The following is a 72,089-nucleotide window of genomic DNA, read 5'->3' on the forward strand; positions in this document are numbered from 1 at the left end:
TCGTCCATAGTTCACAGTATATCATGTGAGAGAAGTGCAAGCTGAGTTTCACAAGAGCAATTCTTTCTAAAGTCATACCAATATGTAAATATAAGCTCCTGTCTCAAGAAAATATATTATATTGGAACTGAGAATATGGTCAAGGATTCTGCAGCAAATGGAGTTACGGATATTGATCTGTAATTTTATGGGTCTGCCCTTTTACACTTCTTATACACTGGAGACATCTGTGCTGTTTTCCAGTTGCTTGGGACTTCCCGTTGGGTAAGATATTTGCAATAAATGCATGATAAGTAAGGAGCCAATGCTGTAAGGTACTCTCTGTACAACTGAAATGGAATTCGATCCAGGCTGCAACTTTTTCATTTTCAGCTCTTTCAGTTATTTCTCTATGCCAGGGATGCTTATTACTATTTTGTCCATATGGGCATCTGTTTGCAGGCCAATCGATGGTATGTTAATATGACCCTCATGCGCGTCCAATTTCTTAAATGCGAAATTTAAAACTTTGACTTTCATTTTCCTATCTTCAAGTGCAACTTCAGTCTGGTCTAGTGACTGGGTGGAAGCCTTAGACCCTCTTACCAATTTTATATAGGACAAGAATTTTCTTGGGTTCTAGATCAGATCTTGTGCTATGACAGTAGTAGTAGAGTGCTTCGCACATAAGTATTTTCCACAGACGCACAAATCTCTACTAAGCTTTGCCTCTCATTATTTGTGCATTCTCTTTTGAACCAAGATCTATACTTCCTCAACATTTTCTGAATTTCGTTGTTTCCTTAATCCATTTACTAGGAACATAGTTCTCCAGACCACAATTTACTATCTCTTTAAACTTTGCCCATAATTCCTCTACATCCATTTTACTGGAACTAAGTGATATCAATTCGCTAAGTGAGATGCTAACAACCAATTACTTATCTGCTCTTTCTAGCAGAAACACTTTCCTCCCCTTCTTGACTAATTTATTAACTTTCATAACAGTAGTTGCTGCAATGATATCATTACCGTTAATCCCCGGCTCTATACCAATTCATTTGATAAGATCTGGCCTGTTCATAGCTACAAAGTCTTTGTTATTTCTATTGTGGGTAGGCTGTCAGACTATCTGTTCAAGACAGGTTTCAAAAAACGTACTCAAATTTCATTTACATCACATGGATCCCCACTTGAAATCAATAGTTTATCATCATTACAACTACCTGCAGGCAGCTGCAAGCCTATAATCTTCTGAAAAACACATCTGCTACTTAATGCTAAAACCAACATATGAGCAACAATACTTTTGTATGCACATGTTGCACTTCAGACACTTTAATTTGCAGTTACACATCACCTAAGTATCCCTGATACAATATATTTCTGCCACATTTGAAGAGTATGGTATTTCCAATCCACCAGCATAATTAGTGCTTGTTTAACATTTCAGTTGAACTGTGCCAGTAGTGCATGTCTTGCAGTTTGTGAGTGAGATTTCCTTTTTGTGGGGACAATAAGTCTGTCAAATAGTTTTTTCTTCGCAAATGACACCATAGCAAACAGTGATTTGTCAGGGGGTATACGTGAACAAGGAAAAAAAATTCCCGAATTTCCCTATTAAAAATACACATTCTCCCGAATGAAAACACACTTTTTCCGTGTTATTAAGTGACGCTATATTTTCCCTCAGAACTGTAAAACTTATCAATCCTTTGAATGGTTATGTTTTTATACTCAGGCATAGAATTTGCCAGCACTTTAGAAAACAAAACTCAGGGAAGAAAACCCCTTTTGGAAAGATTTTTGATGTTCAGCAACATGTACTCTGCATATTTTCGTATTACGAAAGTAAAAATTCGAATTACACCAAACACCACATGTTACTTTCCGAACCATTGTAATCGAGATTGAGATGCACTTTTGTAAGCCAGTCATAGCTCATGTCACGTGATGCCGCCAGTCGATGACAGCGGTTATTCAGACCACACGACACGTGATGTAGTCAGCTAATAGCAACATCACTGTTAAGTAGCACGTATACACAAACAGGAAAAGTTAATGTTTTAAATTAATATACATAGTGTTGCTACAAGAAAAGTGAAGCTTTCACATATAATATTAGTCTCTAAGATTAATAAGCTACAAGAGAAGCTAAGCTTTCACATATAATGTTGACCTTCATTGCGCGTGTTACACTTTAACATATAATAAATGTGCCAGTGAAATTTTTAGCAGAGTCCAGTGACTTGTTCTCAAAGTTTTCCACAAATAAATTAGCTACCGCAGAGGAGAGAGAGCTTCCCGTAACACTACATCAATTTGCTTATAATAACGACATGAATGTCTGATCTTCTGGGTTCGAAATGGCTCCTCATCAAACGCTCTGTGATTTAAGAATTTAGGCCTAGTTAGGGCCTAAGTGTGAATATAATAAATTGAATTAGGGCAGTTTAGCATTAAACACAAATTGCCAACAACTTTACGTCAATTACCGTGAAAAATAATAGAAAGTGAACTTATAAAGTGATTTTTTTCTTTTCTCTTGAGATTAGATATTTTATTATTTTTGTTAAATTGCCTACTAAAGAAAAAAATATTACTTTTGTAGAATTTAAACTAATAAATTAATGGCCTAAAACAAAAATAAATCATCTATGATGTGTTCTGTTTCAGTGTTTTATGGTTTAGGCTAACACTTATTTGTTTAGTTTAGCTAAAATTTTCTGTGTATTTCATAATATACAAAGAGGCGAGTGCAAAAAAAGTTCATATCTTGAGTAAAATTTAAGATATTTTAATAATTTAAAAATCCTCAAATTCAGTAAAAATTGGGTAATCAGGTCACTTACCCCAAGTCTCTTTTACAATGCTCCGCGTGGGTACAACAATGCGGGATTACACTTGCCCCGAACCATGGGGCAAGTGTAACCTCACAACACAAAATTTTGAAAACACTTATTTGACCAGTAAGAACTAAACTGCAATGTTCTGGATATCTCTGAAAGGCAGCTAAAAACATCATTTTAAATGCAGCCACATCCCCCTCCTTCAATAAAGCTGTAATAGTTCATAAGCGTAGACTTTTTTCTCTAGGCCCTTAATTTTTGAACCAATATTTCTTCTCCACAATTGGTAAATATGCCAAGTGCAAAATAGTTTTATCACACGTGGGTCCATTATTGCATTCCATGTACTACAGAAAGAAACAGCCAAGCCATACATGAATACCTCTGATGAAATTTTACCGGCCTCCGATCTTATAAACTCAAGAAATATGGACATTACTATGGTATTGGTCCAGTTCGATATAAGGAAGGCACAAGGGAAAACCTCTTTCATATCTCTAGCATTAATAATGTTGCTAATTCAAAATGGTAGCTATTTAGCTCACATGTTGCAGACACACAAACGCAGTGTGTCCATATTTTTCAAAAGTTCATCTTTGACCTTAATCATTACGATCAACACAAAATCAGTGCTTTGCAGGCTTAAATGAGTTCTGGTAACTACTCCATGGGCTTATAAAATAGCAAACAATGATTCTCACCTGAGATCAGTTCTTCCACATCAGTCTCTCACTAATTGCATGGTTCTGCAGACTTCTTCATGAGCACAAATTGTAAGAACGTTCAATGTTTGTGAGATCTTGCATCATTAGGAAATGAATTCTTTCCTGTTCAAAACAGACTGAATCTCTGATTTTCTTAACTACAGCCAGGAAAGGGATTTTGCTGGGCATGTCTGCTACTACTTACTCCTTCACTTACATCAATGTGACATAAGTCATTGTTGTGTGCATCATGTGTTGAAACAAATATTACCTGGCATGGGCCACCTGTGATCTGGGTAACTTTAATCTGTGCTAGGAACACTCCATTTTTTTCCTATTTCATGTATTTGGCACCCTTACTTGGTGAAATATGGTGATCCGAGCAATGGCAAATATAATAATGTCTCACAGAACCATTAGCAACAACTTGAGAGCCACCGTTTTTAACAAAATTGTTTTTCTTGTCTTCTCAGCACCTTCTTCCCACTGTTAAAAATCAGAAAATGATCACAACTACAAATTTTCTATACTAATCTGAGCATCATGTATTGTCTACAATATTTTACACAACATATTCCTCATACTGTCTCAAAATTACAATCACACCACTTTGTCTCCCCCCCACTTCTGTTGCTTGAGGTCCCTCCATGATAATCACACTGATGATCCTTGAAGTTAAATTCATAATTGAAATTTTTATCACAGGCATTACACTGATAAATATAAGACTTCTGACTTTTTTGGAAAGCTGGAATTATACTCAATTTCTCACGATGAACCTTTGATGCATGCTCCCTCAGATGTTTGTTAAATTTTTACTGCTTCCCACACGCTCAACACTTGAACTGCTTATCCTCATTCACATCAACAGAGAAATAAAAATTTAATTATTTTAACGCAAAACATGCATAGAACAATTTCTCTTCTCGTGGCTTCGAGAGCACTGGTGATTGTGTGACCGAGGCCTGAGTTGCCAAGAATGATTCACTGAATGTGACACCTGCTGGCAGAAGATATTCAGCGGCCTAACAACATAAGCCAGCACCCCAGAAAGCTCAGGATTTGATGTACAGTCACCTTTTTTGACAATGGTCAATCAGTGCATTTCCGCTGCTTGCTTTCCTCCTTTGTCTTGGGGTGACAGTGATATTCCCAGCACTCATTTAATGTGAATCACTGGCTGAAGAACTGACCTGACACATGTGCAACATTTCTGCTACTGCCTCAGTTCCGTAGGCTTTTTGAATCAGTGCTAGCAGTAGTGAAACCCAGTAGTCACTGACCTCTGCTATATTGAAAATTCATGCTAGATGTTGAAAACTCATTTTTCACTAGTGCCTCAATTGTGATATGCCAGTCTTCAAGCTGCAGAGCCTCCACTTCTGCAATTCCTGCTTCTTCACAGAGACATGGTCTGGCACTTTCTTCTTTGTCACTCACACTTGTTTTACCACAGTGGAAAAGTGTGTGTCACCTAACCTCAGTATCATATGATGGTGCATTGTTTCTGTGCACTTCCAACCTCAGCGTGGATTGTTGCAGCAGCATTGTGCTCCCTCCAAATTTGGGGAAAAGAGTACCACATGTTACTGCACTTCATCAATAGTCTGAGCCATTTTGTTTTGGTTTCTCTAACAGCCTATGGTGTTACTGTGGTGTGGAGATTACAGCACATGCCACAACTGCACACATTCACCTGCAAACAAGCAAAAAAATTAAACAGGCAACTTTATTTTTACAATGCAACTCCTCATTCACTGTGTATCTACAGAGGTAAATTTAAGCAGAAAATCAAATTACTGTAGTGTAATTAAACTTTACAAGCTCAAAAATATAGTGTCTTTTTCCACATTGTATACATGTAACTTTTTTAAATAAATTTTCTTCATCTCAGTTCTCCGTTAAGCATTTTCCATTGGATGTACAAGAAGTTCAACAGAGACCCACCAGGCCACAAAATAAAGTGAATACAACATGGAGCTGTTGATCAAACGCTGTAATTCAGTAACAGACATGGATACATAGCTGCTAATAAGACTTAGTACAAAAAACGAGGAAGCGACTGTATGAGAAGATTTCAATGAAGACTTCATTCTGGATAGTTATAATTGGGTGCATCAATTTACATACTGTGAACATACCCAACAAGAATAGAATGATATAGCACAATAGCAACTGATAATTTATTTTTAAATCTAACATTTACGAAACAGGTGTGCACCCCATAATAAATTGTTTATCTGACCATTACAATCAACAGGGAGTGATAAAGCATTACCACCAAACCAGTTTAACAAAGAACTTAAATGTAAAATTCGTAAGGCAAATAATATTCAACTCTTTGATGTCACTAACGGTGAGACAGTTGATTAAACTGAAATCATTGGCTGCTAAATCCATTGCGTAACAGTAGCTGAAGAACAGCAGATCCATTAGACCTCCTTAAACAGGAACTGCATACTCCCCCACAAGACGTCATTTGCTGAATCATCTGCTAGACAGTCACAAAAATCATTAGTCACTGTAAAACAGTGTTATAAAGGTACTTCACCCAAAGTATTAAAATTTTTTGCTGAATTGGTAGCATCTGCCTGTATTACCTACTTAACCAGTTGATAAGTCAAGGTGAATATTTCCTGAAAGACTCCAATATCTGGTAGTACAGTGTCTAAACTGAAGAGTGAGCACAGCTTGCAGAGGGGGAAGTGGTCGCTCCCAAAAGCATGTTCTAACTTTCATACAGGATGACTAAGACTCAATTTTCCATCTGGCAGCACAATGTACCATGCAGTGATTACGTCAACTCTGTACACGTTCCTTGCATTATTTACTAATTTCGTGTATCATATGCTTCTTCTGACATTTCTGCACACTGTGTTGACACAAGTTCAAAGGCTCACTGCAGAACAGCTGGACTTCTTGTGGCACGTGGGTTGCTCTTCAGTTTGCAGACAGACTACCACCCCATTAACAGCGTAGGTCAGCAACTTCCCTCTAATTATAGACCCATCTCCTTTCAAAAGACATTTTTTAAACATAATATCAATTTGTCTTTCAAGAAGGTTTCTCTATTGAGTAAGCAACATAACCCCAGATCTAGTAGAATTAAATGAGATAAATTTTCATGGTGGCACTTTCCATTATATTCCAAGGCCTTTGACTATGTAAATACAAGTTCTACTAATGAATCTTAAATGCTATGATATCAGAGGCATTCTCCTTGCATGGATGAAATTATGGCTTAACAACAGAAAACAGAACGTCACATTAACAAATGACAGAAACACAAATTCGACTAAATTTGGAACAAAGAGACATTAAACACAGTGTGCCTAGGTTTCTATTCTTGGCCCAGTACTCTTATTAACCTACGTAAATGATTTAATTGGGATATTACAGCATTTTTCTACAGCTGTGATGTTCGCAGAAGACACCAATTTCCCGATGAAGATCCCAAATAAATCCATATCACAAAAAATCAAGAGAATAATGAAAGAGGCTAACAAATGATTCATAGCAAGTAGTTTACTGCTTAATATTGCAAGCACTCATTTTATACAATTCCAAACTAGTCACAGTGACTTACTGGGTACCAAAAGTAGGAATGACCTGACACATACTCCCCTGGCATTTCTGCACACTGTGTTGACACCAATTTAAAGGCTCACCGCTAATAGCTTCTCATATGATTGACTAAATAGAACCGTGACTCTTAAATGGGCCGGATCTTGAAAAGCCTGCTCCACTCCTAGAAGTGGAGATAAGAGAGGAAAATAAAAACAAAAAGAAGTGAGAGGAATACTAAAATGAATATCATATAGGGTGAAGTGGGGTAAGTGTAACCACGTTTTGGAATAGTTCAACTTTGACACCAAATTGAAAACTTGTTATTGAAGATATGAGTTTGAAATTTGTCATGCTTAAAGTTTGACTTATTGACTTTTAAACAGTATATATTTTGTTTTTGAAAGAAAAAATTATATAGTCAAATAAGTGTTTTCAAAATTTTGTGTTGTGAGGTTACACTTGCCCCATGGTTCGGGGCAAGTGTAATCCCGCATTGTTGTACCCACGCGGAGCACTGTAAAAGAGACTTGGGGTAAGTGACCTGATTACCCAATTTTTACTGAATTTGAGGATTTTTAAATTATTAAAATATCTTAAATTTTACTCAAGATATGAACTTTTTTGCACTCACCTCTTTGTATATTATGAAATACACAGAAAATTTTAGCTAAACTAAACAAATAAGTGTTAGCCTAAACCATAAAACACTGAAACAGAACACATCATAGATGATTTATTTTTGTTTTAGGCCATTAATTTATTAGTTTAAATTCTACAAAAGTAATATTTTTTTCTTTAGAAGGCAATTTAACAAAAATAATAAAATATCTTGTCTCAAGAGAAAAGAAAAAAATCACTTTATAAGTTCACTTTCTATTATTTTTCATGGTAATTGACGTAAAGTTGTTGGCAATTTGTGTTTAATGCTAAACTGCCCTAATTCAACTTAATATATTCACACTTAGGCCCTAACTATTATTTTGTCACTGAATGTTGTATGAATCAAATGTAAAACCAAATGTCAGGTCTCCCTTGTGATCCAAAGTAGGCTCAGGCAGCACTGAAATGACATCAGAGGAGGGAACTTGTGTCTCATCTCTTCTATCAGGCCAATAGAATGTGGTGCCAAGCTTTGTCTTATTTTTGCATCTGAGGAAAATCACTTCTGGATATCCTAAATCAATAATTTTGGTAACTTGGCCAATAAAATGAACTTTCTTACATTTTGTTGCAAAAGCTACCAGAACATACTTTTCCCACTGTAACTTTATCTTTGGCTTCAAAAAAGTTTGCCTCTTTTTCTTCTTCTTCACAGCTTATCATTTCTTTCCTGAGATCATCCACTGTTATCATCTTCATCACTACTTATTAAAGATAGGCCTCCTTCAGTTTCACTTTCTTCACTTGTTGATTCAACTTCCAGTCTTTTTTTCTTGTTACCCACATGAGCTATCGGGGAATTCCCCCCCCCCCCCCCCCTCCCTACACACACACACACACACACACACACACACACACACACACACACACACAACATTCTGAGATGCCATTTTGGATAAAGTAACAGCACTTTGTTTGGAAGATTTACTTTTCATTACCAAGCCCTTTTTTATGCTTGTTTGTTTTGCTTTTTCCTTATTATTCTTGTTTCCTTTAAAATCTTTTTCTTTATAGATGGCATCTTGAAAAGTGATAACTTCAGCTCCTGGTGCAATCCTTTTCTTCTTTGTTTTACCAGTGTGACTACACTGTTGGACTGTTTCGAATAATAACCTTTCAAATGACAAATCAGAAGTTCCAGAACATAATGAAACATTGGTTAGCTTGGGAAAGGTTGAGACAGAACTCTGATACTGGGAGAACTACAGGGCTCAGAAGATATGGGCCTATAAAATTCTGGAGGTTGTTCAGCTGGAAGCTTCCCAAAAACCTGAGTACTTTCTGTTAGAGATGTAGTTTCCACACAGTCTAAGACTGCATTACCATGAGCTGGCAATGGATTTGTTTCTTCCAAAGATTTGGTATGAGCTACATATATTTTATACGCCCCGGGATCATATTTAGTTTTATCAATTACTTCTCTACTGTAAGGGAATATTCCTGCTTTTTGAAAACCACTTTTCAGCAATTTAGGTGGTGTTTCATTCCATACAGCAGTGAGGAGATTGGAACAGTCATGTTTGCTAATTTTTACCCCTTGATGATGTCTCTGGTGATGAGTTAACTTTTGGTCCCAAGTAGATTTCACACACAGGAAGGTCAGTGTAGTTGATCTAGTGTGATGGCAAAAACAGGGTTATGGCTTAAATAAATAAATATGTTCCGGTAAGTTTGTTTGAGGCAAGTGTAACCCCTCCTGGTTACACTTGCCCCACATGGGAAAAAATTGGGTAAGTGTAACCACGCCCGGCGTATCAAGAGCTTTACCAGTACAGTAAAACGAATCTCATATATGAAATTATCATGCAAAAGTTAGTTTGTAACAAAAAAATTGTGCAGTTATCTTTAAAACTGCGAAAATGACAGACCACCAAATTCTGAGCATGTCACTCTCTCGCAGAGTGAAAATGTAGATGTCAATTCAAGTCCAAAAATTAATTAGCAATTTATGTCAGATTTGACAACTTATGGTTAAATATAACAAAGAAAGGAATACATTAACATGTGTGATAGGTCAGAGGTAAAAATACAGCTTCTTTAAGGCACCATAAGCCGTGGTTACACTAACCCCATGGTTACACTTACCCCACTTCACCCTAGGAGAAACACCAAGTTGGTATACAATATAATCTTTTGTATTTATAATTATCTTGTTATCACACAAGCAAAGCATGTTTTTTTTTAATTAATAATGGGAATGAATTTAAGAAGAACTGTACAATTCACAACCACAATAGTAGAAGTAAGAATAATTTTCACATGGGTGTTACATCTGGCACAAAAGCCTATATCATTTAACATTCAACAAATTAAAAAGCACAAGATACTAAACAAACAAAGGTAAATAAAACTAGTACCTCATTAAAGACAACGAAGACCACCACCACCACCACCACCACCACCACCACCACCACAACCCCGCTATACCCTCATCTGCTACGAATTGCAATGAAATTGTTCATACCAGCAACATCACTTTCTTGTAAACATGGTTTTTCCGAAGCTGGTCAAATAGTGACTGACAAAGGAATATATTGCTCACAAACATCTACATCTATACTCTGCCAACCACCATTAGATGCATGGCAGAGGGTTCATTCCACTGTTATTACGGTTTCTTTCTGTTCCATTCACATATGGAGTGCGGGAAGAATGACTGCTTGAATTCCTGTGTACGTGCAGTAGTTATTCTAATCTTACCCTCACGATTCCTAAGTCAGTGATATGTAGGGGGCTGTAGTATATCCCTAGAGTAAAGGTGTTACATTATTTTGAATAAATATTTTAGTGCGCTAACAATGTAGTTTTATTGTTTTTACACGTTATTTGCTGTGTACCTAAATATTTCTTTCCTAGCTTAAAAATAAATTTTTGTGAACTATTATATAAGAACGAGTTATTCCTTTTTCCAGACCTTTCTAGACAATAAAAAAATTGATAGGAAGCATATAACTGCTCTTGGTTACCATTGAATAATTTAATTTTCTGTGGTTCCTACTGCCCCAGCTCTACACTTTGGGAAAAAACAAAACGAGGGTGAGTACACATTTGTAGGAAATAAAATTTTGCCTTTGATTGATTAACTTCAGGTATTTCTTAAGTGTTTTATTGGTATAAGCTTTCAAAGTTCGTACTACGCTCCTTCTCTGCGATTCGCTATCGAGTCCAACTGCAATTTCTGTGAGAAATCGTAACAAAGTCGCAAGTAGCAACTAAAAAGCGCAGTTAACATTCTTTGCCTAGTGCCATCTGTTTACCGATGTTCATACTTCTTTATAAGAACCTTGTGCTTCACGAGATTGATGTACTGTGTTTGCATATTATATGACGACATGCACATTCAGCACCAGTTATGGTTGGTCAAACACAGCTGTGTCCCTGAATGTATTATATCAATAAGACGTGACATTGCCTTTTTCTCCAGAAAATATCATTTAGAGACAAGTAACCTAAAAAGTCCATTTGATTCTGCTTTCAATATGACAGTTGTGGTTAATACTCCACATACCTACAGGACTTGGCAATGTTAACACAGCAGAACTCCGACATCTGTATAAGTGTAATGAAATGAAAACAATATTATTGAGTCGTACGAATGCCTCACTTTTGTTCCGACACAATTCAAGACCCCTGGAGAAAAATTTTACACCTGGTGTTACACATGGCAACTACACACACAAGAACTTTTTGCAGACACTACAACGACCTACTTAAGTAAGCTTTTCCTGGGTCACCTTCAAGTACTGTACTTAAATAATTCCTGATTTGACTGGAAGATCTGTACTTCCCACTTTCATATCAACAGACTCAAAATGCATATTCTAGACCTCAGCCTCTGTTACAGGTCAATGTCGCACCAATATTCTCCAACAAGTCTCTACCAATAATTAAATAGTGGAAAATTTACGGGTACAGGACGGCTTAACGTGTGGAAAATGAGATTTTCATTATTCACTCACTCTATTTAACATTTACCATTCCTTTAAAATAGCACAGCAACATCAATTAAACACAGTTCAATCACCCATACTGTACACTTATTTCATAATTATAGCACTTTTAAACTGCAAATCCTCTAAGAGACTTCTTAAATCTTCACGATTCTCTATCAAGAGCCTTGATGTGTTTAAATACGTATAACAACCAGTAATCAGAGTCGGAACTTTGGTCAAAGAGCAAAACTTAAAATATCTACAAAGTTACAAGCACAAGTGCTTAGCTACAGAAGTGTTTTTTCTAAGTCAAAAAGGTGTGAATTTGCAACACAGATGACTGGCCAGACATGGTCAGAATTATATTCAGGAACACATTTAATGAAAAATTCAACAAATTCATGAATAAATTCAAGTTAAAATTTGAGGAAACATTTCCTAAAGTAGTACATTCTGTTGGCGGATCTAGCAGGAAGACTTGGGTATCAGAAAATCCTCTGAAATATAGGAGATCTATCAAAAATTATAAGTGTGACCCAGCCTTCTTACAGTTTTTTCTCAGGTACAAGAGGACATACAGAACACTGTTGCAGGAAGCAAAGAGAATCCAAAATGAAGAGACCATACAGAACTCAAGCAATAAAAGCAGATGAACATAAAAATTAGAAATAAAGGTAGTTAAATAGGTAATCCTAAGGGCCTGGCAAACTTTATAAACAACTACTTTAGTAATATAGCAACAAAACTGCAAGAAAAGCTTCCTAAAACACAACACACAATGGCAAAGAACTCTGTATCTCACACAATGCTACTTCTACCCACCAATGGAGAGGAAATCAGTAGCATTGTACATAAATTCAAGAGTAAATCATCCACAGGTTTAGGTGAAGTTCCAATGTGTATACTAAAAGACAGCATTAGCATCATAAAAAAAACCCTTAGCAGACATTATAAATGAGTCATTCTCATCAGGTTGCTTCCCTAATTATCTAACGCACGCAAAAATTCTTCGCTTACACAAAAAAGGTCATACAGAAAATGTAGACAATTACAGACCTGTTACATTGCTGTTTTCTTTTTCAAAAATAATGGAAACTATTATGAAAAACAGACTTATGAACTACTTAAACAAATACCAACTTCTATGCAAAGAAGAGTTTGGTTTCAGAACTGGAAACGGAACAGAAGCAGCTATATAAAAATTTACAAGAGTAGTTCTAGAAGCCCTAGATAAAGGAGGACAACTAACAGGGATTTTTCTAGATCTCAGTAAAGGATTTGATACAGTTGAGCATGAAATACTACTAAGTAAACTTGAAGTACTAGGAATCAGGGGGGCTGTAAATAAATGGTTTAGATCTTACCTTGCAGACAGAGTGCAGAGGGTGGAGATATCTCACATTTCAAGTAGCTCAAATTATTTAGTGAAACACCTTTCAGATGATGAATATTTGGTCATTAGAGTGCCTCAAGGGAGTGTGCTATGCCCCGTACTATTTCTCATTTATATTAATGACTTCCCACAGTGGGTAACGCAAGGTAAAACAGTGTTATTTGCTGATGACAGCAATATAATAATTACAGACAGGACACCAGAAATGTTAAATGTAAAAGCTGAAAAGGCACTTATGGCAGTTCACAACTGGTCAAATAACAACAAAGTAGCCCTTAATGTGAAAAAGACTAATAACAAACTTCTGTATAAAGAAAAAACAGAATATGACAAAATAAAACCACAAAGTTGGTAGCCAGCACAAAACTTTTGGGTATGTATGTTGATCATACAATTAAAATGGGAGGAACATATTAGGACCCTTGGGAAAAAAATTAGCACAGCATGCTATGCCTTACGAATATTTGACACCGTGTGTAATAGTTCATGCCAGAGAATGACATACTTTGGACACATACATTCTATAATAAGTTACTGCATAACATTCTGGGGTGCAAATGCCCAAAATGTGAAATATGTGTTCAGATAGCAAAAACGAGGTATCAGAATAATGAGCAAGAGTCACAAAAGAGTGCACTGCAGTGAGCTATTTAAAAAATGGGGTATTCTGACAATCCAAGTGAATATATCTTGCAAACTACAGTTTTTATTCACAAAAATATAGAGCAATATTTAACAAACAGGTGCATACATGATCACCAATCCAGAAACAGTAATTGCTTGTACCTAGACAGAATGAATAAAACTAAAACCCAAACCACTATGTTTTACCACGGTGTCAAGATATACAAAAAATTGCCAAAATAAATAAAAAAACATAAAGGAACTCTGTAAATTTAAAGCATTCCTTAAAGAATATTTATTAAAAAATAGTTTTTACTCGATTAGAGAAGTCTTGTGATCTATTTCTTTTGATTGAAGCAGGTTCTTCTGCATTATGTAATTCAATGATAAATTGTGTGTGTAATATACATATACATATATTATGACTTTATTATTTATGGCTTGTATTTCATTATCTTACGTGACAAAATAATGTACATATGTATGTATAATTCCGACATCCATACAAAGAAATTTGTTTACGGATGAATAAATATATAAATAAATAAATAAAACTACGTCTGCAAAATCAGAATGATTATTAAACATTTTTGCTGTCACTAATTACAAGCAATGTAACTGACAGAGTAGTATTACTAATATTTGCTGTAATGAAAGCCACTCAATGGGGGATGTTTTACATTTGCAAGAACGATCTCATTTAAGATATTAAGTTCATCGAAACACTTAGAACTAACCTCTCGTCTGTCGAACACAGTCTAAAGATTGATCTGTAGACTATGATATTTTGAATTATCGCTTTACTGAGTGACTGAAATGTAGTTCGGGTACCTGTGAACATACTAATACGTTAGAATTCGTTTTCTAAATACGAACTATTGCGGTACTGTATGGCTTCTTACATATTAATTACACTATTAATATTTTCACAATTTTTTCCTCAAAACAATAGTAAAGCCAACGGAGGAAAAAATGTAAAACATACTTACAGTTTTGTTGGGATGCAATTTTCTGTGTGAACAAGTGTAACTCTATCATACGGCGATAAGTCGCGGAAACAGTAGAGTGCGAACCACTGCGAAGGGATACAAGGACCCGCAATCCTTCACTCCGACAAATCAAAGATACGAAAGACATATACCGAAAAATTATAGCGTAGCAGATCATTGCTATGCAAAACTTGTGTATTCCTTCACCCACTGCTACAATATTGAATTATATTTATGGCTCAGCGTAAGCCGAGCACTTCGAAAAATTTGTTATAGACTCATTTAGTGTTCCCCTCCACGGAAATCTTTAGTAAAAGGCGAAAGATTTATTCGTCTTGAAGGGAAACAAGAGTAACGTTAACAAGCGCTTCTGCGGTACTTAAGCCTTTCATCGTATGCCCTTTGAACGAGAACGCATCACGTAAACAGAATTTCTGCACATATCTCGCCTGAAATTAAGTGTTAATTGTTGCTGACTTGGATAATGCATTCTGATTTAGAGATATTAACACATTTAACTACCACCAAAAGCGGTTTCACGAATAAAGAACCATTACTTGGCCTGTTTGGTTGCTGACTTCCCATCCGCTATTTTCAGTGCGAGGCAAGAGATGGCAGCATAGACCATGGCGGCTCTCGTGCTTACGGTTGGCAGCACTGCTTGCCTTCGCGAGGCTTGGTGATGAGCAGGGAAACAGTCTTCCTCGCTTCCCTTTTGTTTCAAGAAGTAATGAATCTTGGTCATGTCCTTGCATTCAACCACATGCAGTAACAAGCTGCAATAAATGATTATTTCGTTCTCTGTAAAGTGACCTGGACAGGTCTGGAAGTGCTGTGGCTAAAGTTTTCACAGTATTTCGCTGTCCTTCAAAAGTATACGGAAAAAATTATGACTGATTAAATATTACATTAAAACATATTAGTTGAAATGAATGAGTCAAAAATTTCGTGGTTTATTTCAGATGCCTACTGCCAAATTAAACTGTAACTGATGCTTATACCACTGTGGCAATTAGTGCCTTCCAACTATAACAGTCTCACGATTTGGAAACGAGAGTTTTCTCTAGATCTATTAATTCATCATTCAGCTCTTTAGCGAAATGTCACATGCAAATGAACTAGATTCCGAAAAACTGCATATAGGAGAGCGAGTCTGGCACATGCCATTTGGCAAATCGCCTGTTTCGTTTGCACAATAACGACTGAAATTTTAAGAACACACATCTGCGCTGGAGTGCGACGGACGCATCTGTGCCGATTAGTTTCTTACCTGAGGCACTTATTTACATTTTGTTTACATTTCACAACATATACTGACTTCATTTTAGAATTGTTAGTAAAAGCTTTCTGTAAATAACTTATCATACACGTCAGTTGTATTTATTTCTGTTCTTAAAGGATTTCGATTATATGAAATATTGTATTTTACTGTACATGTATTGTCGCGATGATGTTATGTTAATAAATAAACGCAAAAAAAAAAAAAAAAAAATGCGCGTAACTTGGGCGCATTATTTTTGGCAATCGGGATTGCGTTCGCGCTGTCCCGGAATAATAATAATTAAAAAAAAAAGCCAACGTATGTGAATGCTCCCATCAGCTTCCGTGAAGAGAGTCAACTTTGTTTACGCGTTTGGTATACGATATTAGATTCAGTGGTGGAAAAAGAGTGCAACATTTTCAATAAGTTTCTGTCTTATCCAAAGCCCGTTTCACATAAAAACAGAACTTTATACATTTACAAACGTTGTAACTTCGTTGTTTAACACATAACTGGTGAACTGACATTTTTGTAACACAATTGGTGAGGTTGGGTTATAGATACCCAATAATTTCCATGGCCCTCATACTTCAATAGTGAAGGAGAAATGAAAAGTTTCTACATACATTGCAAAAGTAACTTTTATTGACATCTCTGAACAACTTTTGGCAGTAGAAAATTATTTATATTTACAGTGAACAGAATAGACAATTTTTGAAATATATGTAAGTCCATAATAAATTTTGCAACATGTCACGAAATACATATATCTGCAAATTTTTTATAAACAAATTTGAATATTGCTGTATAAAGCAACAATGAATCTTTTTAAAAGCACATTATTTTTTGACAAGTTCTTACACACAGGAGAAATGGCAAGCCATTACTCCACGTAACCTTGGCTTATAGGATTCGTGCAGGCTCCGCAAATCGGAACGTTGAAGCTGTTACAGATCTTTTTCGTTTATCTGTCAGAGCCTGGTGGGCACTTGTTCCACCTCACTTGTTTGCCCAAGTCTCGTCTGGCTTTACATGGAACTGGTATCTTGAGAATTCTGCTGATGTTTAGCCGCAACTCACGGGGCAAATGGTCGTTTTGAAGTCGACGATTGAGATGAGGGTTTACAAGTTCCTTGGCAAGATTTTTTATGTATTCCAACCTGGTTAGCTCTGGATTCCCTGGGAATTCACGGTAGATAACATAGGCATTCAGTAGGCTAATGTTAATTAGAGTGAAAAATATGGCTAATGGCCATCGCCTTGTGCGTCTACTTGTTGAGTATACTGTGCATTTCTCATATAAGGCGTCGACGCCACCTTTTGTGTTGTTATAAAAGGCAATGATTTCTGGATTATTGGACTGGGTATGGTGCATTGTGGATACAAGTAGGATGGCCTTGACTTTCTTTGGTAAATAAGAGAGTAGTGGTGTCTCCTTTGTGAAACCATAGAGAGCTTCTACTTCTCTTTCCTTGGCAGGTAAAAATTCTTTCGGTATTCCTTGTTTATTTTTTCGCAGTGTTCCTACATATGTCAAGCCCCTTTTACGTAGTTCCTGTACGAGGGCAATGGACGAAACCAATTATTTGCTGTGGTATTGCGGTTACTTCCGATAATGTGTTTGGTCAATTGCAACACTGCTTGAGCTCGCTTGGAAAATTTCTTCTCTTCATCAGTGAGTGTTCTGCCATCACTATCCTTTCCAGAGTAAATATAGGGGTTTAGCAAGTAGTGGGTTTTTGTATCTGCCAAAGCCATTATTTGGAGTCCATATTTTATAGGTTTGCTGGGGATATACGTTTTAAAGCGGCACCGACCACGAAAGCCCACCAACATTTCGTCAATGCAAGCGTACATTCCAATTGAGTAACTAGCCATACAGTTTTTCATAAACTCTTGGAAAACCCATTTTATAGGAGCTGTTGCATCACATTTTTTTCCTCACATCTCTGTCTGAGGCGTCATCAAAACGTATACTGAGCAGTAACACTAAGATCCTCTTCAGTGACATTGTACAACGAAAAATATCACGACCAGTACCGTCGGTTGCAAACATAGCTTGAAGATCTTCATTATTAGATTTGAATATGGCTGTGAACGTAAGAATCCCCAAAAAAGCCTTGAATTAGATCAGATCCAAGTCTTTGTAGTCAGTTCTTGTATCATCAGACAACTTTCCAAGTTTTTATTGGTTTGCAGAATTATTTCATTCAGTATTCTCTCACTAAAAATAGCGTCCAAGCAGTCTGGGGACTACAGATCTGACCAAGGGATTTAGCAGGGCCAATTATTCCCAGTAAATGTGAAACGATATTATGTTTCCTTGTGCGAACATTTGAAGCTGGAGGTTTTTTGGACCATATGAAACGGTTTTTCCCATAATACTTCTTTCGCTCGTACTGACGATTCTGCCTTTTTGAAAGGGGTTCACTCTCATCTGATGACGATGTGTCTGTTTCAAAGGAATGTGGTGGTTGTAGTGAACCTGGTGATGATACAGGAACTGTAGCATTAGGTATACCAAGCACTTCATTCTCAGCTTCACATACTTCTAGCTCTGATTCGGTTTCATGGGCACTCTCGAAACCTTGTTCTATAACATTTTCATACCCACTACATTCACTCTCAGACTCATCCAGTATAGATCTCGCCCAGTCACCAAATCCAGGATCACTAGGTTTCAGGGACCACCTTCTTGATGGCATGTCAGCTGAAAATCGGAAAACGAGAAAATCTCAGGGTAACTAACGTGGTTATCGATAAGCAGAGTTTTAGTAATAACGTATCAAATAAACTCACTGCTTTGATGAGAACTGCATCCAGGGTTATTAGCTATCACAGGAAACCTGCTAGATGCCATACTACCTGTAAAATAGAATACGAGAATATTCCAAAAAAAAAAAAAGTTCAGCAACTGATGAGGTTGGGTTAGAAATACCCAGTAACTTTAAAAAAATCGCGTATAAAATCAAACAACTCACCGCTCTGTTGAGTACCGCGCTTCAGGCTGACTTGCAACAAACTGACTTGAAGGAACAGGAACTAACAATGACGTACTCGCGACAATCTGGTAATAATGGGGCTTCGAAGATTTAGCTGGGTGTCTGACACCCAACATCGCCTTTTAAGGGCTAAACTAACCAGCAGTAAAGAAAGTTTGAGTGAATGTTGCTTTGAAAGCCATGTTCGCCTCGCGCGTTGTGAAACAAACGTTCGCAAAGTCAATAATGGCGACAAAATTATGTCGAGTTTGCAAGACCTCTTGTGAACTGTAGTTACCCGGCCACGGCCCGACTACTTGTGCTATGCTTATACACTGAAGTGCCAAAGAAACTGGTATACAGAGGTATATAAAAAGGCAGAATACGCCACTGCGGTCGGCAACGCCTATATAAAAGAAGTGTCTGGCACAGTTGTTAGACTGGTTACTGCTGCTACAATGGCAGGTTGTCGATGTTTCAGTGAGATAGAACCTGGTGTTGTAGTCGGCGCACGTGCAATGGGACACAGCATCTCCGAAGTAGCGATGAAGTTGAGATTTTGCCATATGACCATTTGGCGAGTGTACAGTGAATATCTGGGTCCCGATAAAACATCAAATATCCCACATCGCTCCGGCTGGAAAAAGATCCTGCAAGAACGGGACAAACGACGACTGACGAGAGTCGTTCAATTTGACAGAAGTGCAACCCTTTCGCAAATTGCTGCAGATTTCAGTGCTAGACCATCAACAAGTGTCAGCGTGCTAACCGTTCAACGAAACATCATCATATATTCTTGATGACTGCATGACACAAAATCTTTATGCCTCGCCTGGGCCTGTCAACACTGACATTAGTCTGTTGATGACTAGAAACATGTTGCCTGATTGAACGAGTTTCGTTTCAATTTGTATCGAGCGGATGGACGTGTACGGGCATGGAGACAACCTCTTGAGTCCAAGGACCCTGCATGTCAGCAGGGGACTGTTCAAGCTGGTGAAGGCTCTGTAATGGTCTGGGGCTTGTGCAGTCGGAGCGATATGGGACCCCTGATACGTCTCTGACAGGTTCCACATATTTAAGCATCATCTCTGATCAACTGCATCCATTCATGCTCATTGTGCATTCCGACGGACTTGGGCAGTTCCAGCAGGACAATGCGATACCCACACGTCCAGGATTGCTACAGAGTGGCTCCAGGAGCACGCTTCTGAGTTTAAACAATTCCGCTGGCCACTCGACTCTCCACACATGTACGTTATTGAGCATTTCTGGGATGCCTTGTAACGTGCTGTTGAGAAGAGCTCTCCACCCCCTCATACTCTTTCGCATTTATGGACAGCCTTGCAAGATACAAGGTATCAGTTCCGTTCAGCACTACTTCAGACATTAGTCGACCCGCGGGAGCCTTACATGATATTAGGTAGGTGTACCACTTTCTTTGGCTCTTCAGTGTATAAACTTGTAACACAACATGGACGAAAGATACTGTTAACAAAGCTCGCTTAATCCTTAGCTAACATGTCTAATACTTCTGACGTAACTAAATGCTGCGGTCTGTCACACCTCGTAAGTTTATTTCAAACAAATATGAGCCATATTTACTGGAAACAATTATAATGCCAAAAGTAGTTATTATCAAGAGAAAATAATACATATTGAGAAAAAACGGACATTTCAGCTTCAAAGTCTGTGGCTGTCTGAGTAAAAATTCTCTTATTTTTTCGCTTCAAAGCTCATTTTTTGTGTACGTTCACGACATAATGCACGTCCACACTGTTGGACAAGGATATTTAGTCTTTTTCTTCAGTTTCAGAGGGCAAAAGTTACACGTTTTTTCTTTTTTTCAAAACAGTTCTCAACAGCCTGACGCTGGGGATGTTCTTCATCTGGTATCTGCAGTATATGTCTGATTGAAACAGTACGTACCCTTGTAAGACTTCGTATCTGTAGTCGGCGTGTCATAAGGGGATATGTTAGCGCCTTTGCTAACGATTTCAGGACTTCAAGGCGTATTATGTCTGGAGTCTTATTGAAAGATTGGTATAGGCGATAATCGTGTATGTCGTTGACAATATCTACCAGTGGGGGGAAAGAAACTGCTACAGGCCATCTTTATGTCCTGCGGCTTGCTGTATAAGCTGCACGTTTTTGATCCATACCGCCTTTTGTTACGTTATGGAAGACGTAATTTGGTTTACAATTCCTCCGGATCGAAACTCTCAGAATGATGCATACTGCAGACCAGGGTTACAGCTTTCCCACCTTTGGAACATAAAGAGCGGTGACATCTCTTCCGTGAAGCCGTAAACGGCAGTGTTCTGCTTTCAGAAAGAAAGTTACTACGGTTTTCTCGTTTATTCTTCTTTAGTGTGCCCACAAGTGCCATCCCCTTCTGACGAAGTTACTGAACCAGTTCTATGAATCCAAACCAATTATCTGCCGCCACATTTCTATGAGCTTCTTCTATTGGTTTCACGAGCCTCATCACAGCCTGAGTTGGTATTTTCAGCCTCTAATCTTCATTTGATGAAGTCGAACTGTCACTCCCTCTTCCAAAGTAGATTTATGCATTATAAAGATAATGAGCTCTGACATCAACCTGATACATTACTTTTATGTATTTTTTGCCTGTTTGTTTAGGATGTACCCAACGAAGCTGCAACGCCCTCAGCACGGTTCCAACAATTCATCCACAGTCACTGCAGCTCCCAAGGTAATACATTGTTGACTGTTTTCACTAAAGATTACAAATCTTTGACATTGCTGCAGCACGATCTTCTTTCTTTATTTCCTCCCAATCTCCTGGGTTATCAAACCTAAGATTTTTTGTCATGATGCATCGCAAAATACCACGACCTGTCCCATCAGTTGCAAAGAGACAGTCTAGGGACTCGTTGCCTGATTTGAAAATCGCTGAATATTCAAGAAGACCAATGAATGCTTTTAGTTAGATCATGCCAAGTTCATGAAGATAAGTCAATCTCTCATGGTTCTCATAATCTGTTCTCATTTTTGATATTTTTGCATTTGTCCACGTGGTTATTTCTCACAGAATATTTCCGGAAAACAAAAGTTCCTGTTCGGATTCTGTTTCTGGATTTATACGGGTTCTGTTCCTGGATTTTCCCCCAAACTTCTAGCCAGTGGTCAAATTCCAGGGTCTTGAACAATTATGTTACGGCGCCTTGTCCTTACACTTAACGGAGGTTGTTCTTTTCTCCACTTTAAACACTTATTTTTTTCGTAAAACTACGCGTGAGAGCCATCATTCCTGCCGTTATCGCTACTATCAGCATGCGTATATTCCATCTCTGGCACGTTATCTAACTCTTGTTCAGAATCTCAGGTATTGCTGCTTTCAATTTCGTACGATTCTGCCATGTCATTATTATTGTCTAGACACTCAGCAAATCAAGCCTGAAAATTAACCTCAAAATTAGGGTCATTTACCGTTAGAATGCTCGACGTAGATGGTCTTTCTGCTGTCATCTCTGCAATGAAGAAACCTGGATATAAGTTTACTTATTACCTGATATTTGACGCTAAAATAAAAATATATTTAAATACACAGAAAACAAATTACCAGAGAAAAGTTACGTAACTGCTATGCCGCGATCTCGCAGACGTTCAACACGAGAGGAAACTAACAGTGGTAGAAACACAAGCTCGTCACTGCAACTGCACGGCCTCTACACTCCAACTGAAAGGTAGCATTAGTAGCTCGAATACTTCAGCAAAAGGAAGCGATAAGGAAATGTTGCTGATCTACGAGACTGCTGCATGTCAGTTAAGGGTTAAACATAGTTTGTTGATATCCTCGCGCACAAATAATGAAATGGTCGTAAGAACAGAATACTCAGCCTCTTGGTTATTTGTTTCAATGAAGGATACAGAACTTCAGTGTTTTATACCGGGGTCCTTATTGACGTTCCTCTCTAGACACTATTTAACCGTTTATTTTAATAAATAAGAAAGCTTAAAAAAACTCCGCCGTGTAGCGACTATTAGCCGCATATGTACTTAACTTGAGAATTCCACCGCCTATAAAAGACATGGTAATCTTACAAGCATGAAGGCGAATATGGCGAACTAAATAGAATTGCGAAATACTATTGACTCCCAACTCTGAAATTTCAAGAGCTTTGTTTCATTGTATCATAAAAACACCACTCGGAAAGCACTATTCCCTTCCCACACCTCAAGAGGCATGGTGAACGATCATCGATTGCAGATGAGATCCTACGAATCCCATTCTGCATGCCTCACGCTCAGGGAAAATGCTACCACTCATCATCGTGGTTGCGTCTACTCCAGTATTGAACTAGAGAGAGTTGAAGACATACTACAGAAATGATCCTGTGAAGTATGATCTTAGAATTACGATGCCTTACTCATATACTTATCTCCACGCCGGGACAGCATCGTTGTCGAGAACAATCAACGCTACTGATACAAGGATCAAGTTGGAGCAAAAACAGCTCCATTAATTCATTTTACCGTAATAAATATGTGCGATCACTGATTTTTAGCAGTATCCGTATTCTGTATTCTATATTACATGCTGAAAATGTTCTCATGGATGTCGACACAACTGCGGCGGGACATCCGTAGTTCAGCGCCGTACGTTAGATGGCTTGCGTGAGAGTGACTTCGAAAACACCCGTTACTTGTCAGAAGGACAAGGTCCATGCTCACACTTCGCAGGCATCCTGGTTGCTGGCAATGGCATAGTAATCTGCGTGTGTTTGGTGTGTGGGGGGTTATGTTCCTGAAACCTCGGATTAAGGGCGGAACTAACTTTAAACTGGTTACTGGGTTATGTTTGTGCGTCGACATATTTTATAAAGGCTCGTTACTAAATCAAATGCTGGAGTGTTTGTGCGTCGTGTCAACAGTTTTAAGTGTGGATTATCGTCGGGGTGAACGGCTCCGTGTTTGTCTTTCTGTGTCAACTGTTTTCTTGCCCACCGCTCTGTAACCTATGTGTAATCTTTCTGTTTTTTTTTTTTTTTTTTTTTTTTTTTTTTTTTTTTTCGTTGTGTATCCTATGGCTGAAGAGCAGCATAGAACGCTACTGACAGCCTGCCTGTTGTACAGGTTTTAAAATTACAATAAAGAACAAAAAAAATCAAATGCTTGATATTATACGTGACATAATGTTCGTTACTTACATCTCGAAAATTTCAAAATCCCCTATAAAAAAATATATTTGCAATTTCTTTAAAGGTGTCTAACCACACTTGGCATTTACGCCAATTACTTATTTTACTGCACCGAAGCTTCGTCGATCGGAGATTTGTTTAGCGTCACATTATTACCGCTAATATTTGACTGGCTGCATTAATTGCTGTAACCATTCCCGCTCTGTACATGTTTGGGGCGTCTTCTGCATCCAACGGGATTTCACTTAATTTTGGGGTTATGTTGATGCTCACCAATACGAACGTGTGGTAAGCTACACTTTCATGAAACAATGACTAATCAGTTCATTTCACTGAAGAAAACACACACACACTTACTTTGTAATGAACAACAAACATTTGTCTTAGAAGAGCCAACTAATAATTTATATGTTCGTATCAACTTTTCAAATTAGTTAGTTTCATGGATCATTAGCACTATAGATCGTAATGATGTGCTTCGTGATGCTTGGTTACTTTGTCTACAAATTGGGCAGGTGTTTCCATGTAAACGTGATAGTATTTCTTTTATATCAGTTGCACTACTGTAGATACATTACTGCTGTTAATTGTTTATTTCATCTATTTGACCGCATTGGAGAAGCAGACGTACTGCAAACGATGTTGGACAACACAGTCAGCTACAAACAAGATTAAAACTGTATATTGAAAATGTATTTTTAATCTTAGTTGAGTCTTACTGTATTCTCCAAAATCGTGTGCAGTACGTCGAGTTTCTGATGTGATTAAATAGATTGTACTATGTAGAACCGATGCAATGTTTGCAAACAATGTACAGATCAACATTTTGAAGCCTGTAGTATTGAAATTACTGCAAAGGGCATATCTGTTAGAGTACTTACAATTCACAGAGCTCTGGCATGGAAGTTTTGTATTTTAATGAATGAGTTAGGATCTGTTTTGGCTAAATTCTTTCCAAACTGATGACAGTTGTCAGACTGACATTTAATGAAATCTTACAATGTGTCTGCCATGGTTAACTTCCCTACTAAACTTATAGAGAATTGCAGAAGTCTTCTAGACAGTTTTTTTTGACAAGAATAGAATAAACAGTGCAAGTATATGCGAAATCACAAATGGCTTTTCTGACCATAATGGCAACTGTTTAAGGTCAACATCAGTTTTACAAAGTTTCCCCACACATATAATTACTTTAGACGTATAAACACTGCCTTTAATTACTATTTGTCAGACATTGATTGGATTAACTGTATAAGATAACTAATGTATATCATAATTTTTTTTTTAATGACTTTAACCCTGGACTTACATTTCCAAAAAGAATTGTGAGGAAGAAAATTGAAAACCATGGATTACTGAAGGAATTAAAATTTCTTGCAGCTGACTAAAAGGGAATTATATGCCTCCTTAAGAACATCAAATGATCCCCTTCAAAGATCTTAATACAAATTGTCATGTAGGGTTTTAAAACTGCTTAAAAATTGACACACTTGTATATTCAATCTGAAATTGATAACTCTAGGATTAAAATAAAATCAATTTGGAAGATCACAGAGAGGCTGTGGCAAGTGCAATAAGAATGATAATGCCATAGAGATCACCTATAATGACAAGGTGGTACATAATCCTGCAACAATTTCTAACATTTAACAATCACTTATTAACTGCAGCAGACAATGTGGGTGATAAGCACTCATTAAAAGCAGCCAAGAATTTATTACAATGAGCTAACCACAACTTATATGGCCCGATTTGTACAGCTCCAGCCGCTAGTAGTAAAGTTTCACATTTTCACTGAATCATTCCAGCAAGGTGTTGTCCCAGAGAGATCAAAGTTTGCTATAGGAAAAACTGTTTTTAAGATTGACGACAAAACTAATTCACCCACTTACTGCCCAACATCTCTGCAAATTGCTTCTCAGAATTGTTAGAGAAACTGATGTATAAAACAACTGTAGACCACCTAAATACTCACAACATCCTCAGGAAAAACCATTTCAGTTCAATTCCCCTCCCCCTCAAAAAAGTAAATAAATTAATAATGCTGGCAACTTTCTCTCACACAACTGAAATTCTTGTATCCCTAAATAACAAACAAAACATGCCCCAAATGAATGCTAAACTTTATGGTTTGAACTGCAACACTGACAGATGGGCAGAATCATATCTACAAAACAGAAAGCAGATGGTGATACCTAATTATACTGATGGCTGTTTTGTTGTATCTGAGTGGGGCACATTAAAATGTGAAGTGCCACAAGGATCCATTTTGGGACGTTTGTTATCTTCATCAATGATCTCCCACTCTGTACAAACACTGAGAGCAAATTTACTCTTTTTGCTCATGACACTATTATTTTGATTCAAAGCTGAAAAATCGGTGAACTAGAAGATATGCACAATGTTTTACTTGTACACATCTTTCACTGGCTTAAGTCTAAATTAACACTAGATATTTAAAAAAAAAAACCTCAATATATGCAATTTCATGCACCTCAACAAGAAAATGAAGTAATCCACTTGAACTGTGATAACCAAAATATATTACTTTGTGAATCTTCTAAGTTTCCCTGCATTCAAACTAATGGCACGTGAAGTTGGCCTGGGCATATCCTAGAGATCTATATGTTTAAAAAAAAAAGTCAGTATGACAACTTGCACACTATGTGGAATTACCCCTGTGTGATATGAATGCTGTCAAGGCTGCGTATTTTGTCTTCTTTCACTCTGTCATGTCACATGGTATAATTTTTTTTGGAGTTATCAACCGTTAGCCAGAAGAATCTTTATTGCACATAAGAGAGCAGTTAGAATAATGAATGGCATTCATCTGAGAGATTCTTGCATAAATCTGTCCTGCAAGCTCCAAATTAATCAACACATCTCAGTACTTACTTTCTTTTATGATTTTTGTCTGTGATAACCATAGTCTTTTTTGACATATAATAGTGCATACCATGACCACTAGGCTCTAAAATGTCTAAGTAAACTATTCACTGCAATTTTTTTTTCAATTATTTTCCATCAGATATTAAAGATCCACATTAATGTCTCACCTAGATTTAAATCTATGTTAGGAAACTACCTTATGGATAAGTCATTGTACTCTCTTGACAAGTACATAAATATTGACCAGTGAGTGTTTTTGTAAATTTACATTGTCATTTGTATTTATGTTTTGAGACTTCCAGTTTCTAATGCTCTATCCATCATTAGTCTTCCTGAGCTTATGCAACCGGCAGTTGCTTCGCCAGGAAAGAGGGAAGGAAAAGGAAATATGAAAGGATGTGGGTTTTAAGGAAGAGGGTAAGGAGTCATGCCAATCCCAGGAGCGGAAAGACTTACCCTTGGGGGAAAAAAGGATAGGTATATACTCGGGCGCGCGCCTGCACGCACACACACACACACACACACACACACACACACACACACACACACACACACACACATGGATGGATGTGTGTGTGTGCGCGCGGGTATATACCTATCCTAGACATATATGTCTGCTTGTGTCTGTATATATATGGATGTGTGTGTGTGTGTGTGTGTGTGTGTGTGTGTGTGTGTGTGTGTGCGTGTGCGTGCGTGTGTGTGTGTGTGTGTGCGCGCGCGAGTATATACCTATCCTTTTTCCCCCCCTAGGGTAAGTCTTTCTGCTCCCGGGATTGGAATGACTCCTTACCCTCTCCCTTAAAACCCACATCCTTTCATCTTTCCTTTTCATTCCCTCTTTCCTGACGAATCAACTGCCGGCTGTACATTTTCAGGCATCCAAACATTCGAAATTACAGTAGTTACAATTGTCAACAACAGATGGCGCTGCGGTCTGGGAAACACTATAGTACGATATTTTCCACATATCCACCATGCATAGCAATAATATGGCGTAGTCTCTGAATAAAATTACCCGAAACCTTTGACAACGTGTCTGGCGGAATGGCTTCACATGCAGATGAGATGTACTGCTTCAGCTGTTCTATTGTTTCTGGATTCTGGCGGTACACCTGGTCTTTCAAGTGTCCCCACAGAAAGAAGTCACAGGGGTTCATGTCTGGCGAACAGGGAGGCCAATCCACGCCGCGTCCTGTATGTTTCGGATAGCCCAAAGCAATCACACGATCATCGAAATATTCATTCAGGAAATTAAAGACGTCGGCCGTGTGATGTGGCCAGGCACCATCTTTCATAAACCACGAGGTGTTCGCAGTGTCGTCTAAGGCAGTTTGTACCGCAACAAATTCACGAAGAATGTACAGATAGCGTGATGCAGTAATCGTTTCGGATCTGAAAAATGGGCCAATGATTCCTTTGGAAGAAATGGCGGCCCAGACCAGTACTTTTTGAGGATGCAGGGACGATGGGACTGCAACATGGGGCTTTTCGGTTCCCCATATGTGCCAGTTCTGTTTATTGACGAAGCCGTCCAGGTAAAAATAAGCTTCGTCAGTAAACCAAATGCTGCCCACATGCATATCGCCGTCATCAATCCTGTGCACTATATCGTTAGCGAATGTCTCTCGTGCAGCAATTGTAGCGGCGCTGAGGGGTTGCCGCATTTGAATTTTGTATGGATAGAGGTGTAAACTCTGGTACATGAGACGATACGTGGACGTTGGCGTCATTTGGACCGCAGCTGCAACACGGCGAACGGAAACCCGAGGCCGCTGTTGGATCACCTGCTGCACTAGCTGCGCGTTGCCTCTGTGGTTGCCGTACGCGGTCGCCCTAACTTTCCAGCACGTTCATCCGTCACGTTTCCAGTCCGTTGAAATTTTTCAAACAGATCCTTTATTGTATCGCTTTACGGTCCTTTGGTTACATTAAACCTCCGTTGAAAACTTCGTCTTGTTGCAACAACACTGTGTTCTAGGCGGTGGAATTCCAACACCAGAAAAATCCTCTGTTCTAAGGAATAAACCATGTTGTCCACAGCACACTTGCACGTTGTGAACAGCACACGCTTACAGCAGAAAGACGACGTACAGAATGGCGCACCCACAGACTGCGTTGTCTTCTATATCTTTCACATCACTTGCAGCGCCATCTGTTGTTGAAAATTGTAACTACTGTAATTTCAAAAGTTTGTCCGCCTAAAAATGTATATATAGTACTTTAAGTTATTTTCATTAAGACATATGTACTTTAACTATGTCTTATTTATTTTACGTTAACTATTAAGACAAAAGGAATAACGGATGCTGGCTACAAGCAGGCACTGATTGAAATCAATGGCAGAAGTTGAAAATTTGCACTGGCCTGGGATTTGAACCCCGAGTCTCTTGATTAGTAGGCAAGTAGATGCACACCAGGCTAAAATTCTTACGGGAATCTGCAAAATGCCACATGTAATGAGGATAAAGGGCAAGGGGCATGACATCAGTAGTTAAGTTGAAAATTTGTGTGAGACGGCAGGCATACTAGGGTAGTCTGTGCAGTTGCAGTGACCACTGTATCTGGACAACTCAGTGATCAGAGCATCTAGTCAGCAAGAGGCTTGGGTTCGAATACCGGTGTGGCACACATTTTCTAACTTTCCCCATAGATTTCAAACGATGACGCTTGCAGCCAATGTTCGTAATTCCTTTATCTCTTAATTCATAATGGTTGCTGGATAAAAAGGGTGTCTGTTCTTTCGTGGATCTATGGAATTCCAGGTAAATAAATAAATATAGAGTGGCTGCCTACTGATAAATGCAGTGTATGTCTGAAAACTGGACATGTGGATACTGTTAAGCTGTATTCACTGCATTTGTCACAACAGGGAACTGTAATTCACATTTTGTTTGCATGCACAGAATTATGTACATATCTACAACCAACAATTCAAATAACCAAGGTTTAACAATAACGGGAGAACAGAAGTAGCCAACAAGTGAACGCGATAATTAAAAAAACTGGAGAGGTATGGTTGAGGTCCTGATAACTAACTTAAAATGTATATTCCAATATGATTTCTGTATTTAACATTGCTGGGGTGGGTAACATAGCATTTTGTGAGATCGTATTACAATATTTCAGAAACTAATATTAAGTTAGGTAGGTATATATTACATTCTACATCTATACTCTGAAAACCACTGTGAAATGCACTGCAGAAGATACTTCCCTCTGTACCAGTTATTAGGGCTCCTTCCTGTTCCATTCGTGTAAGAGGTGCCCCCGTTTGTGCTGTAATCTTGTCTGTCACGATCCCTAAAGGAGTGATCAATAGGGTTTGTACTGTATTTGTAGATTCATCAGTTGAAGCTTGTCCTTTAAACTTTGTAAGTAGCCTTTCCCAGGAGAATTTACATCTATCTTCGAGTCTTCTGTCTTTCTTCGTATCTCTGTAACACACAGCTACCATTCCTACAGAAACGTCAGAAAATATACAACACTAATAGTGTGTGCATAGAGGCATCTAAGGAACCACTCTTCTTGTGATACATGTGTGAATAAAATGAGATTAAATTCCAATGTGTTACACAATGGGAAGTAGGATTTAGAAGTAGACATGAGCTGCTTATATTCTAATAGTTGTACTGTGTGTGAGAACACACTAGCCCCTGGATGAAAAAGAGACTAATCTTGAAATTAGGCCACAAAGAACTTATCTGCTGTAAGTCACACTTCATTACATCAACTATATTTTCAACATAAGTTTAAGTAGCACACAGCTCCGTCACACAAAAGGATTATTTGAATGGAAACGTTTGAGTACATTTTGTCAAATGGAGCCTATAAAGGTATTTTGATAGAATGAATGAAATTGAACTTTCAAAATGGCTTAAGAATCTAGGTGGCCTGAAATTTACATCATTGCAAACAAAAAATGAGATTGTAATTTTAAATGCAGTTTTACTCCAGGTTTAAATTTGGCTGAAATGGCTTCACTGAGAATTCCAACTTCACAGCTAAAACACAACGTATTTTAATTTGCAGTAGTCCGCCTCTAGTAGCCGAGTTGTCAGCATGACAGAATGTCATACCTAACGGCCCGGGTTCAATTCCCAGCTGGGTGGGAGACTTTCTCCACTCAGGGACTGGGTGTTGTGTTGTCCTTATCATCGTCATTTCATTCCCACCAACACGCAAATCTCTGACGTGGCGTCAACTTGAAAGACTTGCACCAGGCGAATGGTCTATCCAATGGGAGGCCCTAGCCACACGGCATTTCCATTTGCAATACATGAGCAGTTGTCTTTGACGGGATAGGTGAAGTTTGGACAAATCATTGGTCATTATTTTATGAGCCTGTTGTTACTATCTATGTAGATGAAAATCACTTCGAATATTTCAAACATCCCAAAAGATATGTGCCTCCCCACGTGCAAGCAAATACTTCATACAAATAAGGAGTAATGCAACAGCTGGACATAGGTTAATGCAAATTATTGTATTTTATTACTCATTCCAAATCTTGGAAAATTGTCAGTGATGATAATATCTACAAAACATGATTGATTGTAATAGCTTATTATTAGGACCAAATGAATACAAAAAATGTTATTTACTACACTTGGCTGTAGAATTTTTGAATTACTTGATATGTAAATGAATCACATTAACAGTACTGAAGCACAATTCTGACCTTGTGGGCAGAAAAATGTTCTGATGAAACAGGACTTGCAATGTGCCACTTAGTATATATTGTAATGAGGTTGACATTCAAAACTTCTCCAGTATGGAAGACTGCCCCTTTAAGCAACCAGTTTGTTACCAGTTATATTATTAGTGTTAACAATATAATAATTGCCTGCAGCAACCCCCCCCCCAGGCCCTACTGAGCTTCAGGTGAAGACCCCTATAGGATGACACTACTAACAATGGCTTGCATACATTGTAGGTGTTATGCGGCTGTTCTCTGAAAATAAAAGATACATTCTATTTTTTAAACGTGCATTGTGTATCATAACATAGTTAATCATCATATAATCGAGCATATAGTTTTCTTTGTCTCGAGGTACTACCATCCCATTTCCTCACGTTATCTACTGAGTCATCATACCAACGTAAGTAAATACACGGCAGGAATGGGTGAACTGTGCTCTAGAACACTTGTGCCTTTCCCAGCAGCATACTCTTCACTTACTTTTGGTGCAGTTTGATGTCTGATCTGTGTACATAATAGACAGATCATAGACATCTGTGTGTCTAAGAAATCCCACAATTTGTCATCCCTAATTGTTGCACCTTCACTCATCAATTCTGATGTATATAAATGATAGTAGCTCATGAATATCCAGCAAGTGTCATCTTTCCTTCTGCAATTGCTTCTTGCCTCTTGGCCATCATAATCTGACCTCTTTGAAACAGTGGCCTAACCTATTTTGTACAGACCAAGTTTGGCAGTTTCTTACTACATGCACCACATTTTATGTATCTTGTGGAATACACCATCTGAGCCAGAACTTTTGTAATATGTCATGGTAGTTTAATTGCTGATAAGTTACCGCTGTAAAAATTTCTTTAGTTTTCCATAAAAGAATGGTTGGTGTGTTTACTTATATAATAGCATTCATTGTTTGACTCCAAAAGAACAATTATTTCACATCGGAATGGAAAAGTGAAGACAATGGGCATTTAGGCTTGATAAATGACAGGCGACATAACTTGTTCATGTAACTTGACAAACTGCATGTCAGCATATGAAAATAAATAATTTGTCAATTCATGAAATAACAGACTCCTGGCACAAACAGGATATAAAACCAACCACTTAGCCATGGGAAATGCTAAGAACAAACAAAAGAAAATGTAACAAGCAAAAAGCTGATATTGAATCTTGACTAATTATTACAGTACCAGTCATTTTACAAAATAATTTGTTGCACATTTTTTAAAATGAGTCATATAATCTTGAACGCCTACAATCATCTTCAAATGGTACTTCAGGAAAAAATAACATATATGTCAAAAGCTTCCACAGCGCAAAACATTTAGAAACTAAAAAATTTTGTGTAGAGCAACATATGGAAGCATGTGACACTGAACTAAAACTAAATGATGGCACTTTCATAATTGTAACAGTGTATAGGTCCCCCTCAGGGAATTTCCAGCTATTTCTAGTAAACTTGGATGCTTTGTTGTGCTATCTGTCAGACAGGGGGAAGCAAATTATCATTTGTGGGGATTTCAATGTTGATTCCCTGAAAGAGTGTGATAGGAAGAATGACCTTGTAGTATTACTCAGTTCTTTCAATTTGAGCTCCGTCATTGATTTTCCTACTCGGATAACAAAGAACAGCAGGACATTGATAGATAACTTTTTTATAGACCAAGATAAGTTTAAGGACATAAATGCATATCCTGTTGAGCATGGTCTTTCAGATCATGGTGCACAGCTAGTTACAGTACATGGCATAGCTCCATGCAGTATATCAAATCAGAATTTCAAAGCAGTGCGTTCAATTAACAATATAAATACTGCAAACTTTAGGGAAAGACTAAAGGAGCTAGACTGGGATGAAGTGTATATGGAATCAGATGCAAACTTGAAATATAACTTATTTCACGATACATTTTTAAGGGTATTTGAAAATTGTTTTCCCAAGAAAACAGTTAAACATAATTCCAAGAGAACATATAAAAAACCTTGGCTAACTAAAGGAATAAGAATATCTTGCAACCGTAAAAGAGAACTGTATCTAACAGCAAGAGGGAGTACTGACCCCGAAATTGTTCAATATTATAAAAACTATTGTGCGGTACTAAGAAAAGTTATTAAAAAGTCCAGAAGCATGTGTATCATGCCTGAGATCAGTAACTCTGATAATAAAATTAAAGCAATTTGGAATATTATTGAAAGGGAAACAGGGCAACCAAGAGCACAGGAAGACTTTAATGCCATAAAACTGAATGACAAGTGTACTAACAAACAATCTGAAATTGGAAATATTTTCAATAATCATTTTTTAAATGTTGTGGAGAAAGTAGGATCTAGATCTTCACTAGAAGAGGCAAGGCTTCTAATAGAAGAGGCCATACCTGTGCAGTTTGAAACAACTGTATTTCTACGAACCTCTCCCTCTGAAATCAGTAAAATAATAAACTCACTGAAAAGTAAAAGCTCTTACAGAATTGATGGCATTTCCAGCAAGATACTTAAGGCTTGTTCCCCACAGATAAGTAGGATTCTCAGCCACGTATGTAATACCTCTTTGGAGCAGGGTGTTTTCCCCGATAGACCGAAATATGCCATTGTAAAACCATTGCATAAAAAGGGGGATACGTCGGATGTCAACAACTATCGCCCAATCTCTCTTCTGACAGCTCTATCAAAAAATTTTGAGAAAGTAATGTATTCAAGAGTAGCCTCCCATATATATATGTAAAAATAAAGTACTAATAAAATGTCAGTTTGATTTTCAGAAAGGCTTTTCAACAGAAAATGCTATATACGCTTTCACTGATCAAATATTAAATGCTCTGAATAACCGGACATCACCCATTGGTATTTTTTGTGATCTCTCAAAGGCCTTTGACTGTGTAAATCATGGAATTCTTTCAGATAAGCTAAATCATTATGGTTTGAGGGGGGCAGTGCACAAATGGTTCAATTCATACTTAACTGGAAGAATGCAGAAAATTGAAATAAGTGGTTTATGTAATGTTAATACAACAGCTGATTCCTCAAACTGGGGGGCTATCAAGCACGGGGTCCCACAGGGTTCGGTCTTAGGTCCTTTACTGTTCTTGATATACGTTAATGACTTACCATTCCATATTGATGAAGATGCAAAGTTAGTTCTTTTTGCTGATGATACAAGTATAATAATAACTTCCAAAAACCAAGAACTAAGTGAAGTAATTGTAAATGATGTTTTCACAAAATTATTAAGTGGTTCTCAGCAAACGGACTCTCTTTAAATTTTGATAAAACACAGTATATACAGTTCAGTACAGTAAATGGCACAACTCCAGTAATAAATATAGATTTTGAACAGAAGTCTGTAGCTAAGGTAGAATTTTCAAAATTTTTAGATGTGTCCATTGATGAGAGGTTAAACTGGAAGCAACACATTGATGGTGTGCTGAAACGTCTGAGTTCGGCTACGTATGCTATTAGGATTATTGCAAATTTTGGTGATAAGAATCTCAGTCAATTAGCTTACTATGCCTACTTCATTCACTGCTTTCGTATGGTATCATATTCTGGGGTAATTCATCGTTGAGTAGAAAAGTATTCATTGCTCAAAAACGTGTAATCAGAATAATTGCTGGAGCCCACCCACGGTCATCTTGCAGACATCTATTTAAGGATCTAGGGATCCTCACAGTATATATATTCACTTATGAAATTTGTTGTTAATAATCCAGCCCAGTTCAAAAGTAATAGCAGTGTGCATAGTTATACACCAGGAGAAAGGATGATCTTCACTATGCAGGGTTAAATCTGACTTTGGCACAGAAGGGGGTAAATTATGCTGCCACAAAAGTCTTTGGTCACCTACCAAACAGCATCAAAAGCCTGACAAATAGTCAACCAACATTTAAAAATAAATTAAAAGAATTTCTAGATGACAACTCCTTCTACTCATTGGCTGAATTTTTAGATATAAATTAAGGGAGGGAAAAAAACTAAAAGCATTAGTGTCATGCAATATTTTGTGTAATGTAATATCTTGTACAGACATCTTTCATTAACCTGTCAAGTTCCACATCATTACGAAGTGTCGTATTCATGATCTATGGAACAAGTATTAATCTAATCTAATCTGAATGTGTTTACCACTTAGTACATGAAACATTGTACTCATAGATCTATAAGAATCTCAATGTTATAGTCTGCATTTTACTCCAGAACAAAATGTGTGTGCCTCTATAGCAGAGTAATCATTATAGATGGCTGCCACATGCAGTTTTCAGTTTTGATTCCCAGTACTACCATGGATTTTTCCTTGGCAGGAGGTATATGGTGAACACAGCCTCATGATGTCAACTGAGGAACAACTTGAATGAGATGTAGCAGCTCCCACGTATGGAAAGTCATTAAATCGGCCGGTAGAGCAGTGTGATGGCCAGATGCCCCTCGATTCAGCCGGTCAACATCCATTGGACCTTCAGGGCCTCGAAGAATAGCTCAAGCAAATAGTATTTTATGTCCCTACACCAGCTATTTCAAGGCAGACAGACCATCTATCACTGCTGTATACTGACCGTGTATGGTGATGAAGTTCCAGATTAATGTTGATTTCCACTGGGATTAAATCACACTACATAATTTGTTTGACATTTTGAATGACAATCATGGTGCAATACTCATCTTGGTTTTGATGTTATATAAATCTAATACTTAAATAAGATTTTCATTTTTCTGATATGCAAATATAACTTCTAGAAGAGATTTGCAAAAATTGTTTCGATGCTTGTGTTACATGTACATAGAAATGTGAGAGACAAATTTGAAAAGATGGAACCCCTTTGAATAAATTGTCAGTAAATGAAACTTACATATGACTTGAATAAACTCCACTTAATAGCTGTAATATAAACACTGCTAAATAGTTACTGTTACTGTGTGAAATTTGCAACTCATTATGAATATACTAATACACTAGTATAATCCCCAGGTTCAGGAGACACTGTTGGTCACAACTAAAATAAAAGTTGAATAATTGTGGATAATAAACTGGAGCACAAATCACGAAAAATTCTCCATTTTTTTCTCATAAAATATCCCCTAAGATATGTACAATTACATGGTGCACTGACAAAAACTACAGTAAAGGGGCGATATGCCGAGTTCACCGAGTTTCACTAGTGAACAGAACATTTTGCAATCTCTTAGAGCTGCAAACTCGTACAATGCTCTAGGGAGAAATCATTTCATTTGAGCCTCATGCAATGAACATGTCTACAAATAAGATTATAACCAGTTAGCAAAATGATTTCAGCAGTCATTAACTCCAAGTGTGACTTCTGCATAGAATGTACTAAACACAGAGTTGTTCACTACCTAAAGTTGGCAGCAACAAGAAATAACTCAATACTGACACATAAAATTAGATTTCTTTCAATTCTGCAATCCCCATCAACTACCTTACCAAGTCCCACAGGGTGTGTCTATTGCCTGGAGTTGTACGTCACTACTTGGTTGTGTGATCATTGTAATACAGGGAAGTCTGAAAATGGTTCAAGTCAAACTGATGAAAATAGTATGTAAGAAGGCAATTGACAAACTGCAGCACAATTGACACATTAGCCCAGGGAGAGGCAGAAAATCATACCGCTTGCATTAGGTATAGTAAGCCTCCTTTCAGAGCCTACTAAGAGAAGATAATGGGAGGTCTTGAGTTTTTCATGTGCTGCAGCCGGAGTACCCTCCTTCGGGAGCGAGCTGAGGTCGAGATCAATATGAACCGGAGCCTGGAGCCAAGGTGGTATCGGGCTCTCACCCTCTCTGAAGATGGTAGGGAGGGCAAAATCCAATTGTTGAAGCAGGCGACGAAAGCAGACTCCAGGGGACAGCGGGGCAGACACGTCCAACCTATATTGACGGTCGAGAGAATCGGCGAAGAAGGACATTGACAACAGCCGGCAGGCATACCGACAAAGCAGTACGCCGCGCCGGTAGGGCAATGGTAATTCGGCAGCTTCAGCATAAAGACTCTTGATGGGACTAGTGTAGAACGCTCTGGTCGCAAGACGTAACCCCAGATGGTGGATGGAGTTGAGACGGCGTAAGAGGGATGGCCGAGCAGACGAGTAGATGATAGACGAGGCCCCCATAATCCAGCTTTGATTGGACTGTGAACCGATACAAGCGAAGCAGGACAGTGCGAACCGCTCCCCAAGATGAACCACTAAGAACTCTGAGGACATTAAGGGAACGTGTGCAACGGGCAGCCAAATAAGAGACGTGTGGAGACCAACAAAGTTTCCTGTCCAGTGTGAGCCCTAGAAACTTAGTTGTTTCCACTAATGGGAGAACAACAGGACCGAGATGTAAGGATGGCAGAAGGAACGCTTTATATCGCCAAAAGTTGTTGCAAACCGTCTTCTCTTCAGAGAACCGGAAGCCATTAGCCACACTCCACGAGTATAGGCTGTCAAGACAACACTGAAGGCAGCGCTCCAGGAGACATGCTTCTCTGGGCACTGCAGTAGATCGTGAAGTCATCGACAAAAAGAGAGCCTGAGACATTAGGTGGAATGCAATCCATAATTGGATTGATGGCTATGGCAAAAAGGGCTACGCTCAAGACAGAGCCCTGAGACACTCTGTTCTCCTGGAGGAAGACGTCGGACAATACGGAACCCACACGTACCCTAAACTTTTGATCTGTTAAAAAGGAAACAACAAAAAGGGGCAGGTGACCGCATAGAACCCACCTGTGTATAGTGTGGAGGATACCTCCTCTCCAACAGGTATCATAAACCTTCTCCAAATTGAAGAACACGGCTACCGTTTGGCGCTTTCGCAAATAGTTGGTCATGATGAATGTCGACAAGGTCACAAGGTGGTCAACAGCAGAGCGGCGGTGACGAAAGCCGCATTGAACATTGGTAAGTTAGCTACAAGGTGTGAAACATCCTGTATAAAACCTTAACCCTCTTTTGCACGGTGTTGCCATATGGCAACAAAGCATAAATTTACGTATATTGTTAAGGAAACCACTTGCACATGCGGCAACACACAGTCTGGCTGCGTCAAGCTAGACTGTGTTTAGCATCGTTATGTTGGCAGAAACTGCTGATAGTCTATAGTCACTGCTGGAGGTCCACTATACGTAAACACACACTACAGCAACGGAAAAGTGAATTAGATTACACCTAAAGAAATTATATTTTTAAGGTATGTAAAATGATGCTTAATGATAGCACAGATAATGTTTCAATGTCTATGTAACTGAATGATAAATACACTCCTGGAAATGGAAAAAAGAACACACTGACACCGGTGTGTCAGACCCACCATACTTGCTCCGGACACTGCGAGAGGGCTGTACAAGCAATGATCACACGCACGGCGCAGCGGACACACCAGGAACCGCGGTGTTGGCCGTCGAATGGCGCTAGCTGCGCAGCATTTGTGCACCGCCACCGTCAGTGTCAGCCAGTTTGCCGTGGCATACGGAGCTCCATCGCAGTCTTTAACACTGGTAGCATGCCGCGACAGCGTGGACGTGAACCGTATGTGCAGTTGACGGACTTTGAGCGAGGGCGTATAGTGGGCATGCGGGAGGCCGGGTGGACGTACCGCCGAATTGCTCAACACGTGGGGCGTGAGGTCTCCACAGTACATCGATGTTGTCGCCAGTGGTAGGCGGAAGGTGCACGTGCCCGTCGACCTGGGACCGGACCGCAGCGACGCACGGATGCACGCCAGGACCGTAGGATCCTACGCAGTGCCGTAGGGGACCGCACCGCCACTTCCCAGCAAATTAGGGACACTGTTGCTCCTGGGGTATCGGCGACGACCATTCGCAACCGTCTCCATGAAGCTGGGCTACGGTCCCGCACACCGTTAGGCCGTCTTCTGCTCACGCCCCAACATCGTGCAGCCCGCCTCCAGTGGTGTCGTGACAGGCGTGAATGGAGGGACGAATGGAGACGTGTCGTCTTCAGCGATGAGAGTCGCTTCTGCCTTGGTGCCAATGATGGTCGTATGTGTGTTTGGCGCCGTGCAGGACAGCGCCACAATCAGGACTGCATACGACCGAGGCACACAGGGCCAACACCCGGCATCATGGTGTGGGGAGCGATCTTCTACACTGGCCGTACACCTCTGGTGATCGTCGAGGGGACACTGAATAGTGCACGGTACATCCAAACCGTAATCGAACCCATCGTTCTACCATTCCTAGACCGGCAAGGGAACTTGCTGTTCCAACAGGACAATGCTCGTCCGCATGTATCCCGTGCCACCCAACGTGCTGTAGAAGGTGTACGTCAACTACCCTGGCCAGCAAGATCTCCGGATCTGTCCCCCATTGAGCATGTTTGGGTCTGGATGAAGCGTCGTCTCACGCGGTCTGCACGTCCAGCACGAACGCTGGTCCAACTGAGGCGCCAGGTGGAAATGGCATGGCAAGCCGTTCCACAGGACTACATCCAGCATCTCTACGATCGTCTCCATGGGAGAATAGCAGCCTGCATTGCTGCTAAAGGTGGATATGCACTGTACTAGTGCCGACATTGTGCATGCTCTGTTGCCTGTGTCAATGTGCCTGTGGTTCTGTCAGTGTGATCATGTGATGTATCTGATCCCAGGAATGTGTCAATAAAGTTTCCCCTTCCTGGGACAATGAATTCACGGTGTTCTTATTTCAATTTCCAGGAGTGTAATTACTTAGTATTATCCATTTGTTGCTATATGGCAACACTACGATCTTGCCAATGCAAAGATAAACTTTTTCAACATAGGTGGATTCAGTGCTATGCTGTTTATTACTTTTATTTTGTAAACATGGCATCAATTCCAGCTTCATGCTTCCTATGGTGGCAGACATTCAGTGGCAATTAGGAATATTCCTGAAGGAAGCAACAATTCACAATTGTGCAACACCGACAGTGAAGAAGAATTTGCAGATGATTCAGAGGATGAAAGTGCTGGACGTAATATTCCTCATGGAACTTCAGCTATAGTTGTTTCTGGGACTGACAATGACAGTGAAGGAGAACAAGAAGAAGAGGAAAAGGAACAAGAAGAGGACGAACATGACGAGAACAATGTGTTACATCAAAATGACATTGTAGCGTTAGAAGAAAATAGAGCTCCAAAACCAAATAAAACACCTAAACATGCGTGTAGTTGGAAGAAATGCCAGAAAGTACTAATTACTCCAGAATGGACTGGTACACTTGACGTCCCTTCTCGTGTATGCAGTCCGAAAGATATTTTCATATGTTTCTTGGAAGCTAAATGTCGGACATTATTGTTGAGGAGTCAAACAGACTATCCACTCAAAAAAACTTACAAAAGGGCTAAAACTTGACAGACAAGAATTAGAAATTTGGATAGGAATGGTGTTCTTTATGTCTGCAATTAGATTCCCTTCTACTAGAGATTACTGGGACCCTGCGACTTGGGAGTTCCCATTATAGCTGATAGAATGCGTACAAATGTATAGTAACATATATTTTGCTGTCAATTTGAGAACTATACCCAAAGGAGAGTCAGGGTATGACCCATTATACAAAATTAGAAGCCTAATTGACCATATGGTTTCTAAGTGTAAAGTGCTACCGAAGCCGGAAAAATTCAGTCTCGATGAGCAGATTATCCCATTCAAAGGGTGTCATTCAATGAAACAGTACAATCCAAAAAAACCAAAGAGATGGGGCTACAAAATGTTTGTACTATCTTATGTGAATGGTTTAGTATACAACTTTGAACTGTATACTGGCAGAACTAACCAAACTGAACATCTTCCTAGGAGCCAGTGGAAATGTTGTGCTAAGGCTGGCTAGTGTAATACCTGAGCACAGAAATTCTAAAATATTATTTGACAACTGGTTCTGTAGTTTAGATTTGCAAATGAAACTGTCAGAAAGGGGAATCTACAGCCTAGGCACTGTTCATTCCAATTGTCTAAAGGGATGTGTGTTCAACTCTGACAAGAAAATGAAGAGATCTGGAAGAGGTGCAATAGATGAATGACAGTGTTCCATGGGAAATATGCAGTATTCTGCTGTAAAGTGGAATGACAACAGATTTGTGACATTACTCAGCAATTTTGTGTGAGCAAATCCAAATCTTAAAGAAAAATGATCTGACAAGAAGTTGAAGAAGTCAGTCAAAGTGCCTTGCCACGGGGCAGTAGTGGAGTATAATCAGTTCATGGGAGGTGTAGATCTTGTGGGTTCAGTTGTAGCATTGTATAGGATCCAGATATATATATATAAAAAATGGTATCACAGAATATTTTTTCATATTCTAAACCTGGTGGTAGTGAATGCTTGGTTTCTTTACAAAAGAGATGCACTAACAAGTGGAATGCACTGGAAAAGCTTACTTGCTTTAGCAGAGTTCAGGCCATAGGTAGAGGTTTGTTGTTCCCGAGGTTAAGTGAGGCAAGAAAACAAGGAAGACCTAGAAGTAATTCCACTGAGAGAGCCTACACAACGAAGAAGAAGAAGAAGAAGAAGAAGAAACGACCAACAGCTGCACTAGATGAAAAAGAGATGCAGCTAGATGGCATAGGAAATTTGCCTATTATGGATATCAAAGGAAAGTGCAAAGTTCCATCCTGTGAGAATGAAGTGTTTGAAATGCAAGGTGCAATTATGTTTCACTGCAAATAAAAACTGTTTTTTGAAATTTCACACTGAGTCATGAAATGAGGTATCGAATTGTTTAATAATAGGACAAAATATTTTTTTAAATGGAAAAGTAATAGTTTTTCACCTAAAACTATTCATAAATGTATGTAGAAGCACATTTGTGTTTCTTTTCTAAGTCATTTTATACATGTAAATAAAATAGAAAGAAACTTCCACATGGGAAAAAATATATTAAAAACAAAGATTCCAAGACTTACCAAGCGGGAAAGTGCCGGTAGATAGGCACAATAAATAAAACACACACACACAATTTCTAGCTTTCGCAACCGACGGTTGCTTCTTCAGGAAAGAGGGAAGGAGAGGGAAAGACGAAAAGATGTGGGTTTTAAAGGAGAGGGTAAGGAGTCATTCCAATACCGGTATACATGTATGGAAATAAAAGTGTTGCGAGTCTTCCGGGAAGTGTGTTGACATACGCATGGTGTTGCATTTTGGCAACAAACCTAAAATATTGAATAAATCAAAATTTCTATGTTTAACCTATTACACAGTATTTTGTGTGTCAGACCCTACCCCAAATATGTTTTTCATTGAAATTGGTTTGCTAAAAATAAATAAATAAATAAATAAATCATGCAACAGAGGGTTAAGCCCACAATGCCCCAAGTGGCAGATTCTGTCATTTGGACTTTATACTAACCCTGTGTATACCAGCATCTTTTAATGTTCCTGTAGCGGTGCGCACATGGGACTAGTGAACCTGGCAATGCTTCACAATTGCTAAATATGTATGAAAATGATTAATGGAAAATCTCATATAAAGATGTGAAACAAATACTAACAAAGAGATAGAGGGGCTGGCCAGTACTTACCTCAGCTCAGTACAGCCGATAGATACACAAAAAAACAGAACCGAAAATTTACGTTCCTAGCTTTCGGAACAAATGTTCCTTCATCAGGGAGGAGAGAGTGGAAAGAAAGGGAAGAAGGGAAAGTGGATTCAGTTACTCACAACCCAGGTTATGAAGCAACAGGGAAAGGAAAACAGGAAGGGTAGCAAGGATGGAGGCATGGTTGTCAGAGGGAAGCCAAAGATATTCTACTGTAAGTACGGTGCCAGCTTCAAACCAAAGAGGATGCATACAGAAGTAAAGAGGTATATAGTATAAAGATAAACACAACTATGTAGGATGAAAATATGCGTGAATGGCTAAAGAGGAGAAGACTGAAGAGTAAATGGGAGTGAGGTTGTTTAACGTAGGTTCAGTCCAGGGGGATGGCGGGATGAAAGGATGTGTTGGAGTGCAAGTTCTCATCTCCGCAGTTCAGAGGGACTGGTGTTGGGTGGGAGAAGCCAAATGGCACATACGGTGTAGCAGGTTCCTAGAATTATGCTGGAGGGCATGCTCCGCTACTGGGTACTGGACATCTCCTAGGCGGACAGTTCGTCTGTGTCCGTTCATGCGCTCAGACAGTTTAGTTGTTGTCATACAGATGTAAAAGGCTGTGCAGTGCAGGCATGTCAGCTGATAAATGACATGTGTAGTTTCACACGTGGCCCTGCCTTGAATTGTGTATGTTTTACCAGTAGCGGGGCTGGAGTAGGTGGTTGTGGGGTGGAGCTAAAGGTTAAGCCTTTTGATAGAACAGATGTCTCTGGATGAGAGAGGGATCTGGATGAGAGGGGGCATATGTATGAAAGTCAGATATACATCTTAATAGCCTTCTCCTCACTCTCTCTGTCCATCTCCTCCTCCTTTACCCTCTCTTTGTCCTCCTCCTATCCCCTTCCTCTGACCTCGAGTCTTATTTATTGTTTTTGCCAATGCGATCTTGAATGGGGATTGAAGTCACTTAAAAATGAGTGGGTAAACTGGTATAGGGGATGAGAGCCCTCTCCTGCTGCTGGATCTGTGAGGATAGTAGCTTCAATCACCATATTTAGCATATAACAGGTTGGATTTCAAAGTTTCAGATGATTTAGATACCTGTAGCAGCATTCTAATCGTAAGCTTATAAGTTATAAATACAAGTTTCTTGTTTTCTGTTAAAATAGATTGTGAGGAACAAATCACAACAGTACACAGGCCTAGCTGTGTAAACTATATACATAAGGAGAAAGAACATGTACATGGGAGAAACAGTTCATCAAATATTTAAATGTGCAGCTATACTAGGTACAACAGATTCCGAAAAAGAAAATGAAACTGTACTTTCTCAACACTCTTTCCCACAATTGATTTTTAACAGACAACCCATACACTGTTGTTATACCCCATACATACACTCTCATACATACACTCTCTCTCTCTCTCTCTCTCTCTCTCTCTCTCTCAAGTTGTCTGAATGTTTATTAGACTATCATGTGCAACTTTAAATAAGCCGGTCAAGAAATTTCGAAATTTTTGCTGACAACTTTTCTCTATTATATATTAAAACAGGGTGTTTCAAAAATGATCGGTATATTTGAGACGGCAATAAAAACTAAACGAGCAGCGATAGAAATACACCGTTTGTTGCAATATGCTTGGGACAACAGTACATTTTCAGGCGGACAAACTTTCGAAATTATAGTAGTTACAATTTTCAACAACAGATGGCGCTGCAAGTGATGTGAAAGATATAGAAGACAACGCAGTCTGTGGGTGCGCCATTCTGTACGTCGTCTTTCTGCTGTAAGCGTGTGCTGTTCACAACATGCAAGTGTGCTGTGGACAACATGGTTTATTCCTTAGAACAGAGGATTTTTCTAGTGTTGGAATTCCACCGCCTAGAACACAGTGTTGTTGCAACAAGATGAAGATTTCAACGGAGGTTTAATGTAACCAAAAGACCGAAAAGTGATACAATAAAGGATCTGTTTGAAAAATTTCAACGGACTGGGAACGTGACGGATGAATGTACTGGAAAGGTAGGGCAACCGCGTACAGCAACCACAGAGGGCAACGCGCAGCTAGTGCAGCAGGTGATCCAACAGCGGCCTCGGGTTTGCGATCGCCGTGTTGCAGCTGCGGTCCAAATGACGCCAACGTCCACGTATCGTCTCATGCACCAGAGTTTACACCTCTATCCATACAAAATTCAAATGCGGCAACCCCTCAGCGCCGCTACAATTGCTGCACGAGAGACATTCGCTAACGATATAGTGCACAGGATTGATGACGGTGATATGCATGTGGGCAGCATTTGGTTTACTGACGAAGCTTATTTTTACCTGGACGGCTTCGTCAATAAACAGAACTGGCACATATGGGGAACCGAAAAGCCCCATGTTGCAGTCCCATCGTCCCTGCATCCTCAAAAAGTACTGGTCTGGGCCGCCATTTCTTCCAAAGGAATCATTGGCCCATTTTTCAGATCCGAAACGATTACTGCATCATGCTATCTGGACATTCTTCGTTAATTTGTGGCGGTACAAACTGCCTTAGACGACACTGCGAACACCTCGTGGTTTATGCAAGATGGCGCCTGGCCACATCGCATGGCCGACGTCTTTAATTTCCTAAATGAATATTTCGATGATCGTGTGATTGCTTTGGGCTATCCGAAACATACAGGAGGCGGCGTGGATTGGCCTCCCTATTCGCCAGACATGAACCCCTGTGACTTCTTTCTGGGGGGACACTTGAAAGACCAGGTGTACCTCCAGAATCCAGAAACAATTGAACAGCTGAAGCAGTACATCTTATCTGCATGTGAAGCCATTCCGCCAGACAAGTTGTAAAAGGTTTCGGGTAATTTCATTCAGAGACTACGCCATATTATTGCTACGCATGGTGGATATGTGGAAAATATCGTACTATAGAGTTTCCCAGACCGCAGCACCATCTGTTGTTGACAATTGTAACTAATTTTGAAAGTTTGTCTGCCTGAAAATGTACTGTTCTCCCAAGCATATTGCAACAAACGGTGTATTTCTATTGCTGCTCGTTTAGTTTGTATTGCCGTTTCAAATATACCGGTCATTTTTGAAACACCCTATAAATACCCCATAGGAATTAAAAATATGTAGCCTATGTTCATCCGAATGTTTATTACAGTATCGTATAAAAATATAAAGGAAATTGGTCAAGAACTTTTCGAGATTTATGGTAACGACAAGTTGTCTTTATATAGTAGTATAGATAAAGATTAAGGCCAGGTGAACAGAGGCAATGGCTCCATGCATGCCATCATCAGAGCCCACTTGCATTATGACAAAATTTTCAGTTAGTGGGTACAGCATCTGGAGGAGGGACAAAAAATGGACTGATTGGCATGGTACCATGAGGAAGGACATGAGTTTCTCTCCTGTATCATCACAGCAGACAAAACTTGGTGCCACCATTTTGAGACAGGGCAAATGGTCAAACAAATCCAAAGCTGTTCACACAAGTGCCAGTAAGACCACAATGACCTCCTCCTTTGACTGCAGGGCCCACTGCTTATCAGAAATTGTGATGTGCCATAAAGTCAAAATGCCCAGGGCTGGACAGAATCATCTTGTTGCATGATAACACCCGCCCCACTGTAACAGAGCAAAAATTTACTTGTTTGAATCCTAGCTCCTACCTATCTGCCATGCAAACAGTGCGAGGTTTATCTCAATCCCTTATCCTTTACGCAAATCATAGCGTTCAAAGTACATGGATCCACCCACTGAATGTTTATGAGATGTGTGTACACGACAAGGAACCACTGACTTACACCTCCGGCAAAGCACCACGTATGCCATTCCCTATGGGAAAACCTACATAACTTCAATGTTTACATTGTTCACACTATGCAGGATTAGTAATTTTGTTCTCAAGTCAAAGGGCATTTAAAAATTTCTATTGTTTGTCCCTCCTTTTGACTGGAAGTCTTGGGGACCAAGGCTCTTTACTATTGTAGGAAAATGAAATGGCTACAGCCATCCTTATGATGTTACTTATTTTGTAGCTACCAGTTTCGGCAATTCTATGCGCTATTTTCAGGCCGCAGTTAACGCTGAAGGGGTTGACACTATCCCTACATATATCACATCAGTGGCCAACATAACTGGTTACACAGACTTACCAAAACCATTTTGCAGTTGGTTTTGATGTTCTGATGACTTTACTAGACAATAAACAACATCATCTGCAAAAAACCTATGACAGCTGTGCAGATTATCTCACAAATCATTTACACAGACAAGGAACAGCAGAGGGTCTGTAACACTACCTTGGGGAACGCCAGAAATCACTTCTGTTTTACTTGGTAACTATCCATCAATTACTACAAACTGTGACCTCTAGGCCATGAAATCACGAATCCAGTCACTTAAGCACATAATATGATTACAAACATAAGCCACAATGCACAGAAAAGTAAAGTGCATTTTTCATAAGAACACGTGAAGACTAAGTAATAAGGTTAAGGAACTTCTTGTCTGTTTGCAAAATTTAGAGAGGTCTTGAACGATAGAGACCTGTGTCTATCTGAGGGCCACATAACCACAGGAAATATTACACTCTAGCATTGTACTTATGTCGAAATAATATGCAGCTAGGAGGCATTCTTACTTATATTAAGATAGAACACAATTTCAAAAATATTGAGACAAACAGATTCCTTCTGGGAAATTTTGAACTTTTTATGAGGAATATGAATTCCTTACTATCCAAACTGTCAGACAGCAGCACGAAAACAATCTGTGGTGATTTCAGTGTAGGTTTTCTGAAGGATTCTGTTAGTAAAGGCCCCCACACACGCTACTGCATGCTTGACAATCACGCTTGCACAAGCAGCTTGACGTTTGACTGAATTTCGATTTTGTGTGTTTGTGCAAGCCTCCAAGTGTGTCCATGCTTGCTCGTGTGTGCCTAGAGTAGGGAGGCTTGAACAAGCACACATCTGTCATTCTGACACAGACTGTGGAGAGGGCTCGTTTATTTAGATTTTGTGTCATTTCCTTCTTCGTTCTGATGTCGGACCGGGAAGTGTTGGAGGAATTTATTAGGTGCTACAAAAGACACCCATGTTTATGCGATATTAAAAGTAAAGAATATCACGATAAAATAAAAAGAATGCGGCATATGAGGTGCTTCTCACAAAGTACAAAGAAATAGAGCTATCAGCAACTAAAGATACATTATGGATGAATAACATACGCGAAAAAAGGAAACGTGACAGCACTTACATATCAGGGGCTGCAGCAGATGAAGTTTACAGACCTGTTCTGTGGTACTTCGATCTTTTCAGCTTTTAAATGAACAGGAGACACCAAGATGCTCTTCGAGTAATTTACAAGGAATAGAGGTAAGTGAGATAGATTGGTAGTGGTATTTAGTTACAGCAGCACTGTTGCAATAAAGATATATGCCTATGCTTTTGTTTGTTTATACTGCAAAACGCATTGTTTTCTTTTACATTTTTCTTTATTGCTGATGCACAAAATTATGTTGCCAAGCATGTCCTTCATTCACAAAGTAGTTCATAGATACCTCTCTCACATGTTTAGCATCAAGTGGAATGTTTTCCTGCAGTAGATCTTTGCAGTGGTAGTATATTACAATCCTCTTTTGTTAAGCCATAAGGTGTCATGAGGGACAAAAGATTCAAATACATTTCCTCATTCATCCTGACGTAATTACGCCAATCACAAGAATATATCTTCAATTCACTCCATAAATTTGTATGACAATACGATTTTTGTTTTTTAAGCCACTCTTTACTCCACATACCGCATTTCATCTTTTGTTTTTTCCATAAAACAAGCAAAAGGCTGCAACAACAAGCCCATCGTTGTCTGTGCTCGGCATTTTCCAATGTAAACGAACTGATGCTTATACATGTGTCCTTAGGTCGTGTGGAGGTGTGAGAATTTGTGCATACTTGAGCAAGCACGCTTGCGCAAGCATAATTGTCAAGCATGCAGTAACGTGTGTGGGGGCCTTAAGAATGATCTGGAAACCTTATTTGGGCCCTACAATTTGATTTCAGTAATTAACTTTTCAACACAGGTGGATAAAGATAGTCGACACTAACTGGTCATGTTTTCTTTGCTGAAGCTCAAAGGAAATTTTTGGATAGTGGTGGTGGTGGTGTCATGAACGGAATCCTGACCACAGAGGTGTGAATGTGGGCCAACTGAAGTAGTTTTCTCCCACCCTTGAATATCTTGAAAACCGCAACATACAACTAAAATTTCTCCCAGTACAAATTTATCTACATTAAATTTCCTGCAAATGAAAGTCCTATTACTTTTTCCTTAGAACTAATACTTTCCACATGACAGAGGATGAAAAAAAAAAAAAAAAAAACAGATTCTTATGAACAGTGTGTTAAAAGTATAAAATTTATGTTTATTGTTAAATGAGTGAGTTAAGAAAAAATATTAAATGTGTATATCACATCTAAAATCTATGTGCAGTAGAACCATATTAAGGGTGAATTGTGTTCTGGGGATGTAACAGAGTAGAAAGATGGATGTGAACATCAGGAGTGTGAAGGAAGGTTGGTCACTGGTTTGTGGTCGTGCACCTGCTTCCTTAATAGATCTGTTAAATGAAGAGCGAGCTGGCAATTCCTCATTCCCTCCACTGCACTATGCCACAAAAATGAACTAAACGGTATTCACAGAGTTATACCAACCCTTCCACAGCTCCCTTTTTAATCACTGGCGAAGCAGCATGCAGACACACTCAGAGGAGGGGGAGCCGTTTATTTGCTGCAAACTGTGTTAACATTAGACTGAACACAGATATGAGTTGCTAATAATACAAATGTCAGAAAGGAATATGGACAGATTCTACATAAATCTCTGCATGCTGTGGCATTCTTCCAGAAAGGTGACTTCCTACATTATGAGCACTGTTTGCTTTTCGATTTACAGACACCATATCCCCTGCATTTGCCATCCATTTTTCTTATGTAAGTAGACAAAATAACTTCATTAAACTCTTCTTGAGTATTGCTTGAGTGTTTGAGACCCATGCCAGGTTGGATTAAAGGAAGAGATCAAAGCAATTAAGGGATGGGCCGCCAGATTTGTTACCAGTAGGTTAGAGCAACATGCAAGTGTTACAGAGATGCATCAGGAACTCAAATGGAGATCACTAGAGGGAAGGCAATGTTCTTTTCAAGGAACTTGAGAATATCAAGAGAACCAGCATCTGAAGATGCGGAATGGGTCTACTGCATGATGATGATGATGATAATTTTATTATTTACTGAGATTTTCCACTATACAAATGTTTTTCTCCAACATACCAAATACCCGCAAATTATTACATCTGTTACATAAGATCTTAATTCATTTACTCAGGATGTCCCTCCAGTTATTTTGATCTTATATCTTTTTTCCTCTGTGCCAAGTCTTACCATTTTTAATTGTACATTTTAGAGCCAGGAGGTCATTGGGCGTCCTCTTTTCTTCTTTCCTTCCAGTTCCCATTCCAGGATAATTTGTGGTATTCTGGCTTCCTCCATTCTTCTTACATGTCCTCACCATTGTAATGTTCTACTATCCAACATGACATGTATTCTTTCTCTTTCTTCCATTGTCTTCATTATTTCATTATTTCATCATTTTCTATTTTCTGTTTTCTATTGCTTGCCGTTGTTTTACATGTTTCAGATTAGTAGTCCAAGTCTCCACTCCATGTATAGCTATGCTCTCTATTATCGACTTATATGTGATTATTTGGTTTGATTCACTACATTTCTGCTCCATAAGCTTGAGTTGAGCATCCCAATGACCTTCCTTCCACTTTTAATTATTTAATTAATTTCTACCTGGATTCCAAATAACAGAAAGTATTGATCTTCTTTATTTTCTTTCCCTCTATGCATAAGTCATCTGGATCATTAGTGAGCTATTCTCTTTTCTGATAATTAACCTTCTATCTCCATTTTCTGTATTCCAATGCTATCTGGTTGCATATATAATTTGCACCCTTCCTATCTTGTTCTATAACTACATAATCAACAAATAATAATGATAATAATAATAATAATAACAAAAACACTTATAAATATTCAGCACACAGCCACATTTGCAAATTAATGTGTGATTTGAATGCAAATGACCCATTCCACATCATTACGATTTATCGTGCAAATGACCCTTGGAAAATAAACTTAACTAACTATTATAGTGGATTAAGTGGCAATTGCGATCACAGTGGCTTGGTGCTTACAGGAATTTTACATCTAGGCTAAACACAGGATAAACAGCAGAAGTTTAATCTGGGTGGGGACATGTCAATTTTATGCAAATACACTCCTGGAAATGGAAAAACGAACACATTGACACCGGTGTGTCAGACCCACCATACTTGCTCCGGACACTGCGAGAGGGCTGTACAAGCAATGATCACACGCACAGCACAGCGGACACACCAGGAACCGTGGTGTTGGCCGTCGAATGGCGCTAGCTGCGCAGCATTTGTGCACCGCCGCTGTCAGTGTCAGCCAGTTTGCTGTGGCATACGGAGCTCCATCGCAGTCTTTAACACTGGTAGCATGCCGCAACAGCGTGGACGTGAACCGTATGTGCAGTTGACGGACTTTGAGCGAGGGCGTATAGTGGGCATGCGGAGGCCGGGTGGACGTACCGCCGAATTGCTCAACACGTGGGGCGTGAGGTCTCCACAGTACATCGATGTTGTCGCCAGTGGTTGGCGGAAGGTGCACGTGCCCGTCGACCTGGGACCGGACCGCAGCGACGCACGGATGCACGCCAAGACCGTAGGATCCTACGCAGTGCCGTAGGGGACCGCACCGCCACTTCCCAGCAAATTAGGGACACTGTTGCTCCTGGGGTATCGGCGAGGACCATTCGCAACCGTCTCCATGAAGCTGGGCTACGGTCCCGCACACCGTTAGGCCGTCTTCCGCTCACGCCCCAACATCGTACAGCCCGCCTCCAGTGGTGTCGCAACAGGCGTGAATGGAGGGACGAATGGAGACGTGTCATCTTCAGCGATGAGAGTCGCTTCTACCTTGGTCCCAATGATGGTCGTATGCGTGTTTGGCGCCATGCAGGTGAGCGCCACAATCAGGACTGCATACGACCGAGGCACACAGGGCCAACACCCGGCATCATGGTGTGGGGAGCGATCTCCTACACTGGCCGTACACCTCTGGTGATCGTCGAGGGGACACTGAATAGTGCACGGTACATCCAAACCGTCATCGAACCCATCGTTCTACCATTCCTAGACCGGCAAGGGAACTTGCTGTTCCAACAGGACAATGCACGTCCGCATGTATCCCGTGCCACCCAACGTGCTCTAGAAGGTGTAAGTCAATTACCCTGGCCAGCAAGATCTCCGGATCTGTCCCCCATTGAGCATGTTTGGGACTGGATGAAGTGTCGTCTCACGCGGTCTGCACGTCCAGCACGAACTCTGGTCCAACTGAGGTGCCAGGTGGAAATGGCATGCCAAGCCGTTCCACAGGACTACATCCAGCATCTTTATGATGGTCTCCATGGGAGAATAGCAGCCTGCATTGCTGCGAAAGGTGGATATACACTGTACTAGTGCCGACATTGTGCATGCTCTGTTGCCTGTGTCTATGTGCCTGTGGTTCTGTCAGTGTGATCATGTGATGTATCTGACCCCAGGAATGTGTCAATAAAGTTTCCCCTTCCTGGGACAATGAATTCACGGTGTTCTTATTTCAATTTCCAGGAGTGTAGATTTCTGCTCTTTATATAACTTCGAAAAACAGTAACTCACATTCTACAAACTGGACGACATGTTCAGAGCAGAGTCCATACAGTATGTTCCTATTACATTCACTTGAGAAATCAAAAGTATCTCTGCAGCTACAACAGAATGGAATCGTTTTCATTCTGCACGGTTGCAGGGTGAGTGAGATTAGTAGGTACGCTCCAGAGTGTGGATGCATATGTGAAATTTTATAAGCCGTTGTAAACATGAACATATTAGCCAAAACTGGCAATACATACAGGCTGTAAGCTTTCCTCTCCAGACATATTTGAAGCTTGGGTTTGGAAACCAAATTCACAACAAGCACCCTGAGACATGTTGACACATCTGTTTAGTTGTTTTCCTATCCATAAACTCATTGTCTTCAAATGCCCAAACTTTATATATATTTGTTGGGTTCAAATTAATGATGATGTAAATAAAATAGAAAGAAACTTCCACATGGGAAAAATGTATTAAAAACAAAGATTCCAAGACTTACCAAGCGGGAAAGCGCCGGTAGATAGGCACAATGAATAAAACACACACACAGAATTTAAACACACACACACACACACAGAATTTGAGCTTTCGCAACCGGCGGCTGCTTCGCCAGGAAAAAGCGAAGGAAAAGGAAAGATGAAAGGATGTGGGTTTTTCCTTCCCTCTTTCCTGACGAAGTAGCCGCCGGTTGCGAAAGCTCGAAATTCTGTGTGTGTGTTTTATTTATTGTGCCTATCTACCGGCGCTTTCCCGCTTGGTAAGTCTTGGAATCTTTGTTTTTAATATATTTTTCCCATGTGGAAGTTTCTTTCTGCCTCACCGACTGGTTCTGTTAATATACTGTTAATCTGCACAGCTTACTCGCACAATGGGTTAATTATGCATTGCTTTTGTTTTACTGTAATTGATTTTCAGGCCAACTTACAAACTTGCTCTACAGTAGTGGAAATCAGTATAAGGTATGGATATTTGAGCGAAAATTAAAATTGTCAGCTGGAATAGTTGTGCACAGTGTATATGCAATAGTATATAATCCATTATACTGACAAATGCACTCAAACTGTATTGTATTTGATGCCTGTAGTACAGAACATAACAAGACATTGACTATTCACGTGGTAGAGGGCAGAACATGGTATAAAGACAATTGGCTCTGTGTGGTGTTAGTGTGTGCATACATACATCTCCAGCAGATAGGAACAGACACCATTATGACAGTACATAAGGTGTACATAAACCATGATTGTGACACTGGCACGTGGAAAACTGTTGTCATGTGATGAAAAAGCAAAAATCGGTGTGTACAAGAAATCATCAATTATCCAAGAAGTTGAACCATTCAAGTACAGTGATTTATAATTTTGTTAGATTGGATGCACAATAACAGTAATTTATAATTTCATTAGACTGGATGCACAAAATGGACAGAACGGAAAATTTGGGCAAAAGAAGAAAATTGTCTGAGGCCTCCGAACAGTTACTTTTGCGCAAAGTAAGGGGTACAAACCGTTATTCTCCTCAACTTGTTGCTGATTTACAGTTGCCAGTAACTGCAGGACATGTACAACAAATTTTGTCAAATGAAAACATCTTGCATTCTGAAAAGACAGCAGAAACATTTTCTAACACCCGAACATAAACAGGATACATTGGAGTTTGCTGAAAAACATATGTCATGGAGTAGGATGAAGTGATCTTTGGTGATGAAAGGAAGTTAAATTTAGATGGTGTGGATATGATTGAACACAGCAGCAGGTAAAAATGAGCAGAAATTTTGTTGGTGGAGGTGTTATGATTTGGGCAGCCTTCGGCAGTACAGGAAAATCACACACTAATTGAGTTAACACTAGAATGAACTTTAATATGTCTACTGAAATGCTTGAGACAAAATGGATTAGAATGCATGAAAACCTAGGGGATGAAAATCTAATGTTTCAAAAAGATGATGCAGCTATGCATGTTTCTGCTACAACAAAAAAGTGGTTTAAAGATAAAGATATTATGGTAATGCCCTGTCCTGCACATATCCTGGGTTTGAACCCCATGTAAAACCTTTGGAAAATACTTGCAAGATGTATTTAACCTAACAGAGGACAATTTGAGGCACATATCCTGGGTTTGAAACCCATGTAAAACCTATGGAGAATACTTGCAAGGTGTATTTAACGTGACAAAGGGCAATTTGAGGCCATATTTAAGTTGAAAAAAGTGATACAGAAAGAGTGGGCAACAATTTCACTGCAAACCTTAACAAAATCAAGGATGAAAACAATTTCTGTATTAATTAGGAAGAACAGATGTTGGACAAAGTTCTAGCAGTGCAGTAATACAAGACACTTTCTACAAATTTCCATCCAGGAAATAAAAACACCTTACTTTGCTGCTTACCATATAGCGGAGATGCTAACTCGCAGATAGGCACAACAAAAAAACTTTCACGCTTAAAGCTTTCGGCCAATGGCCTTCATCAACAATAGACACACACACACGCGCACTCACGCAAATGCAACTCACACACACAACTGCAGTCTCAAGCAACTGAAACCACACTGCAAGCAGCAGCACCAGTACACAACGGGAGTGGCAAATGGTTGGGGTTAAGCAGGAGGCTGGAGTGGGAACAGGGAGGGATAATGTGGTATGGATGGCTGACAGTGAAGCTATGCAGGTTAGGCGGAGGGCAGGGAGGGGGGGAAGTAACGGAAAAGTAGAGAAAAAGAGAGAAATAAATAAAAAGACTGGGTGTGGTGGTGGAATGCCAGCTGTGTAGTGCCGGAATGGGAGCAGGGAAGGGGCTACTTCCTGTCCCCTCCCCACTATCCGCCTAACCTACTTCACTGTCTGCCATCTCCACCATACTATCCCTTCCTCTCCCTGCCACAGCCTCCTCCTTACCCCCACCCAGTCACCACTCCCACCTTGCACTGGTGGTGCCGCTCGCAGTGTGGTTTCAGTTGCCTGAGACTGCAGTCATGTGTGTGTGTGTGTGTGTGTGTGTGTGTGGACGGGTGGGTGCACGCACCTGCGCCTATATGTGTCTATTGTTGACGAAGGCCATTGATCAAAAGCTTCAAGTTTGAAAGCGTTTTTGTTGTGCCTACCTGCGACTCCGCATCTCCGCTATATGGTGAGTGGCAACTTTCCTTCTCATAATATCATTTTCCATTATTTTGTTATTAAAGTAAGTATGTAATTCCATCATGATTGTTTATGTCTTATGTGCGTCTATCACTTTAATAATAAATTCAATACATATTTGCTTCACACATTATATATTACTTTCGTAGGAAACCAGCCTTTATACCAATTTCTACTACTGATTAACTTCTTCCATTGTTATTTATGTTTTTTTGTGCTAGAGGAAATCAGCACAATGCCATCACTACAACAAAGGTGACTGAGACATACTCAAATAAAACACTAGAAATTGCCCTCGCTTCTTTCAAATGATTGGGAACTGCTGCAAATCGATGTGTTGGAAGAGCTCCCAACAGTCACATAATTGTGGTACCAGTACGAAGCGTACCTCAAATACTAACCTCTCCTGTGGATTCTGTCTCCTCTAAAGAAAGTACAGGATCTGTCATTACTCATCCCCTTGACTGCAAGTGCACTTCAATGGCATATCTAGGTATCCTGTATGATTTGTACACTGACCAATCCCCATAACCAACAACGTCGAGATGCTGTCTTTCACCGAAACTGAGTCAGTGGGACTCATTTCACCTGTTTTCAGGAAACCTGTTTTATGCGGTGTCAGGAGGAGACAAATGCAGAAGGGTTGGAGTCTATTAATTCTAGGAAATTCAATGTATGGTGAATTATGGTACCCTTCAGGGAAATAGCAGCAACGAACAGGAAAGGTGACCAAGTACACTCCGTGTATGCCTGGAGGCCTCATTCAACATGTTGAAGAGTCTACTCCGCCAGTCACTGAGGGAACAGGGTCCAGCTGACTACACATTATGGCACACAATGGAACAAATGATGCCTGTCACCAGGCTCTTAGGTCATACTTGGATTACTCCTGTGACTGGCACAGGATGTTGGCAAGACCTAGCCTTGAGCATACAGTTTCAATGAAGCTCACAATTTGCAGCATTGTCCCCAGAACTGATTGTAGCCCCTTGGTTTTGAGTCGAGTAGAAGGACTAAACTAGAGACTTCAAATGTTCTATGACAAGCCAGGCTGCAACTTCCTGAGCTTGCTCCACAGTGAGGGTGCACCTCACATCAAAGCTCCTATCCAGGTAGCTGGCTGTGTGTGGGGTGCACAAAAGACTTTTAGATTAGGCAACTCTCCATACAATTCAATTTGGAACCCCACTCATGACAGAAACATATTGGATATAATGGCAACAAATAGACCTGACCTCTTTGAGGATGTCCATATCAAACCTGGTATCAGTGACCATGATGCGGTTACGGCAACAATTATTACCAAGGTACAAAAGATGACTACAACAAATAGAAAGATATACATGTTCAGGAAACTACATAAAAAATCAGTACTGTCATATTTCAGTGAGGAACTTTTAAACTTTCAGCACAGGGCAGGAGCATATAGAGGAACTATAGGTCAGGTTTAAACAAACAGTTTACGGTGCACTAGATACGTATGAACTCGGTAAAACAGTTCATGATGTGAGGCCTTTCCATGTTATATGGTCACTGTAAAGAAACTTCTAAAGAAACTGAGACTACTGCACAATATGTGTGAAACAAAGCACAGGTCTATAAAACCATGACACTACATGAAACATGTTTGACTGTCAAGACAGCAATGTGTGAATCCTTCAATGACTATCCTAGTAAAATATTGTCAAATGATCTTTCACAAAACCCAATTAAATTCTGGTTGTATGTAAGGGCCATCAGTGGCACCAAAATTAGTGTTCAGTTCCTACTGAATGGTAATCAATTATCCCTTCATTCCTACATGAAGGGCACTACAAGTGCCCCACAAAACAACCATCCAATATCCTTGACACAGAGTCATTGTAGAATCTTAGAACATATTTTGAACTTAGACATAATGAGATACCTCAATCAATCTCAAATAGATTGAACTCCTCCATGCCAACCAGCATGGATTCCAAAAACATCGATCATTTGAAGCCCAGCCCAGAGTTTTCTTAGGAAATACAGTAAGCTTTGGGTCATGGTAGTCGAGTAGATGCAGTATTTCTTGTTTTCTGAAAAGCATTTTACTCAGTACCACAGCTACACTTATTGTTAAAAGTATGATCATATAGAGTATCAAATGAAATTTGTGACTGGATTGAAGACTTTTTGGTAGGGTGCCACACCACGTTATCTAAAATGGAGAGTTATTGTGAGATGTAGAAGTAACTAAAGTGTTTCCAGAGAAATGAGTTGTGGCCCTTGCTGCTCATGGTGTATGTTAGAGACCTAGCGGACAATATTAACAGTTACCTCAGACTTTTTGCAGAAGCTGCATAAATAGTTGTTCAGATCTTGACAAGAATACAAAGATGTTTGAAGACTGGAAACTTGCTTAAATGTTCAGAAATGTGAAACTGTGCACTTCACAAAAAGAAAAAGGTTAGTATCCTATGACTATAATATCAATGAGGCACAGTTGGAATCGGCCAACTCTTACATGTATCTCAGTGTAACACACTGTAGGGATATGAAATGAAATGATCACATAGGCTGAGTAGTGGGTAAAGCATTGTGTGACGATTTCTAAAATACTGCTCGTGTGTGTGGGACCTGTACCAAATAGGACAAACGGAGGATAATGACAACACAGAGAAGGGCAGCACGAATGGTCAGAGGTTTGCTTGACCCACGCGAGACGTCACAGAGATGATGAAAAGTCTGAATTGCCATACACCTGAAGACAGACCTGTTTTGAGGTTCCTTTACGCGCAGTGTACAGAATTTTGTCATGTCTTTCCTTCAATTGTGGCAATTCTACCAGCAGTCCTACGAAAAACCGGAATAACTTGAACAGTGTGTTGGAGAGTTTACCTGCTACTGATAACAGATCATTTGTTGCCTTATAAGTAGCGTGTAAATATTGACATTTATGAGACATATTTTACGAGAAACTCGTTATTCTGTTCAGCAATGAAGGTTCATATTTTAATCCACCAATAAAACGTAAAAGCTACAAAGTCATATTTTTAAAAAAAACTAAAGAGTCCAAACAACCGGTTGATAGATTGGTCAGGCAGGCACTGAACCGAAGCAATGTACCAAAACATTCGACCCTCAAAAATTGAGAATCTATAATAACATATCTGCGAAAGCCGTTGTCAAGTAGTTTCGCTTCAGTATTCGGTTTAAAATTCAAGAGAAAGTGATAGTGTAAGCTACTAGTTATTTTTCAATATAAATTACTACTTTGAACCGTGATGAAAACACGTCTTTAGGTCAACGTTTCTAATAGAAAGAAAGTTTAACTTGTTGACTGACGCTTTCTGCGAATGTGTTACTGGAACAAATTGCTCAACACGCTTTCCAATATTTTCACGAAGCCGAATTCGCCTCAAAGATTAATCCCTACAGTACTGGATACCTCCCGGTAGCCGCAATTCGTACCTGACACAATCTGCTATAAATTCCACATTGGTAATGTCTGTAGTTACGGGGAAACATAATACCACACCACTGAATATTGAATTAACTGCTGTTGCAGTACGGGACATAACAATATACTGTATCAGGGTGAAGATAGCGTTTACGCTAGAAGGAAATCAGGTAATTGATCATTATGAATTGCTAGTACGAATTGCAAACACCTACATTGCCAAGACTCATTTCCAAGGATTTTATGAAATATAAAAACGACATAAACTTACCCCTACCAGCAGCAGTGGCGAGGTATTTACATATTTTACTTTCTTCGCAGCACATGCCATGGCTGTTGCCCCACCCTACAATGCAAGTGAGGAGACAATGTAGCAGAGTCAGTTGCAATACTGCGTTTGCTCATGGAAGTGAGTGATACATTATTTCAACATTTTGTTCTTAATATTCCAACAGAAAACTAAATTCATGAAGATAACTAAAAAGAAATCTGTGCTTAAGTTCGTATCGGTACCTGTTGTAATAATATAAGATAAAGTACTGACACAGGAAATATGCTTTCATGCTAGATGTTGCCATTCTCAATAATACATTCGTTGTTATGCGAGCACAAGAAGTCATGTCAGCATAATTTATCGTAACTGTTCTGTCAATGATATTGAAACAACAATCAGTACTAGGTTTTTATTCAAACCAAGCGACCGAACGAGGTGGCGCAGTGGTTTGCAAACTGGACTGGACTCGCATTCGGGATGACGACGCTTCATAACACGCGTCCGTCCTGCCGTCCAGATTTAGGTTTTCCGTGATTTCCCTAAATCGCTCAAGGTAAATGCCAGGGTGGTTCCTTTGTAAGGTCGCGATGGATTTCCTTCCTTAATCGGAGCTTGTGCCCGGCTTGTAATGACCTCGTTGTCAACGGGACGTTTAACACCTCCAACCCAGGCGAAAATATAGAATAATTCTTATCGCTATAATGTTTACGCAAATGTGTTATTTTACTTCAGACCAGCTGGTCCACCCATAGATTCTATTGTTTTGAACATCGTACATTTATGTATTGTCGCTCGATAAATAGGTGTTTTTGGTGGCATAACAGCGTCACTCAATAATTCACCAGAACAGACAATCTTGTTGGAAACGTGTTGTGATGGTATGATTTAGTTTTCTTTCTGTCCCCTCTCCTCTCTTCACTGCGTTAACGGCTGAAGTATAAATAAATATCGTCACGAGTACCGGTACCTTAAAAAATGAAGAAAAAGTACGGCGAGAGTATGATTGTGTGCCTGCATGCCCCACCGCACCCCACCCGTGCTCCTCTCTGAAAATTTCGTTTTAGCCTAGTCCGAGATTTAAACATATTGGAAGGTGATAACGAATTTGAATGTGGTAACAAATTGACTTAAGTGTAATCTAATTTTAATATTTGTGCCATTTTAGAATGCACTTTGACATATCTAATGCACTTTTCGTCATCAGTAAGTAAAATAATTATAAAAATATGTTTGGTAACAGACAAATCTCTCAACAGATATTTTCATGGATATCATGTACATATATCATGCACAAACAACGAAAAATTCAAGACTGGTTACGTGTAATATGTAACTTAATCAAAAATCAGTGTGCATCTTAACATTCACTGCCCTTCAGCGGTGTTTGTAATCAGTAAATGGCCCAGTGCCGCATTTTTTCCCGGCAAAAATATGCTGCAGTAACAGCCATTATAATAATGAAAATAGACAAACCATCATTAATTGCAGGCACGTTTCAGTCTTACCCGTATTTCCAAACGTTGTTGAGAAAGTACCCTGGTCTGGACTACTGACATTTTTATCTGTGCAGAACTTAATCATTCATTCATCTGTTGATCACTATTTAGAGAGATACTGCATAAGTCACTGTGTATTTACAGTTAACAATTACAGCTTCTTAACAGCCTCTCCCTGTGGTTTTTTTGAAGGACTGTCCACAAAGAAAACCAAACAAGGTCTCTCAAATGAAGCCTTGTCAGAGCTAAATAAGAAAAATTATTCTGTTAGCATATTCAGTGAACGTACAAAACTCTTTGATTATCTGGACTAAAAATTTTATTCTTTATCGAACATCATATTCTTTTTGTAGTGAAATAAATGTAATGCATCTCACAATATTCCTTTAGTTTTACATATGTTCTTTTTCTTTTTGCTTCGACAATGAGTGGGAACTGTTGTAGGAAAGTAAATAGTAGAATGCATCATAAAAGCTGCAATGAATGGTTTCACTGGAGTAAAGGGAGGGGGCTGTAGTGGGGAGGACTTAAGGAGATTGCTGAGGCCCTCTGCAGGAACTCCATAATACGGAGCAGGAATAGGTTAAAGGAGAAGCACGAAATGAAGATTTATACCCTTCTCTCACATTTGGTTCAAGCTAGTAGAGAGCTAGTGAGAATGAGGGAAAACATTGGTGATAAGGCAGTTGGGAACTGGCAGCTGGTAGGAGGGCGAACATGTGGAGAATGTGGTCTCACTGTTTCGCTGTGTGTACTAGCAATAGGTTCCAGCTGCCTGAGTTGAGGGGAGAGGAGCCTAAAAATGCTGTAGGAATAGGAAATGTGCAGCAGACTCTGTCTGCAAACGGGCAGGGAAGGAAAAGAGTGCTGCTGCTAGGAAGCAATCATGGCCTGCAGTTAGAGAAGTAGTTAGCGGAGCAGTATCAGGTCACTAGCATTTTCAAACTGATTTTTGGGATGAGGTGATTCGGGGTTTAGGGTCATTGTGTATGGATTTTTCAAAAGATGATCATGTGGTGATAGTGGATGAGGTAGGGAACAGTTGGAGTAGGGACAGGTCCTACCTGAGTAAGATATGTCCTGTAGCGGCTGGCACAGTAGAATTGTCCATGGGGCACGATCAGCTATCAGCTCGTCTTGGCAGTGCTGTATGGCGAGTTAACGCATAGCTGGAGAAGGTGCCGATGACTGCTCACTGGGCACACTTTGTAGTGGTGCCAGTGGGGACTTTGGGAGATGGGGCCACATTAAGCATGGTCTGGATCTCAACAGGTGTGGGAATTGGGGGTTGTTGAAGTTGATTAGAAGGAGTATAGTGAGCTGGAGAGGGGCCACACATGTTCAAATATCTGTGGTCACGATCAGGAGAACTAGGTCTTCTCAGGATAAGCTGTGACAACAGGCTCTACTCTCAAAAGGATCTCAACCAACTCAGACATTCCTGCATTGTGTATGCAGAAAATAGAATGAACCACATTGGAGTCCACAAACATCGTGGAAATTTGCTCAGAATTACCTGTTATTCATCAAAATGTACAGTCCTTTAAGAAAAGAAAGTACACCAGCTTGATGTTGATTATAGTCTTTGAGCAGCATGGTAGAACACATTACAGAGCACTTGTGAAGAGATGATGAATTACAGCAAATAGTGCTACTGTCATATGAATTTGCAAGTTGGTACCGTTGGGCTACCGTAAAAGATGTGGAATCATGTGTCTGTATCAGAGATGGTGCACATTTTATAGCTAGATAATATCTGACCACAATTAGTGAAGATAAACATTTTGAACGGGCAACCTTTGAACTAATGAGGCTAGAAATCTATAAGAAGTTAGCCATTCTATGTGTTTACCACTCATCTAGTAGTAATGTGGATACATTTGTTAACAAATTCACTGAAGTCCTGTATAGTGTCTTAACATCAAAACTAACATAATCTGTGGAGAGATTAATATTGTAGGTAGGTGTTCAGATAAAATGAGTAATAACTTCCAAAACAGTTAGAGTACTTTCGGTGTGACATAAATGGTAAACACTGATACAAGGTTATCAAAAAGTACAGGATCTGTTTTAGACCAAAGAATTTTGGTCAGTGACTGAAAAAAATTGTGATGTATTTATAGGAGATCTTGGCCTTTCAGATCATTACTGTCAGATAATAAAGCTGAAGGACAGGCTTTGTAAAAGGATTTCCTCACAACATAACATATACTTTTTCTAGGCATTGTAAATTGAACCTGGGATTAAGTGTCTGTGAAAACATTGTAGATGATAAGTTCTCTAAATTCTGCACGTCGTTTAAATTAGCTTTGGAAGAAACATTTCCAAAAGTAGCCATTTCTGCTGCAGCATTGGAGGAAAGTAGATGGATAACTGTGGGTATTGGATTACTATTACAGGCATAATAATATACAGGGAAATACTGTTTGCTGAAAAAATAATACTTTAATGACAAAAAATAGATAATGCTGAAAATTAAAGCAAAGTAGTGCGGAATGGTATAAAACAAGGAACGGGAAAAGGCAGAAACAAGTTTAATAATATACAAATCAAAGACGAGGGTAGATAGTACCAATTCCTCAGAAATTAGCAAATTTTGTAAATGATTAATCCTCTTGTATTGTGGAGAAGCTGCAACCAAATCTTCCTAAAACACATGTATTGCCTGCAATGACTTACAGAGCAAGCACAATGGTGTTGTTTCCAATAACAGACCTTGAAGTCAGGAAGACAACACAACTATTAAAAAATAAGAAGTCATCCGACATAGATGACATGCCTTCCCTGTTCTGAAGGCATGCATACATAGTGTACAAACCCATTAACATACATAATAAACGAGTCATTTAATTCAGGTATTTTTCCCAGAGTACCTGATGCATCTGTGAGTGGTGCCCTTACAGAAGAAAGGTAAAGCAGAGATAATTGAAAACTACAGCTCAGTTTCACTACTGTTTGCATTTTCAAAAATAACTGAAGCAGCCATGAAAGATAGAATTATCAGTTATTTGAATAAATACAACCTTTTCAACAAAGCACAGTTTGGTTGCAAAACAGGGAGAAGTACAATATTGGCCATTACAGAGTTCACAAAAGTGTTACTTGAAGCTCTTAACAAGGATGACTGTATTACAGGCATATTCTTAGACTTGTCTGATAATTTTGACACTGTTGACCATAAACTACTACTAAACAAGCTAGAAGTACTGGAAATAAGTGCAATAGGCTTACATGGAAAACAGAGTGCAAAAGGTGGATAAAATTCACACATCTGCTGGTGATAATTTTTTAGTAACACAGTTGTCAGACAAGAAACATATAAACATACGCATTCTAATGCAGTGTATCGGGTCCAATTCTGTTCTTATTATACGTCAGTGGTTTTCCAGATAGAATAACACAAGGATAAAAAATTCCCTTTACTGATGACAGCAACATCACAGTCCCTGAGAAAACATCAGAACTCCTATTAAAGAAAGCAAATGAAACACTCGAGGATATTTACAACTGAACAGTATGTAAAATTAATTCTGAACGTAAAGAAAATGAATGGTATGTACTTCAGCATACAGAGGAGAAACAACTCGGTCACATCAAACATGTATAATAAATCTATAGATTGTGTAACAAACACAAAGTTTTTAGAGATGAACATTGATTGTCAGCTGACGTGGAATAAATGTACAGAGATACTGGTAAAAGGAATATCATCAGCATGTTGCACTCTTAGGATTTTAGCATCAGTTTGTAACAGCCAGTGGTTGTGGTGACATAGTATGCCTATATACACTCATGTCAGTTCTTAGCTGTGGGATTCTTTTCTGGGGATCAAAGGCCAAAAAATGGATGCAGTTTTTCAACTGCAGAAAAGGGCCATTAGAGTAATAACTAGCAGTAGTATTGGGGCCCTTTGTAAACAGCTATTTACACAAATTGGGCTTCCTCATTTTTGGTTGCACCTTTTCCCATGTTTCACTGAAGTATCTTTTTAATTTACAGTATCCGTGTACCAAATATGACTAAATTTTGAAATCGTCACCTGAAGATCCACAAAAATATCTGTGATTTTACATGGAATATGTGGAGCATATCACTAGTATTTCACTAACAGTTATGCTCATTGTCATGGAATAAGAGCCTGTTTAGACTTACATTTACCCAGAATAACCAAACAAAGAAGATTAAACATCATTTTATATCAGGGAAAAATTATATGATAAATTGCTAAAGAAAAGGAATGCGATTACTAAAATACATCGATTTAAAAAGGCAGCAAAATGCCCTTTATAAATAATGGATACTACCATACGCAATTAAAGGTTACTTAGAGGACTATGTAGTGGCTAATAATGAAAGGCGACCGAGCGAGGTGGCACAGTGGTTAGACACTGGACTCGCATTCGGGAGGACGACAGTTCAATCCCGTGTCCGGCCATCCTGATTTAGGTTTTCCGTGATTTCCCTAAATCACTCCAGGCAAATGCCGGGATGGTTCCTCTGAAAGGGCACGGCCGACTTCCTTCCCTAATCTGATGAGACCGATGACCACGCTGTGTGGTCTCCTTCCCCAAACAACCAAACCAATAATGAGAGGCGGTAACTACAGCACTCTGCCACATTACAATAAGTGATCACAATGTATGCTGTTCTGAGAAAATCATGTGTAAAGATTTAAAGTGCATGAGAGTAATGTCTTGTCATTCTTCTGATTTCAGCATCTCACTCATCATGGGGAGATATTAGTTTTGCAGGGGGACTGAGGGGAAGGCATGAAGAAATCCATGGAGCATAGTCAAATGTTTATGGGCATGGAGTCTGTTTTACACGAGTTTCTCGAAGGGGCATACTAGTATGTTCCCGGTCCATGGGACACAGTGGGTGTTGTCACTGTGTGCAGTGGCGAACTATGATTTCTATTACAAGTTATCTGAAGCAAATTATAATTAATCCTCGAGTGGGTGCACCTACGTATAAAGTAAACTACACAAATAAAATGGTTTCGTACTGTCCCTTTATTGTTTCACGATTGCAAGCCCATACCTATTCCTTCATTATTGCTTCAGCTAACACAGTGATAAATTGTGTTGTCATATGTACAATTGAGCAGCAGTAATAGAAAATAAACAGTGAGCTAGGTCAGAAAAAATTTGCGATCCGTGCAAAAAAATGATCCACATTACGAGCTGGCAGTACAATCCCACAATGAGGGTAGTTGTCTACGAGATGGTGAACAAATGAATAAGCAGGTGGCTGGGATCTGATGCAACTGCACTATTTAATCCTTTGAGTGAATCATTACTGTGGGTAACACCTGTCTGTGGTGAAAGAGTGATAAATGAGACAGTGCGGCTGTTAACAAACTAAATTCATATTTGAGGGGGATGGGGTTTTCTCTGTCTGGCCATCCTGATTTAGGTTTTCAGTGATTTTCCCAAATCATTTCAGGCAAATGCTGGGATGATTCCTTTACTTGTCCTATCCCATGTGTGTAAGTAAATTTTGACCTATTGGTTTTTAGGGTATTACATGAAAGTTGCTATATATTTGTGAGATTATACTCAGATAAATAAATACACAAATAAATAAAATTAAATAAAACTGTTCATCCTGTAAATCAGGATTTAGTAAATAGTTTGTACATACAATATAAGATGTCAGGTTTGAGGTGGCAAATACAATTAATACATGCTATGATACTGAGATAATAATTCAGTGAATGTTGTATATTGGTAATATAATTATACAAATGAATAAAAAATTAAATTTAAGAAGTGTGGTTAATAATGTTTGATCAGTTACACTAATTTTTATGGTGTCCCAAAAACTCAGAAACTGAATGGAAGCTGTGGTCAGGCAAGAACTCTTTCAGTTTTACTTTAACCTATATAAATTTGGCAGCTGTTTCAAACAGGATGCCATGTAGTTATACAGCATAATGTCAGTGTGATATACTCCTCCATGACAAAAGCTTGTAATTGCTCTATTGACATGCACTTAATGCTTCTGCCTAGTATCGTAAGAGTGAAAACTATACCTATACTTGAAGATATTTTCTTCTTTTAAGGTCTTCTTTTTGTGAAGATTAGTGCTTCCTAGTTATGTAAACAAAGCAGACCAGTATGTTGAATCCAGGATTGTGGTAGACCAGTATGTTGTGACTTTTAAATATTAGTCTGCAGTTTTTTCTGTAGTCCAAAATGTTTTTTCTGCTAATTATGGAGTTCACCCAAAAGATAATTTCATACATCAGTAGTGATTGGATGTGGAAGCATACAGGGATGAGGCGGGGAGAGGGTAGAGCAGCTAGATGCGGTTGGGAGGTTAGGAGGAGGGCATGGGGGGGGGGGGGGGGGGAGCAGACGGAGGTAAAGGAGAGAAGTAAAAAGACTGTGGGTGTACTGGTGGAGTAGAGGCTGTGTAGTGCTGGAATGGGAACAGGAAATGGAATAGGTGGATAAAGGACAATGGCTAATGAAGGTTGAGGCCAGGAAGGTTGCAGTACTGTAGAATATGTTGTAGGGAGAGTTCCCACATCCATAACTCAGAAAAGCTGGTGTTGACAGGAAGGACCCAAATGACAGGCTGTGAAGCAGCCATTGAAATGAAGAATGTCATGTTAGGCAGTATCCTCAGCAATTGGGTCTGTTTCTTGACCACAGTTTGTCCACGACCATGCATGCAGACAAACAGCTTGTTGACTGTCATGCCCACGTAGAATGCAGAACAGTGGTAGCGGATTAACTTGTACATCACATGATTGGTTTCACAGGTAGCCCTGCCTTTGATCAGACAGGTAATGCTTGTGATCAGAATGGAGTAGGTGGTTGTGGGAGAATGTATGGGACAGGTAGGTCTATTACAAGGATATGAGCTGTGAGGCTAGGGGTTGGGAACAGGGGTTGCATTGGAATGGATAAGGATACTGTGTAGGTTTAGTGGGTGTTGAAATACCACTGTGAGAGAGGAAGGGAAGGATAGTGGACAGGACACTCCACATTTCAGGGCATGACGAGAGGTAGTCTATATCCTTGCGGAGAATTTGATTTAGCTGCTCCAGTCCTGGGTGGTACAGAGTCACAATAACTTGACTGAAGAAGAATCAGTATGGAGAATATGTAAAACCCTGGCAAAATTACCAGTAAGAAAAAAAATTGACTCACATAACTGTATGTTAATGCCTCTGGCAGTAATGTTGTATATAGTGATTTTACCATAATTGTACCTAAAGCATAAATGTACACTGACCACAGCAAGGGAACAAGGGTACAAAGTGCAACAATTGACACCTCCTGGAAGCTGGAGCATTGGCTTTTTATTTATTGCAGGACTCTCATCCAGTTTTACAAATGATTGTCTGTGACTCTACTAAACCACAAGTTGAGGTTATTCTGACATTATATTGTGTGCTCGATGGGAAATGCTGTGGTCTTCTTGATCACTACATAGTTTAAATTTGTTTGTCTGTCATGTTTGCGGTAAATTATGCCAATTGTTTTGGCTCAGTGGCTTCCTACAATAAACATGAAACAGTGTCATAATAGATTGTACCATCTCTTGGTATGCTCCAGTAAAGGCCAATTCCCACTCCTTTCACTCACTACCAGTCACCAAATTCCTGGACTCTTATCTCTTCTCCCTCACCAGCACAGTATAAACATGGCTGTAGCACACCTAGCTGACAACTTTTGCCAGTCCGTCCCAAAAGGACAACCTCCATCCACTGCTCACCTCCAACCACCAGCCTACGCTTCCCTTCATACACAATTAATCAGCACAGTAGCACACCTCAAGATAAAATTAAAGCACATCTCATGAGCCACTCTTTCTACAGATTATTTGAGTGTTGAGATACAGGCATTGAAAAGTTGTAGTAGTTGCACAGCAAGCAGCAGTGTTCATTCTAAAGTTGCATGATGGGTGTCAGTGTAGGCCTGTTGTAAATAGGATTCAACGATGTGAATTAAGATAGGTTGCTACATATTACATGAAGGAGGTGCCGAGCAGCAGAAGGTATGTTTAATAGTACATTTAAAAGTATATCAGGCTGTTGGACAGAGTCCTTCTTAAGACTTTTCTATGCAGTTAGTAGTAATCTATACTAATTCATATTGTTGTTGTTTAACACCAGACATTCCACTGTTTGCACAGTGTATTGACTGTAAGTTGGTCAGTTCCCAGAGACAGTTTCGGGCAGTGGAGGAAGTGAGGTCCCCACATGCTTCCTGCAGTGCTGGCATCTTAAGTGATGCTTCATGCTTCCTTGTTAGCAGAAGTCACACACGGAGCTACAGGTAAACAGCAGCTTTATAGTACAACTGAGGAGGCAGCAGCATTTTTCAAGTTAGCAGCTTTCTTTCTAATTTATTTGATTAAATTTAAGTGGCATAACTGTGAACAGTGTTCAGCATTATAGTGACAGTTTACTATTGGTACACTATACAAACCAAGTTTCTATGATCTACATATATTTTGTTAATATGACTGTTCCACGTCCCTGAATGTTTGAAACATTTTTGTTATGCATTCCTTACCATGAAAATCTCTGTCCATTTCTCTGAGCAAACTGTGAATGTAAAATCTCAAACAGCGATGCATTGGAATATGATGTGTTTGCATGTTAATTAAATACATGAACACATAGCATTGTTATTTATTTGCAGTTTATTCACACAAAATATAATTTATATTCCAGATGATGTCAGGTATTATTAACTAACATAAGTCTCAAGATACATATAGACTATAATAACTGTACACCACTCGGATTCATCCATGTGCACCATTCAGTACTTAATTTCAATACACAGTTCTCAACAATTCTGGCAGTATCCCTGTGTGATATACTTTACAGTGTTCACATAAGCTCTCACTGTTACTATTAAGACAGTCAATACTTTTGTGAATTAAAAGTCCAACTCTCCACTCTTGGCTCTTTATAGTCTTACTCTTTGGTAGCAATGCATCACTTCATGGTTATTAGTCAATTTCCAGAAAATACTACATTAATTAATAATACAAAAGAGATAGTATGTAAAGGTCCTCAGGCTGCATGTTTGCATCCAATTACTTCATGCATCAAATGATTTCTATCCGTGTGTTTTACAGAAACTCAAGGCACTACTTGTTGGCATCGTAATAATACCACACTCTCAAGTTCAACAAAACTACTTTGGTTTCTGATAGAGCTACTGTTTATAATTTATTTAACAAAAGTTTAAACTTTGAATATTTACTTATGGGAAACATGAGGACATCACCAAGCTTGGTATCAGTATTATCAGAAACAGAGTTTTAAAATATTGGAAGGTATAAAAATAGGTGGTCTCTAAGTTATATCTTGAGTAATTGATAACTTTTCAACTATGGAAATTTAAGCTAAATAAATCTACATTGTTTATTTTTGTATGGTATGGAACTAAGATATTATCAAATCCTTATGACTTCTGAATTAATTAACTTTTAGTGAAAACAATTACCCCACAGTGTTCATCATTGGTGACAGTATATCTATGATGATAAGAATGTGAAATCCTTTACCAAATGTAAAAGTTGATAAACTCATGTATATTTATAGTGCAATCATTATTCTGTGTTTGTAATAAGAAGATTATGATCGGTGGCTGTAACATGTTAAATGGCTAGATTAAAAATTTTTTCATTTCAAGTTATCTTTCTTGATGGGATCTATGAAACAAGGCAAATAAATAAATGGAAGTTGATGCACTGCCTAGACCTGTGGTAGTTTGTTTAGGGTGATGAAGATGGAAAAAAAGTGTAGTAGTTCTTCAGAGAATTTTGAACTGGCAGATAATGCAGAGCTCACATGATATTATGAGAGTGGTCTCTGGAGAAAGCTGGTTTTTCTATAAAGCTCACTAAGGCATATCATTCGTTGTGTTAAAATGAAGAAGTCATCAAAATTCCTGACAGATCAAAACTGTTTGCATGCAAGGTGTCAACCTGAGCTATCTAAGAATGACTATTAGTCTCTAAGCAGGAGAACTGTGAAGTTTGGATGGTGGGAAAGAGGTACGGAGTGGCACAGATGAAAGTGGCCCATGAAAGTATAAAGGAAATGAAGCGAAATTATAGAAACAAAGGGCTGAAATGGAGTTACCACTTATTTAAAATGAAAAATAGAGTGAAAAATACATTTATAGGTGTTGTTGAAAGTGGCCCCTTGCAACATCAATACACAGCTGTGCACATCTAAGCATATTCAAATACATCCGGCATTCAGTTAAAATAGCAATGGCAGCAACTTCAAGGCTGACATCTTTCAGTTCCTGTATTGTGTGTGGATTTGTCTCATAGAACTTGCTCTTCAAGTGTCCCCCAAGAAAAAGTCATGTTGTTAGATCAAACGAATGTGGTGGCCATAAATGTTTGCTGACAGTCTGTTTCTCAGTGAAGTCATCATGGACTCATTCCAGAGATACCTTAGATGTGTGGCATGTTGCTCCATTTTGTTGGAAGTAGTAGTATTGTCTTTCATATTCAGTGAGTTGAGCACAAAATCCTTCAACATTTCCATATATTCAACCGTGTTGAAGGCAGCGTGAAGAAATATTGGTCCACTGATTTGTGTTCCTGTTACACTGTTCCAAATGCTGATTTTTTTCATCATGAAGTGGTTGCTGACACACAATCTTAGGATTCTCTGTTGCCCCGTACCTCCTGTTCTGTGAATTCACATAACTGGAAATATGAAGCCATGTATCATCACTCATAACATAATGGAAAGAGTCTAACAAATGATTTTTGATGTTATTCTAAAACCACATG

At 39.2% G+C, this 72,089-nt stretch overlaps 1 long non-coding RNA gene and 2 other non-coding genes across 3 annotated transcripts; 1 reads left to right on the plus strand and 2 right to left on the minus strand.

The window, feature by feature from the left end:
* Positions 1-14,933: 14,933 nt before the first annotated feature.
* Positions 14,934-15,052, minus strand: LOC126357015 (U5 spliceosomal RNA). Its single transcript, XR_007566010.1, has one exon. It is a non-coding gene; the product is annotated as a U5 spliceosomal RNA (small nuclear RNA).
* An 8,055-nt stretch (positions 15,053-23,107) lies between these two features.
* On the minus strand, positions 23,108-23,315 carry LOC126356832 (small nucleolar RNA U3). The gene has a single exon (XR_007565850.1). It is a non-coding gene; the product is annotated as a small nucleolar RNA U3 (small nucleolar RNA).
* Positions 23,316-24,152: 837 nt separating this feature from the next.
* On the plus strand, positions 24,153-36,736 carry LOC126355786 (uncharacterized). Its single transcript, XR_007565530.1, has 2 exons — positions 24,153-24,392; positions 35,991-36,736. It is a non-coding gene; the product is annotated as an uncharacterized LOC126355786 (long non-coding RNA).
* Positions 36,737-72,089: the final 35,353 nt, after the last annotated feature.

Source organism: Schistocerca gregaria, chromosome 3, assembly GCF_023897955.1.
Source record: "Schistocerca gregaria isolate iqSchGreg1 chromosome 3, iqSchGreg1.2, whole genome shotgun sequence".
NCBI lineage: Eukaryota > Metazoa > Arthropoda > Insecta > Orthoptera > Acrididae > Schistocerca > Schistocerca gregaria.